This window comes from Phoenix dactylifera, chromosome 2 (genome assembly GCF_051530095.1).
Source record: "Phoenix dactylifera cultivar Ajwa chromosome 2, Ajwa_hap1_PhDact_Kaust_v1.1, whole genome shotgun sequence".
NCBI lineage: Eukaryota > Viridiplantae > Streptophyta > Magnoliopsida > Arecales > Arecaceae > Phoenix > Phoenix dactylifera.
In genome coordinates, this window is record NC_143191.1 from 3,459,717 (window position 1) to 3,530,664 (window position 70,948).

At 42.6% G+C, this 70,948-nt stretch overlaps 6 protein-coding genes and 1 long non-coding RNA gene across 17 annotated transcripts in view; 5 read left to right on the forward strand and 2 right to left on the reverse strand.

Annotated features, from left to right (window-relative positions):
- Positions 1 to 2,200: 2,200 nt before the first annotated feature.
- LOC103722223 (Pentatricopeptide repeat (PPR) superfamily protein) lies at positions 2,201 to 5,237 on the forward strand. Its single transcript, XM_008812698.6, has one exon. The coding sequence runs from the start codon at positions 2,201 to 2,203 to the stop codon at positions 4,244 to 4,246; it is 2,046 nt and encodes a 681-aa protein (XP_008810920.4). The 3' UTR covers positions 4,247 to 5,237.
- A 1,095-nt stretch (positions 5,238 to 6,332) lies between these two features.
- Positions 6,333 to 9,383, forward strand: LOC120103804 (Tetratricopeptide repeat (TPR)-like superfamily protein). The gene has a single exon (XM_088715003.2). It carries the CDS (start codon positions 6,333 to 6,335, stop codon positions 8,259 to 8,261), a length of 1,929 nt encoding a protein of 642 aa, XP_088571129.2. The 3' UTR covers positions 8,262 to 9,383.
- LOC103722222 (U2 small nuclear ribonucleoprotein auxiliary factor-like protein) lies at positions 8,704 to 39,793 on the reverse strand. Of its 11 annotated transcripts, none has more exons than XR_015974972.2 (8): positions 39,419 to 39,791; positions 38,383 to 38,497; positions 35,559 to 35,720; positions 34,750 to 34,796; positions 17,714 to 17,870; positions 16,510 to 16,576; positions 16,314 to 16,421; positions 8,704 to 8,968 (listed from the first exon to the last, which is right to left on the reverse strand). XR_015974972.2 is itself a non-coding variant. In XM_088715005.2 (7 exons), exons 1-7 carry the CDS (start codon positions 39,623 to 39,625, stop codon positions 16,367 to 16,369), a joined length of 810 nt encoding a protein of 269 aa, XP_088571131.1. In that variant the 5' UTR covers positions 39,626 to 39,791; the 3' UTR covers positions 13,627 to 16,366. The 11 variants fall into 11 exon arrangements, 2 of the variants coding, with proteins under 2 accessions (XP_088571131.1, XP_088571130.1); XR_015974968.2 differs by having other exon boundaries at positions 16,314 to 16,430; XR_015974969.2 differs by lacking the exon at positions 8,704 to 8,968 and adding an exon at positions 12,279 to 16,221 and having other exon boundaries at positions 39,419 to 39,793.
- On the forward strand, positions 12,761 to 14,309 carry LOC103722221 (uncharacterized). Its single transcript, XM_039122512.2, has 2 exons — positions 12,761 to 13,485; positions 14,126 to 14,309. Exons 1-2 carry the CDS (start codon positions 12,761 to 12,763, stop codon positions 14,175 to 14,177), a joined length of 777 nt encoding a protein of 258 aa, XP_038978440.2. The 3' UTR covers positions 14,178 to 14,309.
- Positions 39,794 to 51,958: 12,165 nt separating the features above from the next.
- On the forward strand, positions 51,959 to 64,254 carry LOC103722232 (uncharacterized). Its single transcript, XM_008812707.5, has 4 exons — positions 51,959 to 53,841; positions 54,555 to 54,709; positions 55,816 to 56,039; positions 62,861 to 64,254. Exons 1-4 carry the CDS (start codon positions 52,335 to 52,337, stop codon positions 63,645 to 63,647), a joined length of 2,673 nt encoding a protein of 890 aa, XP_008810929.2. The 5' UTR covers positions 51,959 to 52,334; the 3' UTR covers positions 63,648 to 64,254.
- Positions 64,255 to 65,225: 971 nt separating this feature from the next.
- LOC120108800 (uncharacterized) lies at positions 65,226 to 66,154 on the forward strand. Its single transcript, XR_005509998.3, has 3 exons — positions 65,226 to 65,661; positions 65,815 to 65,890; positions 65,998 to 66,154. It is a non-coding gene; the product is annotated as an uncharacterized LOC120108800 (long non-coding RNA).
- Positions 66,155 to 67,546: 1,392 nt separating this feature from the next.
- LOC103722220 (uncharacterized) overlaps positions 67,547 to 70,948 on the reverse strand; it is a 6,285-nt gene continuing 2,883 nt past the window's right edge. The window contains exons 4-7 of the mRNA XM_008812695.6: positions 68,845 to 69,056; positions 68,216 to 68,472; positions 67,952 to 68,130; positions 67,547 to 67,847 (exon numbers count right to left, since the gene is read on the reverse strand). Of these exons, the coding sequence (XP_008810917.4) occupies positions 67,764 to 67,847; positions 67,952 to 68,130; positions 68,216 to 68,472; positions 68,845 to 69,056 (732 nt within the window). The 3' untranslated portion in view covers positions 67,547 to 67,763. The remainder of the gene's footprint in view (positions 67,848 to 67,951; positions 68,131 to 68,215; positions 68,473 to 68,844; positions 69,057 to 70,948) is intronic.

Genomic DNA, 70,948 nt, shown 5'->3' on the forward strand with positions numbered 1-70,948 from the left:
ATACTAGATTGGCAACTTAGTATTCAACCATCCTTGTGTATTGCAACAAACCTCACAAGTTGCACTAGCCCCCTTGTACCATATGACATTGGGAATTATTTTCATATTTTATGTGTATATAACAAGCAGACATATCATCAAAAAACTTACATTGACATCAAAAAAATTGCCACATCATTTGACACACAAAAGACAATGCTTGGGGACACTTTAATAAACCTACAATATTTTGTTTCTAGGAAACATTAGTTAAAAGATGTTGAGGAATAATAATCCCATCGATTATCTTACTCTTGGGCCCATCCAAATGTCCGATTTTTTAGATAGAAGCTTAACATGGTATCAGATCCCATCAATTGTTCTTGCTTACCGAAACTTCCACACTCCCATTTATTAATCCACATACCTTTTTGTGAGAGGGGGCGTTGCGGAATAATGGTCCCACATCGAATAAGTTAAGAACTTTTGTGTTGCTTATATTTTTTTGTTCAATGTTGATGGAGATTGAAGCTAAGATCAATTGATCGGTATACTTGGTCAATATTGATAATGATTTATGCTAAGATCAATCAATCATGATAGATTATACCAAATGAGTTCAACAAAGTTCAGTAAAATAAAATCTCCACTCTAATCTCCAATCAGCAAGAGAATTCAAAGTGGATTCATTTGACCATGGATATTCTATTTTGTTCTTAATTATTCAAAAAATTATATTGAAAAATGATTAGCACATGACAAGTGGCTTCTTAATTTCCAAAGAAAGTAAGGGAAAAAAGATGAAACGAAAAAAAAAGGAGATTATATAAGAAGTGAAAAGGTTGAATCAATTAATAAACTTAATTATGCTTATTGGCATAAGATCCTAAAAGCTTAGGCGACCACCACAAACAAAAGGTTTCTAGATTAAAAGAACATGGATTCTTTCTGGTGGTAATGTTGTTAAAATGTTGTTGAGAGTATATTGTTCAATTTTTTAGGCTTTTCTACAAGCATTAGTCTTTGCACCTTGGATGATCATCCAGTCATCTAAGTAATGCGATTGTACGGTAGATTAAAAGAACATGGATTCTTTTTTTTAATACATCGTCAGATTGAATGCTTTACCTTGCACGGTCTCTCATGATGTGCTGCTCCATGTACAACCTTTTATCATCTACAATTTATATGCCCATACATGTGATAAACCATGACCTTAGCTTACATAATTTTAGGATAAATAATATTATATCAAGATGCTCTAAATCATTTCTGAAGAAAACCTTTGGAAAATAAATGTGAGCACACTCTTTATCTTAATACATCACAACTTTGTGATTATTATTTGTTATAGCACCATGTTTTCTTTTCCTTTCAAAAATGGAGAGTTCGAAGAAAAGCAAATAAATTTTTGATATGAGCAATTATACATGCAACACATCTTATTCATGGCATCATTCACTAAAGAGTTGTCCAACCAAGAAACCAAAAATCATGCTAAGCAAAAATAATAATAATAATAATAATAATAATAATAATCTTAATGGTAAACACTATGATGCAGCACTTATATTCATGCAAACTTCCATGCCGGCATGGCGCTTCATGATTCAACCATGTTGTTATCAATTGCACCCGGTCGCACCTATCTCCTCATGCCAATGAGGCCCTCGGAACCAGGTGATTAGGTCTTAAATAGGTTTGACCTGTTCATGGCTTGAAAAGTTGCCCTACTCAAAGCTCAAACCCTAGAGACCAACAAGATCCAACCTAAGCAGTTCTTTTTGTTTAGACTTGATTTTTAACGAGAAGAAAAAGACTGGGTTGCCTCCTTTGCAACTCACTACTCCAGATATTTTATCTAGACAAACCACGCATCATTGCCTGAGCCCTTGTATAGTTTTTTATTTTCTGATTTTGTTGGCCGCATTCACACCCATTGCGTATGAGCCACCGTTATACCAAAAAAAAAAAAAACACACACACACACAAACACGTGGGCGAGCGTGCGCACGTGAGAAGAAGAAGAGAGAGAAAAAAAAAGAGAGGGGGGGAGAACTTGGGCTAAAAAGGCCTAGCTCGCAACTCCAGGCTCAAATTGGGCCTTGGCCAAACCACCCAGAACCAGCCCATTGACACTCCTATGAGCGGTAAGTATAGAGGAAGGGCTGTCGGGGCGGTTGGCCACCTTTTCTAACACCAAGGATGATCTCTGCCCCCCATGACCGTCGACCTCCACTTGTGCTCCTATTGGCTTCGCTCATGCGTCGCCCCACGCTTCCGCTCCCAAGGGCAGCAGCTCCACCAGCTCCTCCTCAAGTCCGGCCACGCCTCCTCCCTCTTCGCCTCCAACTGCCTCCTGCAAATGTATGCCCGCTGCTGCCCCAACCTTATCGACGCCCGAAGCCTGTTCGACGAAATGCCCCACCGGAACTGCTTCGCCTGGAACTTGCTCCTAGATGCCTGCCTCAAGTCAGGCGATCCCAGTGCTGCGCTAGAACTGTTCGACTCTATGCCCGAAAGGAACACCTTCTCGTGGAACGCCATCGTCACTGGCCTTGTTAGATACGGCGGTCTGGAGAACGCCCGGCGCTTGTTCGAAGAGATGCCGATGAGGGATGCCGTTGCCTGTAATGCGATCATTCATGGGTATGTCCGCAGAGGCCAAGTTCACGAAGCTTTTCGCTTGTTTAAGAAGATGGGTTCGGATTTCGTGGGACCTTCGTCACCGTGCAACGATAGTTTTGTGCTGGCAACGGTCCTCAGTGCCTGCGCTGATCACGTGGCTCATGATTTCGGCAAACAGATTCATGCACGTATTGTCATGAGCCAGGTGGACCTGGATACCGTCCTGGGCAGCACGCTTGTCAACATGTATGCAAAGTGTGAGGATTTTGATAGTGCTTGTTTAGTTTTGGACTCAATGCTAGAACCTGATGACTTCTCTTTGTCGGCTTTGATTTCGGGCTATGCAGGCCACGGAAGTTTGGTGGATGCGAGAAAGGTATTTGACAGGAGAGAGAATCCTGGTGTTGTTTTGTGGAATTCTATGATTAATGGGTGTGTCATTAATGATCAAGGAGAAGAGGCATTGCATCTTTTTAGAAGGATGAGGAGGGAGGGAGTCATGCCGGATTCATCAACTCTTGTGAGTCTTCTTGGTGCTTCTATGAGTTTCAGTGAGCTAGAATATGGGAAACAACTGCATGCTTGTTGTTTCAGACATGGACTTATAGAAAATATAGTTGTTGCAAGTGCTCTCATAGACTCTTATTCCAAATCCGACTACTGGGAGGATGCTTGCAAGGTTTTCGGTGAGCTCAAAAAGCACGACACAGTTGTACTCAACTCAATGATCAATGTATACTCAAACTGCGGGAGAATTGTAGATGCGAGGCGGATCTTTGAGTCAATTCCAAGCAAAAGTTTGATCTCGTGGAATTCAATGATAGTGGGATACAGCCAGAATGGTTGTGTCATCGATGCATTGGAGCTCTTCTGCGAGATGCATCAGCTGGATCTTAGGCCTGACAAAGTGGCTTTGGCTAGTGCGGTGAGTGCTTGCGCAAGCATTTGTTTGCTTGGTCTCGGAGAACAGATATTTGCTCGGGCTACTGTAGTTGGCCTTGAGTCAGACATTATAATCTCTTCTTCAATTATTGATCTCTATTGTAAATGTGGTGGTGTCAGTCAGGGGCTGAGGCTATTCAATGAAATGAGGAAATTTGATGTAGTTCTATGGAACTCAATGTTAATGGGTTATGCATCAAATGGATATGGAATTGAAGTTCTTGAACTCTTTGAAACAATGAGAAATGCAGGAGTAAGCCCAAATGTGGTGACCTTTATTGCTGTCCTTTCTGGTTGCTGCCACTGTGGACTAATCGAGGAAGGATTAAGATGGTTTCACAGGATGAAGGGAGACTATGGTATTGAACCAGTTGTTGAGCATTACTCATGCATTGTTGATTTGTTAGTGCGTGCTGGTCGACTTAAGGAAGCAGTTGATTTCATTGATACAATGCCCTTTGAGGCTGATGCTAGCATGTGGACATCAGTGCTTGGAGGATGCAAGGCTCATGGAGAAGAGGCTTTAGGAAATAAGGTGGCTGAGAAGCTTATTGAGCTTAACCCTCAGCATTCTGGCTCTTATGTGCAATTATCTAGCATATATGCTGCTCATGGCGACTGGGAGAGTTCAATACAAGTTAGACGAATGATGCGTGAAAGAAGGATTAAAAAGAATCCTGGTTTCAGTTGGATCTGACGGTTGAACAAGAAATTTTTCGCATGCATTTCAAGACAATGAGAAAATTGGAAGGTTAATGTAATCAAAGGATATGCTCCTTGGTAATATATGTACAGTGTACAATGAAGTTATGAGCTGAATATAGGTAAAATTGGAGGACGTTGACTATTACAGAGACTGACTAGGCACAAGCACAACATCAGCGACGGTTGCCTAGACTTGGGCTCTGAAAAAATGTTGGCAGTCTTTATCGTTTGAGTTCTCTCTCCTCCATAAACATTCCGTGAGAAGGGCAGCAGTTGAGATAAGAGATCCCCCGGGTGCCAAGAGACTAATCTCAATGGCTGCCAATTAGTCTCTGCTTTTCATTGATAAGGTTATTGATGTTGTGGCAACTGATAAGAGAACAAAGTGGATCCTCTTTGGTGGAGTTTGTAAGTAGTGTGTTATGTAACAGACCGTGCTCGAAATAATTGGAAGGATCATTGGACATGAATGAAGTTTCTTGTGCCAAGCTCGTGTTATGTTGTTGCTGCAGGTTAATGAAACAAGAGAGTTGATGGATCGGAGAGCTACTATATGTATATCAAATTATAGCGCACTGCTTGTGCCAAAAGGTTTCATTATGGAACATCAAATGGCTTGGTTAATAGGAAGAGCAATGATGGAAAAAATTTTAGTGGAAGAACAGTGCTATCATCTTCTCGGAACAGCTGCAATATAAGATACTCGTCTACATTTTTTTTGGAGGTAGGGGATATCCATCAAGGAGATGGGGAGACGTAAGAAATCACTGTGAAGAAGCAGAGATCACTTACAGCTTGGAATGAAAAAAGAGGACTCGAGCATTTAAAATATCAGCTTTCAATTCATAGCTTTAGATTGAAAAGCAATCATGTTGTATGTGTATCAAGACCAAACAACCTTTCTTACAAGGTTTAATTTTTTTTTTTATTTATTTTAACTCTTCAATGGTTACTCTAGTAAACAGAGAATTTTGTTTCTATCATTTTTTGCATCAATGGGAATTCAGTGTTAGTAGAAAAATACTTATTTCTATTAAATAATCTTGCACAATGATAGATTTTAGTAGTTTGCTTCTCCTCACTTATCCCATCTATTTAGCATCCTCATTTCTATCTATTCTCTTCTTTCAACTCTTGCAATTGAAGTGGAACTAACCCTAGCAATGTACGAGTAACCTAAATGCATGTGAGATTTCTGTACATAAGTGTACGGACATTATCAACAATACAATAACAAGATTTTCAGTGAAATTTTTGAGAAACTAGTTTTGTCTTTTGATATGCCTAATTTTTGTATGATGACCAAAAGTTGCTGGCAGACCTTACATGATAGGTAAATTTTCTACGAATAAGTTAACTAACCTCAAAATGTCTAAGTAGCAAACCAACTCTCATTCTGATGTCTATTTTTCAGTTGACTCTGATTGCAAAGCTAGTTCTCATTCTTGCTTCTTGCCCGGCAGCATACCCGTCTTTGAAGTTCATAAGCTTCCACCAGTAGCAGGCCACAATAATATCAATTTTTTTTTTTAAAAAAAAAAAGCTCCCTAAATCCCCTGTTAGAATGGATCAATTTGGTTTTAGAAACCTATAAACAAGCTGGTGTGATTAAGAGTATGTTTGGTTGGAAGGAATTAGACTTTAGAATTAGAATAAAAATGAGTGGCTTCCATTCCAGCTATTTAGTTTAGAAGAGTCTTATCTGATTCTAAAGAAAAATGCAAATGCCTGAAACCCTAAACATTCAATTTCTATTCTTTTCTAGCATTTAAATTTTATTTTCATTTCAATTTTGATTTCAATCACGAATCAAATACGGTTGAAATAATGATTGTTTTAATTTTTATTTCAATCGATTTCGGTCTCGATTGTGAATGATAAGGAACCTTAGGAGAGAAATGTGTTTTTTTTTTTAATAAAAAAAAAAGCGCTTTTGAGACCTGGGAAGAAATCCTCCCCCCCAAACTCCAAATGGAAGGAGAAAACTACCAAAAGAAGCAAGAAAGGAAGCATCGGAAGATAAACAAAAAGATGGGGTGCCCCTCCCTCCGCTCTTAAACCCCGCATCTTAGCCCCTTATGATCATTTCCCCTCCAAAACTTGGACCCTTCAAAAAATTCGATATTTCCTCCTTTTCTATTCTCATTGGCCACTGCCTCTCTCTCAACTCCCTTCCCTCCGCCCAAACCCTCCATTCCAACCTCATCAAAACCGGCCTCCACCGCCACACCTTCCTCGCCAACCGCCTCCTCGACCTCTACTCTCGCCTCGGCTCCACCACCTCCGCCTTCCGTGTCTTCGACGAAATCCCCTCCAAGAACGCCTTCTCGTTCAACATTCTTCTCGCTCTGCTCTCCAAGACCGGCCGCATTCACGAAGCCCGCCAGCTCTTCGAAGAAATGCCCCTGCGGGATACTGTCAGCTGGAATTCCATCATCTCCGGGTACATCTCCAATGGCTTGTTCGATGAGGCCTCTGAACTGCTCTACGAAATGCAAGAACTCGGCGCGAGGTTCAGCGAGTACACGCTGTCCCTCGCTGCCTCCTGTGTCTCCGATGCTCGGCACGCCAAACAAGTGCACGGGTTTCTCATCCGTAGCGGCTCGAATTCATCGAACACCGTGGTTGGCAATGCACTTATTGATATGTATGGAAGGGTTGGAGTCGTCGGTTACGCTTGCGGTGTCTTTCGAGCCATGGAGGACCTCGATGTCATCTCTTGGAATTCGATGATCTCGGTTTACGGCAACTCAGGTCATGGTGAGAAGGCATTGGAGTGTTTCCGTTCGATGAGAGCTCATGGGTTTCCAATTGATGAGTTCACGGTGTCGTCGGTGATCCATGTTTGCGCCGACCTTGGGCATTTGGCCAAGGGTGAGCAACTTTTGGCCCAGTGCTTCAAGATGGGATTCCTTTCGAATTCTGTAGTTTCTAGTGCTGTTATTGACCTGTATTCCATGTGTGGCAGACTGGACAATTCGATCCGGCTCTTCCAAGAAATGGACAGATGGGATTCGGCGCTCTTCAACTCCATGGCATCAACCTATGCACGAAGCGGGCTTGTGCATGAAGCTCTGAGGCTCTTTGTGCTGGCTCTGAGGAAGGAAATCAGGCCGACGGGATTCACCTTTGCAAGTATTCTGCGTTCAAGTTCCTGTTTTGGGTTGACCGAGCAGGGAACGCAGATCCACTGTTTGGTTTTTAAATTGGGTTTTGAGGCAGATTTGATTGTTTCTAGTGCTCTTGCAGACATGTATACTAAGTTAGGATCGACGGAATCAGCTATGAAAATTTTCTCAGCAATGGCTACCAAGGACTTGGTCTTCTGGAATACCATGATCATGGGCTTTGCTCAAAATGGGCAAGGCACAGAAGCTCTAAGAATCTTCAAAGAAATGCAAGAGAGTGGTAACAAACCTGATAGAATTACTCTTGTTGGTGTTTTATCTGCTTGCAGTCATGAAGGCATGGTCCATGAAGGAAAGAGAGTATTTTCATCCATGGAGAAGAGATATCGGGTGGTACGAGGTCTGGAGCACTATAACTGCATGGTGGACATGATGGGCCGTGCAGGGAGGCTGAGAGAGGCAATGGAGATTATAGAGACTATGCCTCGCAAGCCTATTGCAGCAACATGGGAATTGCTTCTTGAAGCTTGCAGGATTCACAGGAATGTGCGGCTGGAAGAAATAGTTGCAGAGAAAGTGATGGAGTTGGAGCCTCGCTCGTCACTTCCTTATTTTGTATTAGCTCGGATGTATGGTACAAGAGGGAGGTGGGACAGCATGGCTCGAGTGTGGAAGACCATGCGAGAGAGAGGTGTGAAGAAGGTCAGTGGATGCAGTTGGATTTGCATCAGAAATCTTGTCTTCGTTTTTAAATCTGATCAGATATTGCATTATGGAGGGGAAGAGACATACCTGGTGTTGCGTTTGTTGTGTTCGGAGATGGAGGGTGAGGGATATGTTCCTGAACAGCATGCAGAATTTGAGGATCAAGAAGAGTGAGGCTGATAATGCATTGCTGGATGTCTTTTTGATGGATTGAAGTGAAATACTGAATTTCATGGGCTCTAATTTTTAGGCTATTTTTTGTGTTTTATATTCCTTGAAGTGGAAAACACTAAACGGCCTTTGTCTAAGCTCCACAGAGCTTTCACAAGGTTGCTTGAGCTCATCTTGTGGGTTGAGCTGCAGAAATTTAGGCTTCAGATAATCAGTCTGGCGCTTATGGAAAGGAAGGTGACTATTAGCATACTTACCGGCATAAGCAACTGGAAAATGTTTGCTTTTAACTTGCTTGTTGGTTGATGGATGGTCAATCAATTTGGATTATTTTAACAATAGGTCGGAAGGAAAATTGCTTGTTACATTTCAAAACTGACAACATCAGATGACACCTCCAAGATTACGCTTCCATTGTAACTCTAGAGAACCACAGAACTGAACCTTTTTCCATGCATCATGAATGACAGGGAGAAGTATACTGGGTCAAGCAACAGTTCTTCCTACATTACCTAAAGGTTGTCACTGAGGCGTTAAATTTTTCACAAGGGGAATATCGCTATAGATCGGAACAGGAAGATATGTCCCAGAAAACTTACAGACGTTGAAGCAGGTGATATCCGATCCTCCACAGCTGTTCTTGCCTGCTTATCCAACACTGTTGGCACTTTAGGTAGCATTCCGATAACTGGCCTTCTGAATGGTTCTCTCTGTTGAATATACTCTTTCATTATTGTAGCAGTTCTTGTTGTATACACAAAGTACTCGTATGTTTACACACTAAGGGTGGAAAGACCCTATTTGATTAATTATATCACAAGATTTTACAGATCAATCATCAGGGATTGGTTCAAGAAATGAAGTACAGATGATCAGACCTTTTCTGAGCAAAGAGCCAAAGGGAGACACCATGCCTTGTATACTCCTCAATCAGTTGATATGGTAACAGATGTTAAGAAGTTTTCTAGAGTTTCACGTTTACAACCTTTTTGAGTTTAGATGCGGTGGTGTGGTTCAAAGTGGCTGGTCACTTATTTTTTGAGAGAACAGTGTGGCAGATTACTTACATCTGCCTTTTGACCTTTTAGTGATGCTACATACAGCAACAAATTTTCGCCTCAAAAATTTGCAGGACATCTCTATTTGTGTATCTACATGTCATAGTGTTATCACAGGAATGAGGCTTCGAGCAATATTGAACTCCCAAGAAGATACTTCTTACCTTCATGGGTAACAAGCTTCAGTGGATAAGGTACTCTTCGGGTAGCAAGCTTCAGTGGATAAGGTACTCTGCTATGTCACCCACTGCTAGTGTTAGTAGGTTGTGCAAATTATCCGATCTTGTAATCAAATCGACATATATAGAATTTATTTTCTCAAGAAAAATATATATGAAAATTAGAGACAAACCCATCGTATCTGGACCTAGAGGTGCAAAGAGATTTGTTGGTTTCATGAAAAGTGCTTTTGTAAATCCTGATTTTTATTAATGCGTATTTAACAAATAATGTGATTATAAAGCCTGTGTTATTACCATGTTATGTAGGGAACTGACAAACAAAAATTCAACAGAAAAGGAGACAAAGAAGGAAGATGAGGAGGTCAACAATTGTTGTCTAAGCTAGTTAGCATTTCTCATCTTGATGGTGGCACATTGTATCACAATCCTTAAAAAAATGAAAAAAAGAAAAAAGATGAGGAGGAGAGTGTAGAAAGTGAGAGAACCGGAGATAGTGAAAGGAATAAAAAAGGGAACTTTGAGGAGAGTCGTGCAAGGGGAGTAGACAAGCAGAGAGGAGTCTGAGGGGGTGGATGGACAAAGGGGGGAGTGAGAGAGAGCAAGGATGGTGGAGGAGGTGAGTTGGGGTAAGATTATTTCTTATGCAAGAAGAATGTGATTAGGGGATGAAGACTTGGTCTTTTGAAGGTTGTGCATAAAAGAACATGAAGGGGGAAAGAACCCTTAGATATTTCATAAAACTAAATTTTATTTAGGTATATTAACAAACATATATTAACAAAATCTAATGAAATCTTGTTTTATGAAACATATTCTCAAAATCTAGACATTAAACAATTAAATTGCTTTATAAAATTGTAATTTAGACCTAAGCTGGAAGTAGGGAGATGTGACTAATTTTTGAATAATTCTTTGACATCACTAGGGTATTAATTTTCATAGCAATGCTTGAATCTGTACATGTTAGTGGTGAAGAGTGTCAGCACCTATCTTGTTTATCTTTTCCACATTTCCATATGTTACTTATGTTGAAACTTTAAATCATATTATAAAGAAAATCCTTTTCTCGTGTATTTCTTTTTCAAAGAAAAAGAGGGAGGCCTATCTGTACTATAACTACCTAAATTCTGAATTAGGTAACTATCCAAGATCCAAACACAGAACTCTAGTTGAGCAAAGAGTAATGGCCACCTGGGAAAACCCATTTCTCAAGGAATTCATTTGGGTGCAAGTAACTTAAAATTTCTCTGAGGCATAATGGATTAGGTAACCCAATTACATTAAAAAATGTCATTAGCTTCAATAATTTGAGTAGGTCTGCAAATTTGTACAGAGACCATTAGTTTACTTGCATTATTATAAAAGGGTGCTCACCAAATGCCTAGCTAACTTAATCTTTTTCCTTACAGTTTGTCAACGTCCAATTGGAAGACACAAACTTCTAGAAGAAAATCTTTGTCACCATCTACAATCAATTAACTTGAAGTTTCGATATCGGGTCACCTTGGTGTCCACAGTTCCACTGAGAAAAACCTTTGTCACCATCTACAATCAATTAACTTTTTAACGCTCGTTATCAGGTCCCCTGGTGTACAGAGTCTAACTGAGAAAGCATCATGGCGAAGCCAATCATGCTTCCATGAGAGGAACAAATGGCGTCTACTTATGCTATCAAGAAAGCTGGGGAGATACGTTATGATGAAGGTTTAGTTCTTTTTCGTGGGGCATTGCAGTTGTTATCAGACTCAAGGTATTACGTAGGATGGAAATTATGACCATAATATTTAGCAATTTTTCCATCTGGTACCAAAGTTTGAAATATTTTATTTAGGCCAGCATACAGCCAGGTGGAAATAAAATAAATTATTTTAATATTTTTAAGATAAATTTATATTACATATCTTATTTTATCATAAAGATTTGACTTGATGATTCATATAATAAAATGCAAAATAAATATCAAACTTTTGAAATATGACTGGAGATAGAGAATTAGATAGTAAAGATTGGTATATGAATGACAGATTGTGGGAGATAAGGTTATTATAGAAGAAAATAGATATAGAGCGGAATAAGAGATTAGTTAGGATATAGATGACAAGAATTTGGAGTTAAATGTGGGAAGAATAAGATGGAAAGAAATGATTGGTTATGTGCATAATTTTTCTTTCCAAAACACCTATATTAAAAATTATTATATAATAAAATTTATTTTGTGAATCAAATAAGATTTCATATATGGGCAAAATTGACTGATCCGAAGAATACCCTAACGCTCTTTTTAATAGTGTCAACAAACAATACAAATGTTAAATAATGGCTATTATTTATATTATGTAGTAGCCATTATAATGAAATAACAATGAAATAATGACCATTATTTAGATTCTCTATATTGATCTATATGTAATATTTTCATCTCGTAAACCATTACAGCAGCCGCTATAACAATGCTATGGCTATATTTCAAACCATTTTGCTGTTTATTATGTTTAGGCAACATCTAAACCAACAAAAAGCAGAAAAAAGTTCAGAATTAGTGTCTTTTGCTGGTATCTATCATTTGATGCAGCCTCTTAAGCAGGCGATATTTATGCTAATTTTTCATATTATTCATCTATTCTCATACTAATATTTAGCCTTTTTTTTTTTGTGCGTGTGATATGCCGACTGGATGGACCAGACCGCCATTGCACACCTATTAGGTTTGAGATTTGCTGTTGTATTGTTATAAGGAAACAAAATGGTCAAAAAGAGTGTACGGGCTTCAGGCAAATACGTCGTCTTAAAACAATCAATATACGTGGGATGAACGTTATAATGTACAGTCTTCATGCTTCCCTCTGGAACACGGCGAAGATGATCACAACCATGCATTAGATAAGATGACATGAGTGTTACCCATGCAAACCTAATCTGATTCCAAACAATCATACACTATATAAAAAACAAACAAACAAATAGTAGGAACTAGTGCTTGTCCTTAGGAAGACAAGAGAAACAGCTAGGAAAGGAGGAGATGCCCCTTGCGTATGTGCTCGTCCACAAATCCTTTTCTTGACCTCGTTGGATTTTATAATAGCACCCTATCAACTATGCAGCAAACAGATCAAAAAGTTTTAGGCAGCATAAGGACATAGGCCTTTGTCTATAAAAGGATTTGCTGTTGGTGATATGCTGCAATAGCTCAGGCGGCTTCTTCGGCTCTGCTCCATTAACACAATTCTCCCCCTCGATCCATCCAACCTGCTGCCTCTTCACTATGCTTTCTGTCCAGCAAGATTTGGCTGCTGCAAATCATTGCTTCAGCTTCCCCGCTCCTACTTGCATCATGAACGAGTGTTCAAATGATATCGAGTTCGATGCATGGACTGAAACAATCAGAGGTGGACCATGGAACCTTGGAGTCTATAGGAATTATGGCCATTATGGCAGTCCAAGCAGTCATGGATTCGGCTGGCTTGCCAATGATGGTGATTCAACTGTTACATCACCACCATCTGGGGTGAATGCAGGCTCACCTACATCTCAGAAGCATCTTTGTTCCAACTCAAGAGCACAGGCCATCAGCCAACACCGACAAGAGATGATCAAAATGGTTGATGACATGCCAGAAACCATCAATGAGCTTTCCCTACGAGATCTCGTGGAGTTGCCCAAGATTGCGAATTTCATCCAGGACACTCCAGAGAAAAAGAGAGAAGACAAGATTCTGAGTGCGGAGGAGCAAAAGAAGGCAAAGAAGGGGATGAGGAGGGTTCCAAAGAGCAAGAGCATGTACAATGGAGCTTTCCTTCTAAAAATGTTCTTCCCAGTATCTTTGGGTGGAAGGAGGAAGAGCTCTGTAACCTCTCGTTCCTCTTTGCCGAAGCCTATGCTGACAGATGGCGAGAAGGGCATGCTGGAGAAGAATACTGATGGCAAGTGGTGGAAGGAGAATGAGTTGAGCTATTTGAGCCAAAACAATCGCACCGACGGTCAAGGAAGGTAAGCTTTTTGCAGATGAAAATTCTTAGATCTATCAGGAAACAGAACAATCAGAATTTTTTCCTAATTCTTATATGTATGTAAATGGCTTTGAGATTTACTATAACAGTTATATATATTGCTGATAAATTCTTCCTTGTATTTTTCTCACACCACCAAATCTTGTTTTTCTCATTATACTTTTAAATAATGGATAAGGCGTAGTTTTTTTTAATACCTCAAAATTCAAGTAAAAATTTCTTTTCCTTTCTGAGAGTATACCCTCTTTTTATCCTCTGTATTATCCTTTGACTATTCAAATCCATAAGTCATTCAAAGTGCATAACTAATAACCTAACATGAACTCTGAATAAAATGTCACTTTGTTTTGTCACAATCTTCTGGAGCTAATAACACTTTTTAAAAGATGCACTAGAAAGACAAACATAGAATAATGAAAGAATATACACAGAATAATTCAAAAAAGGTCCATCAAATATGAGGCCTTCTCCAGCTAAATTGATCGGCTAGGTTTTACATAGCAATAGTAAGATTCAGGTAACAAAGATTAGATAATCAACAATCAAAAAATTCATTCATCAATTTACAGGTATCAGCCGCATCAAGATGTAATTTTGAACTGTTTTTTCTGGTGTTGCAGGAGAAAGAATGGCTGTTATTCCTTTTTCCAGAGTACCAAGAATAAAAGCTAGAGAGATTTGAGGGTGGAAGCACTCAATGGAATGAAATGAACAAAGTTGTAAAATTCGTTGTTTTAATTCTGGGAAACACCTCATACTATGATTATATAATAACTGCCTGCACAGAGGAGCCTGGCTTGTAGAGATTTTTGTTTCATTTTCCCTTCTTGTTTTCTAATTAAAATTACCTTTTACAAAGATATGTAAATAATAAAGGATATACTTTTGAGAAAGTTTTGTCGATGACATAACTTGTCTGCCAGAAATATGCTTTCCATACAATAGTAGCATATCTTGGTGAACCTGACACACACAGACGGGCATGAATTGTGGGAGAGGACTAATTGTAAGTGAGATAACATTTGGTTTGCTCTAGATAAAATTTGGACAGATTTAGCTGAAGATAAAACCAGTACAATTCTACTGGTATAAACAAGGATTATGGAAAACCAAGGAGGTAATACTTCACAAGTTCAATTCTACAAAAAAACACCAACTTGTTAGTATGCAACAACTCAAACACAACAGAGTAGAACCATGCCATACTACTTAGCAAAGTACAAGGTTCTCATAATAAATTGCAGAGCCAATTTGAGTGTTTATTGTCACTGTTTTGCTTAGTTACATTTCTTTCATATATCTTATGAGATATGGATGTTTATGTGAGAACAAGGTTGATACTATGTAACTTGCAAAATATGTGCATTAATGTATGGCATGGACAAAAGGCGCTAGCCATGGTGCATTCTACAGACCTAACATTACAGTTAACCAATCACGACTACAGTATAACTGAAAAAAAGTATTTAGATGAATAGTATGATTTAGAAAGTTGCACTAGAAACAAATGCACATTATTAAGAAGAGGAGGAAGAAAAAGGATTTAGTATCTTATCCTGTCAGCACATCCAGCCTAACATTTTGCTCAAAATCCATCAATGGTGAGGCTTTACAATCCTCACTTCAACTAGCAGGAAGTGTCATGCATAATGCCAAATGCAAAAAATGGAATCATGAGGTCATGGATCCAGATATGCAATAAAAGGGACCTGCATATTTAAGATAACTCTAGAAAATAGAAATTATTTTGATACTATTCTCCAGTTTAAAACAGGAGATATAGTTTGGGTCCGGTCAAAGTTGCTCCTTTATTGTAAGGGAGGCAGATTTCTGGAGTATACAGTTACTTTGTTCAATGATAGACAATTACTGACATTACTTATTCTTGCAAAACTACATGAAACAAGTATGAAGAAGGACTTGAAAAAAATTGCAAGTAGGATAATACTAGCTGAGAACAACCAACGCAGCAGTATGGCACCCCCAGAGTTATTCGATTTTCCAGTAGAATTGATATTTCCACAAAGTCAATGAAATTTAATACAACAGACAAAATGTCCACTAAAAACAATCAACGGATCAGATTAAGGCCTCCTATTTACAAATAGTCGTTACACTGTTCAGCCAGTACCCAGATGAGGGAATATCTCTCACGTCTGGACACATAAATACTCTCATAAGTTTGAGCATAAGTGTTTTCTTTTCTGTTTTTCCCATTATTTTCAAGCTTTGATTTCCCTTGCCAAAGTCAAAGCAAAAGCCCTATCGTACTAAGCAAAATACTACTAAAAATCTCACTGATTATAAGCTTACGATTAAGGAAGACTGGTTGCATTTAAAAGTCAGGATCTATGTATCTAAACCTTGTAGATCAGTACTATTTCACATAAGCTCTGAAAAAAATCATGATCAGTCACAGAGCAGCATTTTGTTAAAAATCTGCATTAGTAAGAATGGCAAAAAAGTCAAATAACAATTACAGTGGTTGTATACAATCAGTACTATTTTCTTTTTTATACACAGTATCCTGATAGTCTACTATCAGTCAATAATCAGATAACTGCTAAAGGACACCTAAGCAGAATATCTTCCATGGTAATGAGCATTTGGCTCTTAAGCTAGCACGCTTTTTTTCCTTTTCCCCATGTAGTGCTTTGCAGTAGATGCAATGAACATACATAAAGGACCTTGAAACCATTTCTAGTGAATTGTTGATCTAAGCAAAGGACAAATATTATTTTTAGAAAAAAAAACACTTGAATCAAATAAGAATGGAGACAGCTTCTTTTTTTCAAGCTCTTAACTTACTCATAAGTTGGGACCAATCTATGATGATAATGTCTTCTTGGAACTGTTATGCATTAGTGGTCATCGATATCCCCAGTATCTTGCAAGGAAACACCTCTTACTTTTGCTCTGTACAAACTATGCCACGTCATGGAAACAGGACAGACATAGTTGGAACAACCTTGGAGCAAAAACGTTATAGAATTGTAACAGTTACCTGCGAGACACAGGGGCAGCTCGTCGACTTATCTTCACAGACTGAGAATCCTTTACGGATGGCATCTCTGCATGAGCAGTTTAGTTAGCTGGAATAGTTCACTGCTAGTAAAAAATTTTTGACTAACAAACGGAACAATAGAGAAGGGTAAAATATTAGAGATCATAAATATTAGAAATCACACTATAGAGCATGAAAACACATTAAGCAGCTCATCCATGTAATCTCTGACCTTAGAATACAGGTATCAGAAGATGATTTTTCCTGGATAAATGCCTTCTTTATTTATCTAATCTATAAACCCTTCAATCTGTAAGGAATGGTTCTCCTATCAATGATATGACGATGCTGAAAAGTTTCAAGTGAAACAAAAGCGCCACATATAGTCATATTCCACGGAACATAAGATGTTTATCAGCTATTATTTTCAATAACCACTTAGGTTAGAATATCTATGCATGCAGACCATTAAAAACCATCCTATCAAAGTCAACTGAAGATATTCACCTCACTCTTGCATTTTCACCATAATGTGTTGCATGTCCTTCTCATGTCCACCAACAAATATTGCTGGTGATACCACCTTACAAGGACCTTCTTGTCATCTATGTTCTGTAAGAACCATTTAACCATGTCATCCATCTTAGTTGGCTAGACATTAATTAACATCTCTCCTTAGGCAATCCCTCTATATACGCTATATGCATTGATCCCTCTATATATGCTCAATGTATACTATATTACACCATCCAGTACACTCTGCAAGTAATATAAGTTTAAACATTTTGGTACCTTTATATATGGGCAAAATGATTGAATAGAATATTCTGCCAGCTCTCTTTTTTTGGGGCAGATTGCAAATAAGGCTTCATAAAATTAACTCCAGTAGGTGAAGTGATGTTAATTCACTATTATCTATCATTATACTTCTTCCATATATTTTAGATCTTATGCAGAACTCGTAATTCCTTTTGAACCATAAAGGTCAATCAAGTATATGGTCGGTTGATTGCCCGATTCACATTATTTTTAAGTCAAGGTTTATACTTTTAGTTCAATACAACAAAGTGCTCATATAAAAAGATACCCTATAAGTAAAGCGTCTAACCATATCATTATCTTGCCTGCAAAGGAAAGCAAAACCCAAATTTACTCCATGAAGCCAATTAACAAAAATAGATAGAGGTCAAAGGCAATCACTTACCTGAAGATTCTTGCATCTCAGAAGCTAACATCGTATCATAGTTGTTGAGGGTATCAGAAGCAATGGATGGTTTGTCTGATGTCTTTGACTTAGGTGCCTTCCTTTTACTAAGAAATGAAAGAGCATCAAGCTGCTTCTGCAGGCTATCATTCCTCTCCTGGTTAACAAGTAGACATATTCTATGTAACAACACAAGTTGCTGGTTCAATCCTCACTAATATAATTGTGAGAAACTATAAGCTTTACAGAAGAAACTTGACTACAGATCATTGAGTTCATGAAATTCACCATGATAAATGAATAAGATTGGTTCGTCATCATAAAAAGAAGTATTTCTTTTACATATGACATAGCACCTTCATGTCTTAACGTATGCGAGCATACAAGATGGACCATTTACTAAACTTTGAGCCGTAGAAATGTACAGTGACAGCCAAACAAACATATCATGTGAACCTGTTAAGTGCATGTGCCAATGTTCTCTTGACTCCATGTTAACATGACCGTCTCTCTCAATAGGATGGATATGGCTAAACATTCTCTACTATAGTTACCAGCATTGTATTAGTCTAACATCTCAAATGATATCTTGTCCAGTTACATTATTTGATTGGTATAAATACAACGATCATTTTTGTATCAGACAAACGACAATAAGAAGAAATGATGGCAGACAAAGAATATAAAGCCATGATTGCCATAAACCAAAAGGTGAACTAAAACACACAATTACAAACGAAGAGGAGAAAGGAGCAGGAGGAGATCAAGCTATCAGCAAGAATGGAAACTACTCAAAGCCAGTAAATCATGTTCAAAGTGACAGTAAGGTAGGCATGTCACGAGAAAGCACATTAGCAGATATCCCCAAATCCTCCAAGAAAAGCATGTCATCTCCAACCTTCTAAGAGTAGTAACAAGCCCAACTGTTGCAGCCACTAAAAGGTTTTCAGAAATAGTGTTTCCTAGAAAATTTGCTGCCAATTACATGGTTAAGCAATCTTATAAGCCAACAAATAGCAGTCTGACAAATTCATAAAGACTGAGAAAGATTGGTAAGACAGTAGGCACAGCAAGATAATTCCCACCACCAAATCATAAAGACTCAGACAGATTGCAAGAAGTGAAAGGCCCCTTTCCACCAAATCCTCAGGTTTGTCACACAAAAATCATCTTAATATTCTGTCCACCTTCCTGTCGAAATCATAGCATTTAATAGGAAGGTGTAACAAAGAGATGATAAAAGCCAAATAGGAGAGGAACTGATACCCAATGATCACTGGAGAAAATTTTCAAAAAATTAAATGTTGGCCTAGTTGAAGGCAACAACTGGAAAAGGCCACATAAGCTTTTATATTACAATTGTATGTTAAACTCCAACAATCTTTTGGCGATAATACAATTGAATCGTTGAATTGAACCTCACCATCAACATGGATGAAAATTCTTTAAGTTCGATGCATTCTGGCAAACTTTCCATCAATTAACATATTTCAGTCACACTAGTTCTTTGAATCTTTTTGAAAGCAAAGGGCATTAAGGGATGATGGTGCAATACTTTGATCCAACAGTTGGAGATGATTGACTGAGGATTTAATACAATCACTCATGAAAGCTCTTTAAATGGACAGAATAAGTGCTCAAGAGTTGCAGAAATCCATTGATACACTAGAGTTGGCACATTGTCCATAATTACGAAATCATTAAGATGGTATGCACATTGATACAGATAAGACAAATCTGTGCGCCAGAATACTGTATAAAAATTAGCCTCAAATTGGAGACACGTAAGCATTAACACTGGCACGTACTTATTGCATAATTTTTCCTTACACATCAATTCCAACCATATGCCAATTGGTCTTTTGCTTTGAATTTTTCCATAGCTAACCTTCATAACATAAACACATAATAAGATATTGCTTTCTGAAATGCTGTCTTGTATAACTCATGCCTCCACATAATGGCACAAGATCAATTTAGTGATTTATCCAGCTTAAGATATCTCCTCTATTCATCTAAAGTATGCTAGAGTCATTTACCTTCGCCCATCTATTAAACCACATCTAGTCCAACAGCCTTGTTCCTCTTCAGGTTTCCTAGTAAACTCTATTTCTGTTAAACTACCAACATTATGTCTTGCAACTTCTACATAGATTTAGAAGCTATGACTAACTCTATGGCAACTTTCCTAATCAAATTGTTAGTTTTCCCAATGACTTTCTATTCCCATCCCCTCCATTACTAATTTGCCTCTAAAAATTTTGATGAATGTCCTACTAAAGTATAAAACATTATGTCAAGACATCTTGGGATTTAGAAAATGGTTTTCCACCGCTACTATCACATCCAAAAGTACAATCCAAAAGTCCAAAATAAATTTAGTTTAGTTGGTCAAACATTCCCTGCAATGTCATTTGTCCTGAATGCGCAACTATCTTTCCTTTTTCAAAACATGTGTAATAATCTTGATGGACATACCTAGGTTTTAGCTGAGCTGGACCATAGCCAAGCTTCAAGCCAAATGGTAGACAAAGCAATTTTACCCCAAAGAGGAGGAGAAGGCAGGGCATTGCTTAGTAAAATGGTAGAAGGCTTGGATTGACAAACATGACAGTAAGAGGCTTGGACCTATTCCAAGACCGCCCCTCCCAAAACCCCAAGTTGTCGAGACCATAACCGAGTAATGGCCCTTTTTATAGAGGGAGAGAGGGGGGGCTTGTGGTGCCCACCATCGCCTTTGTTGTGGGAGGGATGGAGAGGGTTGAGGATTGAAAAGGTTGCTAAAACAAACAGGGAAAGGAAAGGAAAGTTATAGCAGGTGGGAAGGGGATTGTTGGGTGGCTAGGGCATACCTGAAGGGTGGACCAATAGAGGTGACAATCCTTGATAGAGCCATGAGAGTGGAGGGAGATAACTGGAGGGATAATGGTGAAGGTTGGTGGCAGTTCTCAATGGAGTTTACCAAATATAGAACAAAAAAGGAAGAGGGAGGATGTGTTACTTAACGCATTATTCCTAAGCCTGATCTTACAAACATCCCTAAGCCTGCCAAATGGATGGGCCAAGCCAAGCCCATCTATATATATGGGTTGGCTAGCCAATGATGAGTTCTAATGATGGCTGGGTCACTAAACATGTCATACCAAGGAAAAATAAAATATAGAAAAAAGTAGCTGGAATTGATGGTGGCAACTTCAATATGTGTATAATAAGATTTATCTCATATTAGGCTATTACTTCTACGCATATGACATGAAGATTAATTAATATGGAAATAGATGAATATTTTGCAAACCTATCCAATGATTTTATAATGCAGTGCTCATTCAAAGAACGCATGAAATTTAAGGAGAAAAGGTGAATCCTGATATGAGAGTGTAAAAGACACCTCTTGCGAATGGAACTGGTTTTTAGAAGTACAATGTACAATATTTTGTGTTACGGGGGAACTAAGCCGCCATGCTCCACGTGACCGGCACGCGCGCCCATGAAGACTACGGCTGTCCTTTGATCCAGCAATCCGACCCCGAGTCGGACATCTTCGGCTCCACAGCCCGACCTCGAGTCGGCTGCCCTTCGATCCAGCAGTCCGGCCCCGAGTCGGACATCTTCGGCTTCGCAGCCCGACCCCGAGTCGGCTGCCCCTTAATCTAGCAATCCGACCCCAAGTCGGATATCCTCAGCACCGCAGCCCGACCCCGAGTCGGCTGCCCCCTGATCCAGCACTCCGACCCCGAGTCGGAGATCTCTTGATAACGACAGGCTACTTCCCAGAGGCACGCCGAGGCCTCCTGCTCCACTACTCCCTGCAACGGCTGTATCCGATGCTGTTCCACGATCTCCTGTATCAGCCGTACAAAGCGGAACTCCACTACGCCCTGTCATGGCCGTACCCAGCGCTGCTCCACGACGCCCTGTAACGGCCATGTCAGTGGCCACTCCGCCGCGCCCACGATGACAAACCCCCCTCAGAGACCCCCCAGCCAGGTATATATGCGGCTGGGGGGAGAAGGGGGGTAAGCAATATCTTCCAGAGCACTCTCTTGCTTGCGATGATCATTTCTCCTCCTCCTCCAATCTCCTCTGACTTGATCGTCGGAGGGCCCCCACTACCCCAGTGGTGGTGCGAGGCTTGCTTGCAGGTTTCCCGGTGGAAGGTGGAGCGTAACCAACACCAACCAAGACAACTCAGACGGAACCCCGTTCACACCGCTGTGTCAATCGTTCTCGGTTTGGACCACCAGCAACAGTTGGCGCTAGAAGGAGGGCACTGATCTCAGAGCGATCGTAATGGCATGGCGAGGTGGTCGTGGAGCTTCCAATGCCTCCGGTCGCGGGGCCTCTCGCGCCTCCGGCCGGGAGGCCGCTGCGTCTCCAACACATTCTCAGCAACACTCCACCATTCCACCCCCCATTCAGATGGTCGAAGCCGCTCAGTTCGACCAGTTAGCCCAGCAGGTTCGGACCCTCGCGGAGGTAGTGCAGAACCTGCAGGGTGTGATGTCTCGAGCGCCACAGCGGGCCCAGGAGCCGCTGCCCCCCGAGCGCTCACCTGTCTTCCTCAACCCGCGCTCCTTCCTCTCCCATGGGGAGGAGCGCCGGCGCGAGGAAGATTCTCGAGCACGGTCCATTCTGCCGGGACCGTCCCATCGAAGCTGCGCGGGGTACAAGAGGCGGGCCCGGGCGCGTTCCCAGACCCCCCAGTCCTCAAGGAACCCGCGCTCCAGTCGGTCCCCCTCTCGGTGCTCCTTGTCTCCCACCCACCGGTCGCGCTCCCTGGACCGGCGGGTGGACGATCTCCACCGACAACTCCAGGTCCTGAAGGGCCACTCTAAAGATCCCTTCGCCGACTTGGAGATCTCCTCCCAACCGGCGCTTGCCTCGAGGATCCTGCGGACCCCAAATCCGCCGGGATTCAAAATGCCGGCGATCGAGCCCTATGACGGGGCGGCGGACCCGCGGGATCACGTGGAGAGTTTCAGGACTCTTATGCTCCTCCATGGAGCATCAGATCCCCTCCTCTGCAAGGCCTTCCCGGCGACCCTCCGTGGCCCAGCCAGGGCGTGGTTCGCCGGCCTGGAGGCTGACTCTATCCAGTCCTTTGATCAGTTCACTCGCCTCTTCATCAGCCATTTCGCCGTCAGTAGCCGGCGGCGATTGGTTTCCGACTCCCTCTTTGATGTCCGGCAAAACGAGGGAGAAAGCCTGCGGGATTACCTTACCCGCTTCAACAAGGCTACATTGGAGGTCCGGAACCTGAGCCAGGAGGTGGCTCTCTCAGCCCTGAAGCGTGGCTTCCGGAAGGGCAGACTCACCTTCTCCCTGGACAAACGCCTGCCGCGGAGCTTCCCGGAGCTGTTGTCTCGGGCGAACCAGTATGCAGACGCCGAGGAGGCAGCCGCCCACCGAAACAAGGAGGCCGCCGAGGCCCCTCTAAAGCTCGGGAAGAAAAGGCGAAAAGAGGCACCCCAGAGGAGGAGCCCGACGCCTCAACATCGGCGCAGAAGCCCGTCACCGGCGAGGAACCACGGCGCCCCACGCCCTCGTTCTCCGCACCGACGCTTCAACCGGTACACCCCACTCCTGGCCCCCCGGGCCCAGATCCTTATGGAGGTCAAGGGGCGGGAGAACCTCCCGGTCCCGAGGCAGATGAAGAAAATCCCTGGGAGGAGGCCCTCTCGAGCGTACTGTGAGTACCACCGAGACCACGGCCACGACACCGAAGACTGCTTCCAGCTTCGGGACGAGATCGAGGCTCTCATCCGCCGAGGGCGTCTCGGTCGATATGTAAACGACCGACGTCCCCCCGCAGACCCGCGCCCGGCCGACCCGGCCCCTCAGGAGCCTCGGGAGCAGAATCGACCCGTCGCGGGCGTGATCCACACCATCACTGGGGGCTGCTCTCGGCCTGTGAGGAACGCAGGGGGCTCGGTGGAAGCATCAGGGGTGGCCGTCGCGAAGAGGCAGCGGGTCGGAAATGTAATCACTTTTTGTGATGAGGATGTAAAGGGGGTTCAGACCCCCCATGATGATGCCATGGTGATCTCCCTCACTATGGCGAACTATGATGTAAGGCGTGTTCTTGTGGATAGTGGAAGCTCAGCTGATATTTTGTTTTACGAGGCCTTCCAAAAGATGAGCTTGTCCCGACAAGTGTTGCACAAAACATCCACCCCCCTCATAGGATTCACTGGAGACGCTATCTCGGCCGAAGGTGTCGTTGAGCTGCCTGTGACTGCGGGCGTTGCACCCGCAGAAGCCACGGTGCGGCTCGGGTTCTTGGTCGTCCGTGTTCCCTCGGCCTACAACGCTATCCTCGGACGACCCGGACTGAACGCCTTTCGCGCGGTAGTCTCTACATACCATTTGCTAATGCGGTTCCCCACGGCGGCCGGGATTGGAGAGGTCCGAGGTGACCAACCGACCGCACGGCAATGTTTCCTAGCAACTCTCAAAGGGAAGAAGCCCGTGGAGGCCCTAAGCGTCGAGTCCCTTGACGCCAGAGACGAGGTGGCTTTGCGGCACGGGGAGCCGGCCGAGGGTGTGATCGAAGTTCCCCTTGAGGAGGGTCGCCCGGACCGTACGGTCCGGGTCGGTGCCAACCTCGACTCGGAAGCTCGGCTCAGGTTAGTGGAATTCCTCCGAGCCAATGCTGATGTATTTGCCTGGTCGGCGGCCGATGTACCCGGGATCGACCCGGAGGTCATTTCTCACGCCCTCAACGTCGACCCGACCCACCGACCAGTAAAGCAGAAGAAGAGACACTGTGCCCCGGATCGGATCCGAGTGGTCGACCAGGAGGTAGACAAGCTCTTGGAGGCAGGATTCATAAGGGAGGTCAGCTACCCCGAATGGCTGGCAAACGTCGTACTTGTCCGGAAGGCGAGCGGGAAGTGGAGGATGTGCGTCGACTACACCGACCTGAACAAGGCGTGCCCCAAGGATAGCTTTCCGCTTCCACGGATAGACCAACTGGTCGACGCGACTTCCGGATATCAGCTGCTGTCTTTCATGGACGCCTTCTCCGGCTACAACCAAATAATGATGGCTCCGCAGGACGAGGAGAAAACTGCCTTTATAACAGACCGGGGGCTGTACTGTTACAAGGTAATGCCCTTTGGTCTGAAGAATGCTGGCGCCACTTACCAGCGCCTCGTCAACAAAATCTTCAAAGGGCAAATCGGCCGGAACATGGAGGTGTACGTGGACGATATGCTAGTGAAGAGCCGCCATGCCGACCAGCACATCGCGGATCTGGAGGAGACTTTTGCCACCCTGCGGAAGTTTCGCATGAAGCTGAACCCAGCGAAGTGCGCCTTTGGCGCTTCGGCCGGGAGGTTCCTCGGTTTCATTGTCAACCAGCGGGGGATCGAAGCCAACCCTGACAAAATCAAGGCCATCCAAGATATGTCCCCTCCGACCAAAGTGAAGGAGGTTCAGGAGCTCGCTGGAAGGGTCGCCGCGCTCGGACGATTTGTGGCAAAATCGGCCGAACGCTGCCAACCGTTCTTCAAGGTGTTGAAGCGCCCGAAAGACTTCCTTTGGACGGCCGAATGTCAAGTGGCATTCGACCAACTCAAGGAGTACTTGGCGTCTCCTCCCCTGCTGTCCAAGCCGCAAGAGGGGGAGATGCTCTACCTCTATCTGGCGGTCTCCCCAACCGTAGTCAGCGCAGTACTGGTTCGGAAAGAGGCAAAGCTCCAGAAGCCTGTGTACTACATCAGCCGGGTCCTACGGGATGCCGAGACGCGGTATACGAAGGCGGAAAAGATCGCCTTCGAGCTGCTCACCGCGGCCAGGAGGCTTCGCCCCTATTTCCAGGCTCATCCTGTCACCCTCTTGACCGATCAACCACTGCGGCAGATCCTCAGCAATCCTGAGAATGCGGGACGGCTGGTGAAGTGGGCAGTAGAACTTGGTGAGTTCGACATCCGCTATCAGCCCCGACCCGCCATCAAGGCCCAGGTGCTCGCGGACTTCCTCGCTGAGTGCACTGTGCAGGAGGCGGAACCTAGGCCGCCGGAAACACCCAGCCTCGACCTCCCAATCTGGACGCTTCACATTGATGGGTCGTCGAACCCCGAAGGTGGAGGGGCCGGGCTGGTCCTTACCAGTCCCGATGGAGTGATAGCCGAGTATGCCTTGAGGTTCGGATTTCCAGTGACCAACAACGAGGCGGAATACGAGGCCCTAGTCACAGGACTCAAACTCACCAAGGAGCTCGGCATCCGGCGTTTGAAGGTCTTCACCGACTCCCAGCTGGTGGTCGGGCAGGTCCGAGGGGAGTTCGAGGCTCGGAGCCCGACCATGCAGAGCTATGTCTGGAAGGTGCAAGCACTCATTTCCGACCTCGGCAGTGTTGACATTCAGCAGGTCCCAAGAAGCGAAAATGCCAGGGCCGACAGGCTGTCCCGCTTGGTGGGCGCAGACGCGCACAACTTGTCGAGGGCGATCTACCTGGAGACCCTGGATGCCCCGAGCATCGGCGAGGCCGGAGCGGTGATGGCGATTGATCCGGAGCCATCTTGGATGGACCCGCTCGTCACCTACCTCGCCGAAGGAATCCTCCCAGAGGACGAAGATCAAGCTCGGCGACTCGTCATGAAGTCCGCCCACTACGTACTCTATGAAGGGAGGCTGTATCGGACCTCGTTCACCGCCCCCCTCTTAAGGTGTCTCCGCCCCTCGGAAGCGGCCTACGCCCTCAGCGAAGTCCACGAAGGCATCTGCGGATCGCACCTGGGGGCTAGGTCCTTGGCGCATAAGATCATGAGGCAAGGCTATTATTGGCCTACCTTGTTGGAGGACTCGAAGGATCATGTGCGGAAATGTGACGCCTGCCAGCGCCACGCCAACGTCCAGAGAGTCCCTTCTGTCCCCTTGGCACCAATCACTGCACCCTGGCCCTTCGCCCAGTGGGGAATGGATATCCTCGGACCATTCCCCGTCGCTTCAGCTCAGCGGAAATTTTTGATTGTTGCAATCGACTACTTCACCAAGTGGGTGGAGGCAGAGCCGCTGGCCACTATCACGGAGGTGCAAGTCCGGAAGTTCGTGAAGAAGAACATCATTGTCCGATTTGGGGTACCTCGGGTCCTCATCTCGGATAATGGGCGACAGTTCGACAACAAGCATTTCCGTGACTTCTGCGAGGAGTTCGGGATCGAGCATCGGTTCACATCTGTGTCGCATCCCCAAACCAACGGCGAGGCCGAGGTCACAAATCGGACAATCCTCCAAGGAATCAAAGCGCGAATCGGTCGGACGGGGCAAGCTTGGGTCGAAGAACTCGAGAATGTCCTTTGGGCGTATCGGACCACGCATCGGACCCCTACCGGGGAGACGCCTTTCAGCCTAACCTATGGCACGGAAGCCGTTGTCCCCGTGGAGCTCGGACTCCCCTCACCTCGGGTGGCCGCGCACCGACCCGAGGCCAATTCGGAACAACTCCGAGGGAACCTGGATCTCTTGGAAGAAGCGAGGGAAATGGCGCAGGTTCGGATGGCGATGTATCAGCGGAGGGTGGCCCGATATTACAACTCCAAGGTCCGACCGAAGCTTTTCAGAATCGGAGATCTGGTGCTAAGGCGAGCTAAAGCATCTCGACCTGCGGAAGGTGGGAAGCTAGCGCCAAATTGGGAAGGCCCATATAAGGTTCGCTGGGTAAACCGACCTGGCTCCTACCAGTTGGAGGCCCTAGATGGTCGAGAAATTCTAAGGAGCTGGAATTCCGCTAACCTGCGGATGTATTACCAGTAGAACGACGATGCCAGAAAGACAGTTCAAAAATGTATAACGCTTTGCATTTCAATAATTTCTGGTTACAACGGCGTGCTCGTGTGATTACAAGGAATTTCCAGGGGGGAATTAGGGTGTAAAGAAAGTAAAGAAGAGGTGGAGACTACGAGGAGCTGAAGATCTGGGATCCCGAAACCTCCATCTAAAGCGGTTGCAATCCCGTCGGAAGTGGGTGCTTCCAACCGGAGGCGCCATCGGCGTCTCACGAAAGAGACGAAGAGCCGGCGCGGATGAAGAAGAAGTGGACGAAGGAGAAGTCCACACTGCCTCCAACCGGAGGCGCCGTCCACGCCCCACGAAGAGGATGAGGAGCCGCCGCCGACGAAGCTCCCGCTGCCTCCAGAGGAACGCCACCTCCAAGGGATATTCCGGTCCTCCCCAGTGTTAGGGGAGAGAAGGAATACGAGGGGGAAGAGCATATGGAGGCGCGGTCCCGGATCAGGCGTCTGGTGCAGAGCTCAATCGGGAGGCTGAACTTCAAGGAGGGGAGATGTGATCCCGGATGAAACGCCTAGAGCGGAGTTCCGCCGGGGAGACCCTCCTTGCTGATCCCAGATGAAACGGCTAGTTGGCTGAAGTCGCGAGGGGCGCGCCTCCCGTTCCTTCGGCAGGAGTCTCTCAGCCATGCGCCAGAGAGAAGGTCCACGATCCATGGCAACTTGAACAGCTCCGGCTTGGCAGGCTCCATCGCACCTGCACCTATATTTATAGCCAAACTGCGGCCCCCCGGTCGTTCCGATACGGGTGGCTCCAATAAATGCGGGCGCATTGAATCCGGAGCCGATCCGGCTCTCAAGGCGTATCTTCCCGCGATTTCCTAAGCGTCATTCTCCTTAATCGCATTTTTTGTGCAGGACACTCCGGGTGCCCTGTACCCCTAGGTCCACGTATCTCCGCCCGCGCCCAGGCCGCGTCCGCCTCGAAGAACGCGCGCATCGCGGCCGCTTAACTGACACTCCTCGCAAGCAGCAACTGGCGATCCGATTTCCCAGGTAACCCCTCAATTAGCATTTAATGCCCATCTGGTGTTCTCCAGGCGACGCTTGGAGAGGAGGAGAAACACGATCGCAGCTGGCCACGGAGAAATCCCGTCGGGCGGCAAGCGACAGGCGCACGACCAGCGAGCGGAATTTCCCGAGGCTCGGCCCTCGGATGCCAGGCTAATCCGATGATCATCCCGGGAGCAGACTAGCCTGAAGCCCCGACCGGTCGCCTCGGCTTGCGCCAGCCTTGGCCGACCAACGAGCGGAATCTCCCGAGGCACGACCCTCGGATGCCAGGCTAACCCGATGATCATCCCGGGAGCAGACTAGCCTGAAGCCCCGACCGGTCGCCTCGGCTTGCGCCAGCCTTGGCCGACCAACGAGCGGAATTTCCTGAGGCCTGACAACCCTCAGATGCCAGGCTAACCCGATGATCATCCCGGGAGCAGACTAGCCTGAAGCCCCGACCGGTCGCCTCGGCTTGCGCCAGCCTTGGCCGACCAACGAGCGGAATCTCCCGAGGCACGGCCCTCGGATGCCAGGCTAACCCGATGATCATCCCGGGAGCAGACTAGCCTGAAGCCCCGACCGGTCGCCTCGGCTTGCGCCAGCCTTGGCCGACCAACGAGCGGAATCTCCCGAGGCACGGCCCTCGGATGCCAGGCTAACCCGATGATCATCCCGGGAGCAGACTAGCCTGAAGCCCCGATCGGTCGCCTCGGCTTGCGCCAGCCTTGGCCGACCAATGAGCGGAATCTCCCGAGGCACGGCCCTCGGATGCCAGGCTAACCCGATGATCATCCCGGGAGCAGACTAGCCTGAAGCCCCGACCGGTCGCCTCGGCTTGCGCCAGCCTTGGCCGACCAACGAGCGGAATTTCCTGAGGCCTGACAACCCTCAGATGCCAGGCTAACCCGATGATCATCCCGGGAGCAGACTAGCCTGAAGCCCCGACCGGTCGCCTCGGCTTGCGCTAGCCTTGGCCGACCAACGAGCGGAATTTCCTGAGGCCTGACAACCCTCAGATGCCAGGCTAACCCGATGATCATCCCGGGAGCAGACTAGCCTGAAGCCCCGACCGGTCGCCTCGGCTTGCGCCAGCCTTGGCCGACCAACGAGCGGAATTTCCCGAGGCCCGGCCCTCGGATGCCAGGCTAACCCGATGATCACCCCGGGAGCAGACTAGCCTGAAGCCCCGACCGGTCGCCTCGGCTTGCGCCAGCCTTGGCCGACCAACGAGCGGAATCTCCCGAGGCTCGGTCCTCGGATGCCAGGCTAACCCGATGACCATCCCGGGACCAGACTAGCCTGAAGCCCAGACCGGTCGCCTCGGCTTGCGCCAACTTTGGCCGACCAACGAGCGGAATTTCCTGAGGCCTAACCCTCGGATGCCTGGCTTAGTGCCGGAAGAATTTCCTGAGGCCTAACCCTCGGATGCCTGGCTTAGCGCCGGAAGAATTTCCTGAGGCCTAACCCTCGGATGCCTGGCTTAGCGCCGGAAGAATTTTCTGAGGCCTAACCCTCGGATGCCTGGCTTAGTGCCGGAAGAATTTCCTGAGGCCTAACCCTCGGATGCCTGGCTTAGTGCCGGAAGAATTTCCTGAGGCCTAACCCTCGGATGCCTGGCTTAGCGCCGGAAGAATTTCCTGAGGCCTAACCCTCGGATGCCTGGCTTAGCGCCGGAAGAATTTCCTGAGGCCTAACCCTCGGATGCCTGGCTTAGCGCCGGAAGAATTTCCTGAGGCCTAACCCTCGGATGCCTGGCTTAGTGCCGGAAGAATTTCCTGAGGCCTAACCCTCGGATGCCTGGCTTAGTACCGGAAGAATTTCCTGAGGCCTAACCCTCGGATGCCTGGCTTAGCGCCGGAAGAATTTCCTGAGGCCTAACCCTCGGATGCCTGGGTTAGTACCGGAAGAATTTCCTGTGCCGGAAGAATTTCCTGAGGCCTAACCCTCGGATGCCTGGCTTAGTGCCGGAAGAATTTCCTGAGGCCTAACCCTCGGATGCCTGGCTTAGTGCCGGAAGAATTTCCTGAGGCCTAACCCTCGGATGCCTGGCTTAGTACCGGAAGAATTTCCTGAGGCCTAACCCTCGGATGCCTGGCTTAGTGCCGGAAGAATTTCCTGAGGCCTAACCCTCGGATGCCTGGCTTAGTGCCGGAAGAATTTCCTGAGGCCTAACCCTCGGATGCCTGGCTTAGCGCCGGAAGAATTTCCTGAGGCCTAACCCTCGGATGCCTGGCTTAGTGCCGGAAGAATTTCCTGAGGCCTAACCCTCGGATGCCTGGCTTAGCGCCGGAAGAATTTCCTGAGGCCTAACCCTCGGATGCCTGGCTTAGGGCCGGAAGAACTTCGAGAGTCAGGAGTCGGCAAGACGCCGCCAAGAGTTAAAAAGAAAAAAAGAGGAGGACGAAAGCGAGATGAAGAAACATTCGACTTGTATTAATTTTCATTGTTTCAGGGCCAAGGCCCATACAATTTGGCAAAATGCCGACATACAAAAAAGAGGACAACGAAAGGTACAAGAGGTCAGCTTGGAGAAACCCCCGGGTCGGGAGCGTCGGGCTCGTCCGCAGGGGGTAGGGAGGCGGTAGGAGAATCAGCAGGCGATGGCGCCGGAGAGGAGTCGAGAAGGGAAATCCCACTCAGGTCAACTTCGGGGTACTTAGCCGACACCCTTGCCAGGCCCTCCTCGAAGCCTAAGATGAAGGATTCGGACCCCGCGTCCGACGCGTCACGGACGAACTCGTCAGACTGACGATAGGCCCGTACCGCCTCCGACATATCACGGGTGAACTCGGCGGACTGACGATAAGCCTGTACCGCCTGGCGCCCGATCTCCGCACTCTTCTCGGCCAGCGCCGCCTCTGCTCGCTCCGTAATCTGAGCCTTAGCCTCCAAGACCTTCGCCACAATCCGGTCTTCAGCCTCGGAGGAGACCCTCAGCAGATTAGCCTAAGCCTCCTTACGCTCCGCCTCGGCAGCAGTGCGAGCGGCCTCAGCTTCCTCCAGGCGCGAACGGAGCTCTTGGTCGTTCGCGCGGGACCTCTCCAAGGCTGACTCCAATTCGCCCAGTTTGGCTTCAAGAGACCGGGTTCGGTTGCGGGCGCTGTCGGCAGACCGCTGAGCCTTCTCCCACCTCTCTCGATAGTCCGCGACCTTCCGGGACTGCTTTTCAGCTCGTTCCTCCGCCTTCTTAACCCTGCTTTCGAGGCCCGAGGCGACTTTGAGCTGCTCCCGAGCTTCCAACAGTTGCTTCTCGAGGGCGGCGAAGCCGAGTGCCCGCTCTTCGGCCTCCCGGAGCCTCGCCTCGAGGTCCCCGGTCGTCCTGCCCGCCACAGCCTGGCCTCCCTCTTCCACTGCTTTCAGTCGGTCCTCGGCCTTCGCCAGAAGCCCCGCCTGTTCCTTGTAGCACTGGCCAATAAACCTACGGTCAGGACGGGGACAAGAAGGGGGGAAAGACCGGAACGACTGGGGTACACTAGTACAAAAGGAGAAAGTACGAAGAGCCCTAAGTAGAAGAATGGGGTAACTCACCGGAAGAGAAGGAAGAACGGCTCCGAGAGCGTCAAAGGAGAAGCAAGCGAACAGTCCGACGGCAACAACGGCAGCGCAAAGGGGAAACTCGAAAATGTCTGTAAAGAGGAAGACGGACGGGGGAGGGCCCCCGGTTAAATAGGCGGAAAGGTGGGTGATGCCTCGATGACGCCAGAGGACGTCTGGCCGCCGAAGGGTCGCTCGCGCCCCAAAGGCGAATCGACACCATTAAGGAAGGATGTCCGCCGAAATTCTCAGACTGCCAGGTCAGCAACAACCGCCATACGCCATAAAGAAGGCAGGAAGCTCGAAGCGCGCGCGCCTCTCCGAGGGATGGCGGCAATCTTGAAGCATCACTCCCTTCACCCGTTCCCCTTCTGGTTCCAGGCTCGGAAGTGGGGGGCTACTGTTACGGGGGAACTAAGCCGCCATGCTCCACGTGACCGGCACGCGCGCCCATGAAGACTACGGCTGTCCTTTGATCCAGCAATCCGACCCCGAGTCGGACATCTTCGGCTCCACAGCACGACCTCGAGTCGGCTGCCCTTCGATCCAGCAGTCCGGCCCCGAGTCGGACATCTTCGGCTTCGCAGCCCGACCCCGAGTCGGCTGCCCCTTAATCTAGCAATCTGACCCCAAGTCGGATATCCTCAGCACCGCAGCCCGACCCCGAGTCGGCTGCCCCCTGATCCAGCACTCCGACCCCGAGTCGGAGATCTCTTGATAACGACAGGCTGCTTCCCAGAGGCACGCCGAGGCCTCCTGCTCCACTACTCCCTGCAACGGCTGTATCCGATGCTGTTCCACGATCTCCTGTATCAGCCGTACAAAGCGGAACTCCACTACGCCCTGTCATGGCCGTACCCAGCGCTGCTCCACGACGCCCTGTAACGGCCATGTCAGTGGCCACTCCGCCGCGCCCACGATGACAAACCCCCCTCAGAGACCCCCCAGCCAGGTATATATGCGGCTGGGGGGAGAAGGGGGGGATAAGCAATATCTTCCAGAGCACTCTCTTGCTTGCGATGATCATTTCTCCTCCTCCTCCAATCTCCTCTGACTTGATCGTCGGAGGGCCCCCACTACCCCAGTGGTGGTGCGAGGCTTGCTTGCAGGTTTCCCGGTGGAAGGTGGAGCGTAACCAACACCAACCAAGACAACTCAGACGGAACCCCGTTCACACCGCTGTGTCAATCGTTCTCGGTTTGGACCACCAGCAACATCTTGTTATCTGCTTTCTATGCAATAACTTGAGATGTCATTACCTCATAGTTGGCTAAAAGAAGCTCGATGTACAAGCTCAATTTTGATTTTACGAAAACAAAAACGAAGTCTAAACTCATCAATATACATGAGGGTTCTATTTAAAGCAATTGGATAGCAAACAAAAAAGAAAAACTTGCACTACATCTTCCAATCTCTTAATGTGATATAATTTGAAATGAAGATGTTCCATCAAAAAATGGGCAATAGAAGTAGCCTAATCAGTCTATATGATTGCTTACATAAATTCAAAAACCATTGGAGCAGGACAAAAACATTAGTAACGTACCATTTTGATGCAAAACTGACATCAATACAGGTGCCAAGATGCCAAAACCTTGTGTACCAGTATGTATCAGGTATACCAATTTGTATCAATCCATGCCAATGTGCAAGATTTCAAATTCCGTGGGATAGGGGTGTCCTAGTTTCTACATGAAATGGGATGCACAACTGTCCCACCTCATCCCGGCGACAGTCCCAGTCAAGAGTTTTGTAAGTACGCTTTGTCTCTTTCCCCTTCTTTTCCTTTCCTTTCCTTTCCTTTCTTTGTCACTCTTTCTTTTTTTTCCTTCTTTTTTCCCCTTTTTTCCTTACCTTCCTTTCTTTCCTTTTTCTTCTTTCGTTTTCTTATCCCTTCCTTTGATTCTTTCTTTCCTTCCTTTTTCTTCTTCTTCTCTCTTTCCTTTCTTCCTTCTTTTCTTTCACCTTTTCTTTTCTTTTCTTCATCTTTCCTTCCTTTCTTTCTTTCCTTTTTTCTTCTCCTTTCCTCGCCTGGATGAGTTTCAGAGTCCCAACCCCGTCATGGTCTTGTTTTCTCACAGAAACGGGATGGGACAATCGGGACATTCCCCGTCCTGCCAAGAAAACCCTCATCCCGCTAGGACTTAAAACATTGTAGGTGTGTACCAACAGTATGCACAAACCATATTGGTGCATACTTGCAATTTTTCATTCTTTGTTATGCTGTCAATTTTGACCTGTACCATTGGTACTAGTATTGTAGCACAACCATACTATTCTGATAGAAAATTGTACAGGATTTAGTACCGATATTTAAAACCTTCTTTTGTCAAGTTACAAATGATTCAGCAGTAAATATCTATAATGAACTACATATTGTTCTTAATGAGTAAAGGTTAATAATAAGGTATGAGATTAATCACTAATAATAACAATAATAATTAAAAGTTGCTACTATAAAAGAAAAGATTAATAATAACAAAATAGAGAATTTAGTATGAGATTCATTGTGCATCACAAGATTAATATTGATACTAAATTCGTATAGCATTAGAACCAAGAAAATTTTAATATTTACTAGTAGTCATCAAATGCAAAGGAGGAATAAAAAAATTGGTTGTTTTTACAATAACATACAGGTTGTACATATGTGTGTGTCATAAACATGTCCAGGTAACTTAAAAGCTAAATGGCTTACAAACAATCACCTACCCTTTCCGATGATAGGATTCCCATTAACCGTGTTGAGTGATCTCGTTCTGAAACGGAGAAAGCAATATATAAAGAATCAGTACAATATTCAGATAGAGGAAAATATATCATGAAAATTAACCATATTGCATATATACATGTGAATTGATGATATGATAGAGCAAAAGCTACACTCAATATGTTTAAGCTTTTTCTTGTAAAAGTTACTATCCCACTAAAAGATCGAAAAAGAAGAATAAGATGGTATGGTGTAACTCATGAAAAAGTTATATTATAATGAAATTGGTCAAATAATCAGTTAATGAAGTAAGCCAAAGGCACACATGCATGCCACATACATACATGTACGTATTAATCTACAAGTGAATGCAGACCCAGAGAGATCCCAGAGAGATTTTTTGCCCAACAGATATATATCCTAATAATTGGAGTGATACAATTTTGTGTCATGCCAGAATGATGTGTTAAGTCAAATACTTCCTCAAATTTATTTCATATATCCAGTAATCACAGCACACGAACCATCGTGGAAGCTTTGGAAACAAAAAAATCAAATATCCACCAATCCCTATGGGATCTCTGTACTTGGATCTAATCACCCTAATAAGATAACCATTGTCAAAGGCATATTGGAACTATATATTTAGTGGAAAACAGTAGAACATGTTCCTCAAGATAATCAAGCACGCCCATGATGTTAGTTTAAATACATTTAATGCACCTGGCAGACTACTTTCTGAAGCAGAAATTACATGATTCAAAAACAAAAGAAAATGGAAACATATTCTAGTATGAGGAAGACTAACAACCTTTTACGACTTCATTTTGCTTCTTCTTGCAGGCTTTAAAAAGTGATAGAGCAAGATCTGCCATCACATCATTAGCTGATGAGTTGATGACTCTATTGAGAGAAAATGAGATGCGAGGTAGTCCTTTCGACTTGAGAGCTATCAATTTTGCATGAGCAGCACCTGAATTACCAGAAATTTGTGTAACGCATGAGTCAAGTAGCGTCCTCTTGTAAAAAGTTCCAAACTCAAATAACATTGATCAAGTTAGGGTGTGCCAAATTTTTTTTCCTAAAAAAAAGGTTAAACAAAAATTATTTTCACTTATTTACAAAATATAGAAAAGCAAATATGATTTTGTGTACAGATTAGAAAGTTTCCACCTCAAAGATCACTGACAACTAAAACTTTTGACATCAAGAACCCTCATCAAGTTTATTTTAGCTGGCTAATTGGATTAACATAGAATGCTAGTTTTCTAGAATATTAAGTACTTAAGTTTATTAAGGTTCCTTACCATCACGGTGAAAAATGAGAATTCTTGGATGGCCATTTTTATGCAATATTCCCAAAATAACCCCTGCATGCAGTCTATTACATAAATATGCTTCTGATTAACCATAGATCAGCCTTGTAGCGAGACACAAGGTGCATGTTTATCAGCATCCAGATCAGTAGGATAGGAAAGCTAGTGGCGGTAGTTGGGGAAAGGGACATCGAATCAACATAACTGATGAAGTGCAAGTAGTGGCGCTGAGAGAACAGCAACTGAAGACTCAGATTAAGGAATAAACCCGATGCAACTTATATTTCAAAGGATCTTTGCACTTTAACCTGAATGCATGGGAAGGCTGGGAAGAATCTGAGAAGAGAAGAAGTATAAGAGAATATCACTTATTCATGAGACATGCCAAATTCAACCTCTCCATTGGAGATTCAAGAGAGTGAAAACACAAAAGCATGCAGAGGGAGGGAGGGAAGGTGCATGGGATTTGAGGTCATGCAGTAAATTTTAAAAAAGATAAGAGTACTTTTATCACTTAGCAAAGACATGGTCATCACTCATCACTTGACTCTTGGCACCTACAAATTTGAAATTTAAAACCTTTCTGGTGGAAAGCAATCTTAGTCATTGGATGATAAGTTTATACCTTTATCCACACCTCAAGTAGTATGACTGTATGAAGATATGCATATATCAGGGGGGATTTGCAATACATGATAATTGCATGGGGTAACACTAGAGAAAACACATTTCCATTTACTGAAACAAAAAATAGTAAAAGTTAATTCATCAACACCACCAGGAGTTCCTAACATTCATGTAAAAATGGTTGTCCTTTTATTCCCCAAGAACCACTTGTATAGATTCAGTATTATCACAAGCATTTTTTTTAAAAAAAAAAATTATCATAATTATCAAAAATAAAAGAGATTTAAGATAGACAACCAGACATACAGTTGAAGTTACAATTATTTGAAAAACAAATTATAATTAATTAAGCATGTAGACTAACACATGTATGAACCAGGTGATAGTTAATAGGCTTTCTCAACAAGTCAGGTTTTATCAAGTATATGTATCTCAAGTACGAACATGTAACAGGAGATATTAACACAAGCTGACAGCCTGACATTCAAGATAAACCTCTTCCTTTGAGATAGTAATCCCCCTTTCCTGGAGAGGATTAGCAAACACAGAAGCATAACTTAACTCACCCCTGCAAAATCAAACTTTTCAAAAATAAATAAATAAATAAAAGAAAAATAACAAGTTTTGTAATTCTTCCTACAGCAGAAGGCTGCCATATTCCTATATTGAGCTTAAGTAGCCTCCTCCTTGAAGGAGCTCATGTATCAATGTTAATTAAAAGAGCATGATCAGTATAAGAAATAATCTCTGCTAGGAGTTTCTGCCACATGCAAAGTTACTTGTTCTTTTGCACCATAAGACAACATATTAGGTTGTCAGTTCTATTGCAAACACATGAGAAACATCTATATCATAACCACCAAAGAATTGTGTAACTTTAACACATAAAGACCACTAGAATCACAAGAAAGAAATAGAAATTCAGCATTTTTTTGGGACTTCAAAGAAAATCATATACTGAAAATTAAGCATGCAGATTGACATAAACATTCAATCTGAACATATCTTTCTGAAGGAACAAATCGAAACTCATCTTTGACAAAGCACTACAAGATCCTTAACAGATATAAACATGAGCTGGCCACATTAGGAGACACATTAGTTTAAGACAAGAAAATTAACTCATTAAGAACATAAAAATTTATCAATTACATACATGTAATGCAGGAGGAATCACAGCCTAAATAATGGGAATATTTTTTGGGATGATTGTTTCCCATCCTATTCCACCAATTTTTTATTTTTTAACAAAATCAGGCTTAAAGATTTCATGTCAGACCACCCTCTTTCCCAATGCTTCTAATCATATGACTGATGTCAGGTTGAGAGCTGGATTGTATCTTGTAAGAATATGAAAAGAATTTAACGGATTGTATGTGGACCATATAACTGACCAATATGGATGGGAGAAGGCTTGTTGACTATGGTAACAGCAAACCTTATATAATTGAGGATAAGGCTTGTCGATTAAGGCAACAGCAAACCTTATATAGATGGGATAATGCATGCAGATTACGGTTAAGACACACTTCAACTTCGTCATAACTTGCCAAAATTTTCAACATGTATAAAGTTTTACACTTCAAAATCGATGGGCCTAATTTTGTGCTTTCCTGTCGTGTAAAGACATAACACAGCTCAATCTTAAAATGCATCTTTAAAGATGATTACGAGTGGGCTAGAAAATCTTACCAGAGTCACTGGTAAGCTGACCACTCATAATAAGCTTTACATCCCCCACAGACAGAGATGATATGAGATACTCAACAAAGTCAGACCACGTGCCACCAATTCCAATGTCATCTCTCTGCGTTGCAACATAAAAATATGAGATTCCATGAATCAAACACTAAAACATACACATTTGAGAGAACTTTGACCCCAGGCAACATAATTAACATTACCTAACATATCAAGAGACCACTTATTGTTGAAGAGAAATCAAAGAGTCACAATACAAGATTAAAGCATGGGCATAGAGGTTTAGTACCAATCAACATTAGAACCTAAACCTCCAGGTGTGCCGCACAATTTAAACTCTAATTTCTTGTGAGCAACATGACTGCTAAATTGCATTTTTTAAGACTTTGAATCATGTCATAAAATGGTATCTCTGAGAAAGTAAAAGATAATTTGCAGTGGGTTTGTAATATTCAAAAAAAGCAAATATCATTTCTTTTAGGTGCTGAATTCGAGAAAGTAGCATTTTTTTGGCATATTTAAATCTTTTTATATTAAAATGCTGCCAATGCAACTTCATATCAAATGTCGAGTGCTTGCACGAATACATGAATCTATCAACAGTGCCGACACCGATATTTATAGCATTATGATCAGCACAGTCAGCACAAACAGTGAAACCAAAAGGGCGAATCTTTATAAAATTCACTGCACGGTGCTTCTCATATTAGATAAAATGAAGCGACCTTCTGGTATGAAACAGCAAACACAAAGAGAATTTGTTAAAGTTTTTAATTTATCAAAGGCAATCTTTTCATCAAAAATCAGCAGAACTGGATCAAAAAAAAAAGAAAGAAAGAAATTGGAGGATCAAAATAATGCCTAATTCATTAATTCAAAGATACGACAACGGAAGACAAATAATATCATGCAACCATGTGAATCATTGTCTAAAGGAGCAGGTGAAGGGTTTAGCATACGAATTGCTGGGTATTGGGAGAAAGGGAAAGTGAGAGGAATAGAGAGGGAGAGAGGGATAGAGAGATACGAGGTCTTCGAGCTCGGGGACGGTGACAACGCGCTCCCAGGTGTGAAAGTGGTAGTCCGTGGCGATGATATCGAGACGGGAGGAGTCGAGGGCATATACGTAGATGAGGAAAGGGCGGCGATCGGCGCCGGCGTTCTCCTGCTCCCAGTCCGCCTTAGTTTCCAGGAATATGGGTTCGAACCCTTCGAAGCCCTTCTTCTCCGCCATCAGCGGGAGGAAACGGAGACGGGATACGGGATCCACGGCAAGTGCGTGAGAGAGAGAGAGAGAGAGAGAGAGGGGCAGAAGAAACGAAAACTCTCCGTGACGCTTCTGAGAGTCGGCAAACGTAGAAAAGGAGGTTCACGTGGTGTCGGCAGACGGTACAGTCTGTACGGTAATATATCGCATAATCAGCCCTTTTATTATGCCCAGTGAACAGTAATGTAAGACGGAGCTGCCGACTGGATAGAGAGTTGTCTTAGGCACTTAGTAAGCTTGTATTTTTTTTATTTTATCCAGTATATTTGTATCCGCATTGTATGAGAAAGAAAAGAAAGGTAAAAGTAATCCAGAAGACTTTTGGAAAATTGCCAATGTCAATGTTATCATGAGCATGTATTTAGCTATCGATAACAGGTTTTCAGTATTATGAATTCAACTAGTGCACCAAAGTTAAATAGTTAACACACAAAAAAATCAATCTAATGCATTTGTTCAAGTATATATGGTGGAAAAAAAAGAACCTTAAGCAACACTGAAGAAATAAGATCCATGCTACATCCATCTATCACTTTTTAAAAGATGTGAAGGCTTGTCGCAAAAGAACTCTTTATGTGTGACATACATAAAAAAAAAATAATTTTTTAAAAAAATAAATATGAAATTTATCTTAATATTAGTATATTTTAGTTTTAAAAAATAATGGTAATACTCTTTTTATATGATCCTATCTAATATGATTATTTTTTAATGAAAAAGGTTTTGTATATATATAAATTTTAAGAAGAAAAGTTGTAAAAGTATTAAGGACCTCAGAAAATAAGATTTTCTCCTTTTTTTTTTCTTTTCTTTTCTACAAGGTTTTGGGGTGAGTTGTCTCTAAGAAGAAAAATTAGAAGGGGGAAAATAAGAAGAAGCAAAACAGAGGTAGAAGGAAGAAATAAGAAATCCTACAGAGCATATGCAGGACCAAGAACAACAATGACCATCTATGATCAAAACAAATTTAAAATAACTTCTGACATATGATTCTAGCAATTGTTTCCCCTTTCCAAACAATCTTCAATTGTAGCATGACCTTCATAGGAAATTTAGTGAAATAGTTGAAGCAAGAAGACTTGATCCAACATTCTCCCACAACCTAGTTTTGCCATTGTTTTTGCTTATGTCATAAAACAATTACATCCAGATTTTTATGATAGGAAACTACCACAAGAGCCTGTTAAACCACCACAACTTCACTTGTCATATATTACGCAAGCTTAAGTTTTCTCCAGCTCCAAAAACATTTCTCTGCAAGGTTTAATATGTTATCTGAAATTATCATAGAAGGTTATATGCATTGGTCAACCAAATTACTCATGATAGCAATCACTTTCCTGTCTACCAACTTATTTCATACTGCAAATTATAAAATACAACGTATTTGAGGTGATGAATTATTAAGAATGCGCAAGCATGGTACTTGAAGCGAGTCATAATAAGGATTTTCCAAGATTTTCCTAATAATTCATCAAAAAGAAGAATTAATATATATATATATATATATATATATATATATATATATATATATCATTATCTTCCAAAAATCCTCATGTGATATTGTTCTCACCCTATGATATAGATAAATATCAGAAAATGGAAGACTTCATGTGAAACCCAGTACTTGACTGGCCTAGCCAAATTTTGGCCCAAACAAAAAATAATGCACATGTGCTGCGAGCTGGAAAGAGACTCCCAATGGAAGTTTTCATCATCTCAAGTTCATCGGAAGGAATCCGACTCTGGGTTGGCTTTCGGTCGCTACCGAGCTCTATTTAGAATTCTTCCCATCCTTCCTCCACCCCCCACCGGAGATTCAAGACTGAACGGAGCTCTTGCTGAAGTATTTCCCCAGTTTTCTCTCCGAAACTTGGTCATCATCGCTTCGCCGCCACTATCATTCGCCACCAAAAACTAGGTAAGGACCGAACTAGCTTTGATCTATCTCTCTCTTTCTTCCAGATCCTTCGGAAGATCGATGTCAGCCGATGATCGCCGGATTTTGGCTGATAAGAATTGATGCTCTGTTTTCTCCTATTTTTCTTTAGATTTTTTCGATTTCGTTCCTTCTTCTAGCAGGTTCCGCCACCGATTATTGTCGCTAAGACCTCGCTCTGTTCATCCGCAGCGGCCTATGGCCTTAGCCGGAGTTTCAGCCCCTAGGACACATCGATTCTGTGATTTAAGGGGATGAATCTCTGTCTTTGATGATTTAGGTGTTGTCGGCCAACAGTCGATGCATGCCACTTGTTGGCTAGCCGTGGGTCTCTAGACCCCGGGCACCACCTAAAACCACCCCCTTCCCTTCCTCTTCCTTGGTTAGAGAGAGAGAAGCTTGTTCTCTCTCTTTCTCTCTCTTCTCCATCTTTTCTCTCTATTGATTCTTTCTCTAGCTGGCTTTCTTTCTCTACTCTCTCTAGAGATGTTAGGTCTAGCATGGCACCTCTCTTCGTGATTCTGGATCCACCATAGTGAAGGACCCTGATCCATGTTCGGCGGATAGTACGCCAACCCCCACCTTGATCCTCTCCGGACATTGTTAGATTTGATCACCTCTCGATCTCTATTGAACCATCTGTACCTTAGTTCGACTGTGATCAAATGAGTTTTACATTGATTAAACTAATCGGAGTGTCGGGCACTTCCGCTTGGTTAACCCTATGAGGGTATTAGAATTAAGGTTTCTATTTTTGGAATAATCGTGATAAATTCTAATAGAAATATAATTTTTAAATATCAAGAACTTAGAAAAATATTTTGAATTTGATTGGACTGATACTTTGGATTTACTTGCAGAGTAAGTAATGTTTTACTTTTTTTAAATTTATCAGCAATCTTTAAATTATTATATTCATGACTTTTGACGGATATTATTCATTATGCATAAATTTGATGGATAGTATATTATTATGGAATATGTTATTTTAAATTATTATTATGATATATGATCTTATTATAGATATGATTGATTGATTTGACATCACACACTACAAGAATAATGGTCATTAGCGACGCTTTTTTTGGCCTTTAACGACGCTTTTAAGCGTCGCTAAAAACCATCCCGACGCTTTCGTAAGCGTCGGCAAAGCGTCGCCTATGCTACAGTGGAGAAAATGTTTTCCGACGCATTGAAAAGCGTCGAAGGCTTTCCCGACGCTTTTTAGCGTCGGCAATTGCAAACTTAGCGACGCTTTAAAGCGTCGCTAGCTGTAATGTAACGACGCTTTAAAGCGTCGGTATCTAACGACGCTTTAAAGCGTCGCTAATTGATTTCTGGTCGACATTTTAGCGACGCTTTAAAGCGTCGCTAATTGATTTCTGGTCGAAATTTTAGCGACGCTTTAAAGCGTCGTTAGAATATTAATTTTTTTTTAAAAATAATTTTTAAAATTTCTAAACCCTGTTTACAAAATCTAAGTGCCAGCTTGGGAGTGGTGGAGCTGACTGTGGCTCTCCATCATGTGTTCAATACCCCTGAAGACGATCATTTGGGATGTTGGCCACCAGGTCAGGAGAAAAAAAATCAAAAATAGAATTGCTCGTGCCTTTTTTTCCATATCAAAGCATTTGGATTTTGATCTTGTGGATTAGAGAATGGTTTTGAGGTTGAATTGACTAAATTGCAGGCCTACCCACATAAGATTTTGACTGGAAGGAGGGGAAGGATGCATACTATCAGGCAGAAAGAAAAACACAACATATATATGGACTAGCATAGAAGAAATCCCAGTAACAATGTGAGCAAACCCATGAACCTGATGATGGAAGGTAGTATTCAGAATTCGGCATCCCAGGCGGCGGAGGAGGATAGCTACCCTCAGGCTCTGCCGGTGTGGATGGCGGTGGCAAGCACGGATTTAAAGATCCAGAACATCTAGAATTTAAAGATCGAAGCAAGAGAAGAAGATCCCAAACCTGGCCTTGTCCCTGTCCTTGCCGGCTCCAAACTTCAAACGCCGCGTGAGTGCTCTGCGGCGGAGGAGGCGGGAGATATCCACAGAGAGGAGGCCAACGGAGAGGGGGAGGAGGGGAAGGAGATGCGGCGGAGGAACGCGATTTGAGGTCGCTCGAAGAAGGGGAATGGCTGAGATCGGCGGAGGGAGGGGGGAGTCGGTCGGCGTGAGCGAGCTAGGGATAGTAGGGATTTAAGGCTGCGGAGGGAGAGGGTCGATCGGGTTTTGTTGTGGGAGAAATGAAGTCCGACGATGCTTATAAGCGTTGTCGCATTTATCCCTTATGCCGACGCTTATAAGCGTCGGTGATCACTATCAAAAGCGTTGGCAGAAGATTTTGTACCGATGCTTTCCAAAAGCGTCGGCATTTACTGTTGCAAGAAAAAAATTTGCCGACGCTTTTATCTAGCGTCGGCAATATAGGGTCGGCAAACAGATTTTTTGTTGTAGTGACATGATTTTAGAACTAAAATATGAAATTTAAAACTATTTGAATTTCAACCAAGCTATGTTGAAAACCCCACCAATGGAGGATAATAAGTTGGCACATGATTTATCCTGAAGGTTGTGTCCAAGATGATGAGCAACATCAGATACATAATACCTAAAAGATGTGGTCATAGCTGAGAATTGATAAGATGAATTGAATATTTAAAAGAATTTAAATTTATAAATAAAAATTTAATATTTTAAAAAAATATTTGATTCATATATTAGCATTGCATATAAGTGCTCTCATATGCAGCTGCCTGCATAATTTTTTCTATTACGGATTTAATACGCATAGAACATTTAATTCGGACCTCCTCATGTAATGCATAAATAATTTCTCGGATGACTCTTGTGAGAACTGTCATATAAATATTTGTATGCAGAAATAAATCTGCATAGAAAATTTTTATGCACACTTCCGCGCATGAGGTATGGATCGGATCTCTGGTTTATGATCCTTTCCAGCAGCAAAGATGTCGAAAAGATGTTCAACAATTTTTTTTTATGGATTAGAAAGATTAACTGCTTAAAGCCAACAGCTGTTAGGAGAGGTCCCAAGTTTGATTCGCTGAATTGCTCAGAGAAACAAAAAAAAAGCTGCTTGAGAGGTAAAGTCTTTGAAGATAAAGAAACAGTAAAGCAAAAAGCCTACAATTACTGTCAAAAGATGAATGCTTCTGCAATATATATATATATATATATATGAGATGAACATGCTTGAGGCTTGACCATATTGTTTGCTTGACAGAAGGGCACTGTTGTCTTGTGTTGGTGGTTTAGTTACTCAAGGTAAAACAAATCAAAACAAAGTTACACAAGGCTTTTAATCATGACAAATCTACAAGCATACAAGTCTTCTCGTAGGGTTCTCTTCTACGGGAGTATATACGGTCGTAACTACAATTTAAAACAAACTAGTCTTTGTTTTTTGGGTGAAAAATTTAGAATAAACTAATCAAAACAACAGTTTCAAACAAACTATTTGAAACAACAATTTTAGAACTAGCTATTTGAGGTGGTGCAATACTCTTAAGTGCACCACCACCACCTTGCATGGAAGAAACAAGATCACACACTAGTAAGTATTACTCTGGTTCCTCTGGCCTGTTGATCCACACCCTCTTTCTTGACAGGCTTTACAAGTTCCAGTATCCTAACATCAGGCACATGTGATGCACATGAGAGGAAGCAACATTTCATTGATCCTGATAGGGGGCAAAATGTGACATCTTTTATCCATCTCGACCGGCAGCTCCCCCGACTCCTCTGGCATGGTCACCCTCAGGCTAAATTTGAACCACAACAGATCTCATCTGATAAATACCATCTGCTAAATTTTGGGTGATGCGCTGCGCTTGTTTCATTCTTTCAAAGTGTAGTGCATTTAACCCATAAGGGAGCATGTATAGAGGCAATAGTCAGCCAATGGTGAAGCCAATTTAGAATAGATGCAGGCGGAAATTATTCTCCACTTACTTTCTGATTGCAAAATCTTGAGTTTGACACAATAAATCCCATAGCTATGATTTGTTTTTCTTTGTTTTTTCTTCTCACAATCTATTTTTCGATGCACTTATGTACCTCATTAGCCACTACTAAGAAACATCATCTCATAATTTGGGGGTTGGTTGCAAATGTTTTCACCATCAAATCCTACTATAAGAAATATGAGCTGAAGCAAGAGTTCTATACTTATTATTTCTCATAATAGCTTCTGTCCAGGATTTCGATAGTCTACCTCATTTATGCTCCAAGCCAAGTTGATCTGCAGTTGTTCTGGATTCAATTTCTTCCATTTGAGGGTAACCAAAATGGAATGACGATATAACTAGAAAGTGTGAAGTCTGTAAACAGATGCTGGGTGCCATTGGCATTTAATTTTATGATATATAGGCAACAACCATCATCCTATTTTATGAATAGGCATTTATTCCTGTTTAACAATGATATTCCCAACAACAGGAAAACAATCTATTCAGGGGGAGAAAAATGGAATGACTGTGTAACCAGAGCACGTAGTCTGTAAGTAGATGTTGGGAGTATGTGCCCCATCTAAAAAAGCTAGCTAGAAAATATTTTTTTGAGTTTCTTGGTCTTGTATAAGTACCTAAGATCTTTTTAACGAATAACCAATTTAGTACTAAAGACATGCCTATACAGATTCAGATATACTCTTTTCGTTTAAATTCATTCAAATCTAATTATAAGTACCACGATCGGCATGTGGTCAGCCTCCATAAATTCATGTTGTACCCAAGATCTATCCAACGAATAACTGATGTGGAACTAAACACACGCCCATACGTGACCTTACATACTTCCTTCATTTAAGCCCTGACATTCTCATCATGATAAGAGTTTAAATTTATTCAAATCTAATCACAAGTACCATGATTGGTCTGTTGTCAGCTCTAATGGATTCATGCTACAATGTCTCTTACTCTATATAAATTATGAGTCATATTCGCTCTGATATTATTTATAATAATTTAAAATTTTGTTAAAAAACTAATTAAAAGTTATTTTTTAATTTTTTTAGTTTTATATAAGTATGTAAGATCTTTTTAATAAATAACTGATGTAAATGCCTTGTTTGGTTCTTTACGGTAGCATTTGATGCCAGGATTTGTAGGCAACAACCATCCTTATTTAAAAAATTCAACGGTAAATGTATACGATACAACAGCACAGCTGCAGCACTGCCACAGCAGTGGAAAGGTACGAATTCCACTACGAATCCGAAAAAAGCTTCAGGTTAAATCAAGCACAAAAAGAGTGCTGAAAGGCTACAAACTGGTTTTGATGGGCAGAATGGATTCTTTAGCCAAGGCATTTCAATAATTTAGAAAATGCTTTACAATCCTAACATATATATATATATAATAAATCAAAATAACGTTTTTTATATATAGATATAAGAGATTATGTTTGAAAGTACCATAGCTATGCGTTCTTAACACGTGCCAGGTACCAGAAATTATTTAAAGAAACCATGAGCACCCATCCTAAAGAGCACAGTTAAATACAAAGTTGGTGAGGATACCATGAAGATGGCCTTGTTTTTATTCAACAAAACAGGACTGGAGTTGAGGATTTTTCCATGAATATGACAGCAGCAACAATCTGACAGAATATTTTTTTTCTTATGATACGATCATTTATGATTTCAAAATCTTTTAGCTCAGGAGTTACCAAAAGGAACGTCCTATAATCATGTAAGATCTTCTCCGGCAAGAGAGTTTTATCATCTAATAAGTACAACATATATTGTTCTAAGCTACATTGCCTCTCATATTCTATGGTGTTTAATCCTTCTATCATATTCCGCCATACCATCCTCAGCAATAAGCCTCCGTTGTGAGAATTCATGCGGGTGTGTGTTTAGTAGTCTCACTTGATTATTTGCTGGATAAATCTTGGGTATTTATACCTAACTAAGAAATCAAAAAAATATCTTTCAGTTAGCCATTTTGGGCGAGATCTTGAATTGTTATAAATAATATTAGAGCGAACCTATCTCATAACCTATATGGACTAGAAAATACTGCAGCACGGATCCATTGAAGCTGACCATGGGCCAATCGTGGTGCTTGTGATTAGATTTGAATCTTTAGGTTCCTTGATTTTGATTAGATGTGAGGATCTATGCAGACATATATTTAGTCCCATATTGGTTATTCACTTGATAGATCTTGAATACTTATACAAAATCAAGGAATCTAAATAATAACTTATAGCTAACTTTTTTAGGTGAGATTTTAGATTGCTACACCCTTAAAAATCGAGGTTCTAGAATTCACAGACTATTTAGGTTAGGACAACTACTACAAATAAAAAGCTAAACTTGGCCATAACATTTGAATCCAATCCTCATTCCAATTACCTAGTCTAAATTTTTGTGAATGCACCATCCAAGAATTGAATCAAAACGTTGCTAAACATGAGTTGGGTTGATTTTTGAAGTTAGTTTTGAGTTTGAGTTGGAAGATTGGGTGATTGTCTGGTCTAATCATGGCTTAATTACTCGAGCCCATGATATAGCAGATTAACGAAAAGTTACACATTGATTGCTTGAAACTTTGCAGATTGATGTCCACCTGGTGGAATTATACCAATATTTGATGGCTTAAACTATACCTGGGCTCCGTTGCTTCTCTCCGACAGTATATGGCTTTCTTTTAAATCATTAGATATTGATTTCATGCTCGTAATCGATTCAATGGACGTCAAGACAGAAGTCATCGTCCCTGATTTTATTGCATTTGACATCTGACATCGTGGGTCTCACCCATTGTACCACTCCACTTCCTTGCATTCACCCCTTGTACCCTTTGGGAGGGCCCATTGTTATTGGATCTAATCATTCTTTATAAGAAAATTAAAAATAAAAGTACATATGTATATCTGATTGCATATATAATTAAAAAATTTACCATTATCCTTCCTCTGCTCGCATGCATTATATTTTATTTTATGTTATATTTTTTGAGCAAAATAGTAGTCAAGACATCAAACATTTCATCAACAAAATGAATAAAAAGAAGAAAGCAAAAAAAAAAAAAAAAAAGAGAGAGAGAGAGAGAGAGGGAGAGTTCAAGCAGCCTAATAAGCCCATGCAACAAGATACAGCCCTTTCTTTGCCAGTGATGAAAGGGACAAAGTCTCTGCTTATAAAAAATTAAAAGAAAGAGATGCAAGACGAGAAGGCCTGGAGGAAAGAAAGGAAGAAGAGGAAGCAAGGCCAGAGAACCATCATGTTTCCAATTTCCACTATTTCCCAAAACTCAAAGCTTCATGAAGTCTGCCGAGGACATGGATTCCATTTGCCAAGTACTAATTTCTTTAGTAACATTAGTACATGATTCTGGTTGCAAGCAATTGCATTGCAGCTATCCAGAAACGAATCCTATGACTTGTGCATCAATGCGAGTGTACATGATCTAATATATATGTCCTTAAAGCAGTCTTAAAAATCCTCGAGTTCAGGCAAGAACTTGTCTGCTTGTAATCATGGTTTCAGAGACCCAAACCTGAACCTTTTAAGTCTTTATAATGCACCTATCCAATTTTGTGGGCCTAGACTTGGCTGGATCCATGAATCTCTGCCTCAAAGCAGAGAACACCTAACCACTATCTCTCTTACCAAGCCAATAAAATAATGCTGCAATTATGCAGCCAAAATCTAAAACATAAACTATACTTCCATCAACCAGCTCGGCCACTGCTGCTCTCGATATAATAGAGTACGAGATGAGATTAAAATATTCCAAGCTACCTTCTCCTCTGCATCTCCACCGCACCTTGTCGGGCACTGTTTACGTTGGGATCCGGCTCGGCCCTCCTCTTTGTTACCGCAAGTCCTTTTCCTTTGACTATCCTCTACGGTCCTCCGTCCATTGCATCCGCAAGCTTCCAACGATGTCTTGAGCCCAAGGCTCCTTGGATTCACAAATAACAGATGACAAGACGCAATCAGAAGTCTTAGTTGTTTTGTGGAGCTGCGGGCACTCACTGCCGCTGCTCCTCTCTCAAACGTGTCGGTGGGACCCTTGTCAAACACCTTGGTGATTCTTCTTTGCCAAAGTAGAAATAGTTATGACCTAATCAACTCTAATTATTCTTCTAAGTCATATAACTAATAGCTAAATTCTAAAAGCTTAGGTACTGCATGGGACAAACAAGGCAATGTTAGGTGGAGAGCCAAGGACAAATTTTGAGTGTAAACTTGCTTTTGTATATTTTGATATGTGGGCTCTAGTAGTTTGATGAGGACATCAAAGTGAATATTCTATTGAAACATCCATGCAAAACCTTGCTGATAGACTGCAACTATCAATTTGTCCTTTTGATTCTAAATAGATATAAGTTGTCAATTGATTTGTTTAAGGTGGTGGAAGCTTTCGTTTCAGGAGTATAGCCTTTTTTTTTTTTTTTTTTCTGGCTGTTAGTGGCTTGGTAGGCCCCGGAATCCAACCCAAGCTTATTTAATTTGACGTATAGCAAAGTAGGAGCTCATATGTATAAGGCTAAGGTACAAACTTGCCAACTCGAGTATTAATCTCTTTGAATTGAACTTAATGAAACATGATTCAAAACATTGCATCTAACTCCTTAAATTAATGACATGCTAGACATGCAAACATGTTCGAATTTGGAAAAAATTGAATGGGCCGGAATAAAATATAAATTTGAAAACATTTTGGTTAAATTCAAGTCAAAGCCAGATATCAAATAAAATCTGATGATCATCTTGTGGTCCTATCCTTATGTGTATTACATTCTTTACATGCGATCAACTTGTGAAAGATCGAGAAGGCATTGGATAGAATCATCTCAAGGAGTCAAATATGATAGCTATGTACAAACATAATTAATAATAAGTTTTTTTCAGACTGGACCCTTCTGAAAGAATTCTTTTATTTGATAGCCATCTGATATTCAATCCTTATATGCCAGCATTTTTATGTTTAGGTCCTACATGAAATGAGGCCTGGAAAGAAGGTGTAGGGTATAACTATAAATTGTTTTATATTGGGGCCCTTTGGAAGAACCATGCATAGGATAACTATGCACAAACGCAATAAATACAAAGGGCAGGGTAAATATAATTGGCTTAGGCTGGAACCTTTTGACAAAAAAAAAAAGACTCAGGAGAACTTAATACCAAGTTTTGTTCTTGATTACCATTTAATGTCCAGCCCTTTATCTAGTAGCATTTCATTTTTAGCCTCTGTACTTGTCTGTACACGATTAAATCTCTTCTTTGTACATTTACAAATAAAATGTGCACACTTGCAAATAAGTTTAAAAATTAAAAATATATTTGGTTGAAGAGAGTTGAGCTTTACAATCAGAATGAGAGTGAGTGACTTCTATTTTATTGGTTTGGTTGGAAAGAGTTTCTTTTCTATCCTAATTTCAGGAAAAGATAAAAATACTTTAATTTTTTAAAACTCAATCATTGCTCTTCCATAATATTTAAATCTTATTTTTATTCCAATTCTGACTAATTGTAGTAGAAGATATCGTTATTTTAATTTTTATTTCAATCTATGTTGATTCTAGTTGTGAATCACATATATATCCAAAATATCATATGACCATCAAAATCAAAGGTCAGGCATAAAATTTTTATCAATAGGAACATAGACAAAGTAGAAAGTTTCATTCACCTATCCGAGCGAACCGACCGGCTTTCTTCAAGCTACACAGCATACAGCAGTACGAAATCAAGCAAAACCTGCGGGTCCCATCAAAGCCGCGGGCCCTAGCGGTATGTCCCTCGTTGGGGTTCAAGGTGGTAGGGCCCGCCGGAAAGGAAGAACCGGGCAGGGATGGCGACGTCCTTTTCGGCCCCGAAGCCAGATCTTTTTGAAAAAGACGGTAGGTTTTTATGGAGCGAAAACGATAAAAAGAAAAGGACGCCAAAAAGCAGCCCAAAAATCTCTTTCCCCACATCCCGCCCATCCCCCTCACCGGGTCCCACCCCACGGTCAATCTGACCCCATTCAAAACGCCAGATACTCGTGGGCCCCACCTCTCACACTCTCACACACATCACGCTCACTCTCTCTCTATCTCTCGCTTCACACAACTCACCCATCGCTATCCCATCAGCACCCGCAGTTCCTCGTCGTATTTACCCACAAACCAATGCTACGGTTCCCAGTTCTCGTACCAAAACTTTCCTTACTCCAACTTTTTTACCGCGTACTAGTCCCCTGGTGGGGACCCTTGGTACGTTTATTGGGCCCCGTAGCATAGTTTGTCGTACAGGGGCTCCTGTTCCACGTTTCCCGTCTCTTTTTCCCTTCTCTGTTTCAAGGCGACGGCCACGTGCGCCGTTCTGTGCGTGAAGGTTCCCAGTCTCCGCCTCCCCCTCCGCTCCTCCCCGAAAACTAAACCAATCACAGCACAACCCCCCTCTGTTCTCATCTCCCCACCGCCACCAGCACAACCTCTCCTCTAATCTCTGCTCTCCACTCATTCCTTCCTTCGCCGCCTCATCATCTCTCTCTCAATCCTTCTTGGTTACCTCCATCTTTCTGTAATTCTCTGCTTCCGTGCTTCTTTTTGGAGCCGATTCGGGCGGCAACGAGAAACGAGACGAGAGGATATAAGCTTAGCCTTGGCCCTGAAGGCTTAAGGTTAGTGTGTGGTGTGTTCTCTTGGATTTAGATTAATGGGTTCGATGGGTTGTGGATGGAGATTTTGTTAGTGAGGGGAAGATGGGGTGCCGGAGCTCGAAGACGGAGGAGCCCTCCGTGGTGGGGCTGTGCAGGGAGCGGAAGGAGCTGATCCGGGCGGCCGCCGACTACCGCTACGCCCTCGCCGGCGCCCACACCGCCTACTTCCGCGCCCTCGACCGCGTCGGCGAGGCCCTCAACCGCTTCGTCCAGGAGGAGCTGGCGGCGGCGGCGGCGGCGCAGCCGCCGGCCCTGGCTTCCCCGGTCATCACTCTGCCCCCTTCTGATGGGAAAGGGAAAGACAAGGCTAAGGCCCGTAGATCCGGTGGTGACGGTAATGCCGGTGATGTCGGTGCTTCGTCGTCGTCTTCTTTGAGGTCGAACTCTCACGCGCATTCCTCCGATCGCCACTTGCATTTTCCTTCTGATTCTGATTCCGAAGAGATTTCAGAAGAAGAGGATGAAGAAGTTCCAGAAGTTCCGCAGGAAAGGAGTAGAAAGAATGAAGGATTACAAAGAGGAGGAGGACGAGGAGGAGGGGAAGAAAAATCGTCATCTCCTCCTCCTCCGAATCCTTCTCCACCATTCGCTCCTTTTCCTCCATTATCTGCTGTTCCTCCTCCTTTCTACGCCGTCTATCCTCCTGTCTCAAACTATCCTGTTCCTCCTTCCTCGAGTTATCCATTATCTCCTTTCTCGGCTGTTCCTCCTCCTTACTCTAACTATCCAATCCCTAATTACTACTATATGAAGTCATCTGCCACGATTCCGACCACAATCTACCAGGAACCTTATACCGGATGGTCGGATTCGGGCTATATGGGATATGGGTACGGGTATACCAACCCCTTGTATGATAATCCGATGGGGCCGCCGGCGGCGGCTCCCGTTGAAGATGAATCCTTTCACCGGAATCGAGAAGTGAGAACCGCTACTCCGCCGCCACCGCAGCAAGGGGGATCCTCCTGGGATTTTTTTAATCCTTTTGATTCTTATGAGCAGTTCTACTCTGAATTCTTGAAGGAGAAGTATGGGATGGGTTCGGTGACAAGCAGTCCTAATTCAAGCGAGGTGAGGGAGCGGGAAGGCATTCCTGATTTGGAGGAGGAGACTGAGCAAGAGATTGTGAAGGAAGATGTGGAAACGAGGAAGGAGGTGGATGGAAGTTCAGGAGACAAAGATTCTGTTGCAGAGAGTTCCAAGGCAGCAGAAGTGGAACGAGAAGTGGGTGAGAAGGAAGCTACAGTTGTCTCCGAGGTGAAAGAGAGTCAGAGCAATTCTGAAGTCAGTGAAGTGAAAGGCAGTGGGGAGAAGGAAGCACATAGGAGGAAGAAAGGTGCAAGCTTTGAAGAGGAAACATCACTGGTCACCGAGGACAGTGGACCGAGCAAAGAGAGTGCAGTGTATGCTCATGGTACCAGGGATGTTGCAGAAGCTGTGAAGGAGATCAAGGAACAATTTAAATCTGCAGCCACTAGTGGTGAAGAAGTCTCAAGAATGCTTGAGGTGGGCAAATTACGCTACAGATCAAGGAGAAGAATTCTAAGAGGTAGGGTATTAAATTATTTCATATTCTTCTGTTTCTGGCTCGGTTTACAGCTGTCTATTTACTAGCTATGACAAATCTTAAGACTAGACATCAAATGTGTGAACTTGGGTACAACACTAAATTGCAGCTCGAGTTACCTTGGCTGCCATAAAATGTTTATTGCCAAGTCACCTTCAACCATGCCAGAATTTATTTAAAAAGATTTATATTCTACTTGTTAGTCTTCTTTGATACTACTAGTGCTGCCGGACATGAGAACACGGAGGCATCAATGAAAAATATTCTGAGGGGTGAGTAGGCATAATTATAATCGGTCACATAATTTTCTTTCCGTGATTTTGAGAAATATTCCGAGGGGTGAAGAGACATGAAAAATCAATTATCTTATGATAACATGACTATTCTTTTGTAGTATGTGCCGTATTGTGACATTACCATCCTGAAATTGTAATTTATTTCTCCTCATTACATGTATGACCGGACATTTGTACTATTTTTTCAATCTGTCACATTTGTTTCCCTTCCGTCAAAAGACACACAAAAGACAACAACTTCCTGAAATGCTTTTCACAAATAAAATTCTGAATTTCTCATGCCATTAAAAATTCAGAAATGATGTGTTTTCCCCTCTGTGCTCTATCGGAAAGAAATGCCTCCATGTTAAATATTGTGTACAACCACAGAAGAAGTTTATCTTATTATCCTTGTTGCAGTGATCTTTTCTTGGATATTGGATTCCATGACTGCACCGGGGTCAACATCTAGCCGTGCAGTTGTTGAAAAGTATATTGATGTTGAGCCCGACAAGCTTTCAGCAACACTGGACAAACTGTATATATGGGAGAAGAAACTTCAGAAGGAAGTCCAGGTATATCTCGTAGTATGGTAATCGATAGTAATGTTTATATGCCATTTTGCATGAGGTATTTATGATTTCTTTAATGCTTACCTTACATTTAGGAGATGCAGCCTAAAAGGGCATGAAACTGTTTGCATTGATCATCTAATTCTGTGAGAACTATATACTTGGTATCGGTACCCTTCTATTGATAGAATTCTTTTCATTGTTTAAATCGGCATTGACGTTGTAAGTTCTGTATTGCCAGCAGTTTCTTACTTTGTTTATGGAGGGTTGGACCCTATACACTCTTCTCTTCCATCTTCTCTTCTTTTTCCTCCCTTCTTCTTTTCTTCCTTTTGGTCTATTGTATTTCCTTTAATGCTCTTAATGAAAGTGATTAGAATTTGTCTGATCTTCTTTCTGAAAGATAAGGAGCTACTACTATCGTGAGTCATTCAAGACTTTCCCCTTTAAGGTATTAAATTAGCATGAGAGAGCTCCCATAGATATTTCAACATTGAAGCAGGATTATGTGTGCTAGCTTTTGGATGAGCAACAAGAAGAAAGCATGAAACTTTTCTTCCATGTACTGATGATATTCTGGTAATTTTTTTTACTGTTGTGCAATTTACTCATGTTGGTTGATAACCAAACAGGTTGGCAAATTTCCACTGCCCTTGTTTGTGTATGAGAGTAAGATATGCTGACATTTTTGATTCAGTTTGTTCAAGTGGCTTGAAATTCCTTACAACTACTGCTCTTTTATGGTCAAAATATATTATTCACCTCTCCTTTCTCCAAGCTGTGCATCTTACCCAAGATTTATTGCCATGTTTGGGTAAGAGATTAACCTTTGATTTGTGCCTTTGTCAACGTCATTTTCTGTTCAGGCCTTTGGGCTCACACCCGGTGACGTCTGTGAACTACAAAAATTCTAATGACAATGAAATGCATTATTACTGCTTAAGTGTTGTTGTGTATATGCAAACATTTTTGGATATCTAGACCCTGAATAGCTGTGTATGCTGGAAGCAAGGACTTACAGAAATATAATAAAAGAAAGATAATGCAAATTTAGAAAAAATTATATGGCCACATATTTTTCATTAGAACTTCTTTGTTGGTTGTTCTAGGAAGAAGAAAAATTGCGGATCATATATGACAGGGAGTGGAGGCGACTGAAAGCTTTGGATGATAGTGGAGCAGAATCCTATGAGATAGATTCTACTCGAGCTTCAATAAGAAAATTGCTCACAAGAATAAACATTGCCATCAGATCTGTGGACACCATCTCAAGCAGGATACACAAATTAAGAGATGAAGAACTGCGGCCCCAACTTATTGAATTAATCCAAGGGTAAGAAAGCTAAGATACTCTTCCATGATGTATATTCATCCATATGCATGGCCATTCTTTATCAATAATAGTTTTATCTGAACTTCGTTTAGTCGTTGGATGCACTAAAATGTACGTAGTTCATGGGGCTTGTATGTTTTGAAATTCTGATATCATAGTGTTACTTTATGTTATCTAGGTTGTTGGATATTTAATCATCTTGTACAATATTATACATATGTGTATTTTTTTTAATGGGCAAACCAAGACCAGATCTCCAGTCTTAATGATGCAGATGTTCTTTTAAATCATCTAAATTATGAAAGTCCTTTTTCTCAACAAATTATGAATTTCCTAAAATGTATTATCTTTCGCATGTTTGGATTGCTAGATGGTTTGCTGAACCACATACTAAAGACTACGGTGTCTTAAAATTAACTTTCTCATGAAATACTCTTCGAACTTCTGCTTCTATTCTAAAATCAAATATTAACATGGCATGCATGGTCTGCTGAGTCGGTCGGAACCGACCGGTTCAGCCTGTACCATGCCGGTACCGGCCTCCATCGGTACGGTACAACGGTGGAAAGAGGTCGGAACCGAGCGGTTCCTTGCCCGTACCGGTGCGGTTCGCACCGGTACAAGCCCGGTACCGATGCGAATCGCACCGGTACTCGTGGGAAAGAAGGGGGGAAGAGAGGAGAGGAGAGAGGGGAGGAAGACCTCTCGCGTTATGGGGCCTCTTTCTTCATCTCGAGTACCTCGCAGGGAAGAAGACCTCCTTTGCTCACAGGAGAAAAGAGGAGGAGAGAGGGAAGAAGAGAGGAGGAGCTCGGGAAGAAGAGGAGAACAAAAAAAAAAGAAAAGAAAAAAAGAGAGGCCATGGGGAGCGCGCCCACGCGCGGGAAACGAGTCCCCTAACTTACGCTCGCGTGTGTTCCAGGCGGTGGGAATCCCGGTCCACGTGCGGGAAACCGCACGTGCGCGGTTCCTAGCGTGGGCTCGCCGCGCAGGGCAGCAAGCCCACGCGCTGCCCCGCGTGGGTGCTTTTAATGCGGCAGAGTGGCATTAAATGTGACTCTGCAGCATAACGCATCCGCGCACGCGTCCGCGCATTTTTTTTTTTTCAAAACCGGTTCGGTACCGTTTCAACGGGTACCAAACCGATACTGAACCGGTATGTCGGTTCGGTCGGTTCGGTCGGTTCTGCATACCTTGATGGCATGACTTTAAAAAGAAGGTAACTGATCATTTTCTCATCAATATCATATTAGTCATTGTTTTGTTCAATCAACATAATGGCTGGTTTCTGCATATTGTGAGCCAATAATGTTATGCTCAATTTTGAAAGTAGACTTAAATAGCAACTGGTTAATTGAAGGAGCCAATTCAATTGGAGAAAAGTGATAGGTATATTTTATTTCCCATTAAACAGAATGGTATAGAATGTGTGATGGAAAGGTGTAGAATGTGACTGCAATAAGTTCTACTGACAAAGGACTAGAGTTGAGGAAGCTTTTTTCTTTTCAAATTATTTGCAGGATGAAAGAAGTGGAGGTGAAAATTAAAAGAGCTGGGATTTAAGGGACTAGCTTAACATCTGAAAAGAAATTTAGAAATGAGTTTTGGCAAAATAGAGTTGATGCTAGTTAAAACTAGGATGATTTATGGACCTATTGGTTTCTAACTCCCTTTTAGCGAAATCATTCCATATTAACAAGGATGGTTTTGTGGCTCACCAAAAAATGATAGAACATCATCAGGTGATTAACCCTACTTGTAAGAAACAAGGATTAGAGGATTTTTTATAAGAGGATCAGGTAATTGTGGAACCGTTTTCTCAGGGTTCATGCTTGAACGTTGATTAATTATGCTTCTCGAACAAACAAGGCAACATGTCAGGAATATGTTGGCTTAGGTTGCAATCAATTTCCAACTATATATAATAAGGACTCAAATTGACTGTCGATATCGGTCATTCAATGATGTTCCCAAATAAAAAAGATATCCTCTCGTTCTAGACCATCGCCAATGTGTGGTGTTCCCAAATAAAAAAGATATCCTCTCGTTCTAGACCATAGCCACTGCGTGAGTTAGTAACATTGGATCATTAGAGATTGGCTTCCCTTCGCTCAATGAAACAAGGAAAGGCCCCTCAAATGAAGAAGTCAAAAAAGCTGGTGGACTAGCTAGAACAAGTAGAGAACCCACCCTCAGAGGGGTTGTCTTCTCACTTAATAATGGGAGGAAGAATGGAATTGTTGGAAGGCCACCAAAGAATTGGTTTCATCGAAGGAATAAGCACATAAGAGAGGCACAGATAGACCATTGCTTGATGGAAAACACTCATGAAGACAACTATTTCGATCACCCAAGCTGCAGGTACCAACAAGCAAGGGCACTCCCAACTCTTCTGGAGCATGTCGCCTCGGCCAACTCACATAACCTCCTTTGGAGAAAATGTCACCTCCCCGATGAATTCTTAGCATTCACCCGCTCATCTGTCCAATCCGAAGGCAGTCCACCCCACTGGAAAGCGAACATCAAATCATGTCCAGTCTGGCCTACTAGGACGACGGAGGGGGACTTGAACCTACACGTAGAGAAATAAATCTCTCATCCGTCCTCTGTAGCAGAGCATGTTTATACCATATGCTCTATCCCTTTTTTGTATGAATTTCGAGCTGGGGTGGGCCTTTTGAAATATGGACCAAAGGAGATATGGTTAAGTCCCTATAGAATAGGTCCAACATAGAAGAACTGAAGATTTACACTGCAATTGCATTGTGAAGCATTGGCATTGATTAAACACCACTCCCAGAAACTAGTTATACTACTCATTCTTGATTGTGAGCAATCATCATGTTGGCTTCATGAGAAGAAAGGTGTATAAGATTGAATTTTCACAACCAAATGATGAGAGGCGTGGAGAAAATAAAGTGAAGGAAGGTGGCCGGATACTTCTGCTCTCCAATAATTTGCTTCTTTGCTTTTGTTCTTATCTCTTTGCCCAATGTATCTATTATCCCATAAACCAACTCTCTCATGAACTGAGGGACTCCTATCTGAACTGTTGATCATTGTTTCATGGGCGTTGAACATGTCAAAATCTAGTGTAAGCAAAATGGTCACTGCAGCTTGATCAAATGCAACAGCAATTTGAAATCCACCATCGTCCATGAGCAATGAAACTTGAAGCATAATAGTTTAACCATGCAACTCAGGCTTTGCCCATTGACAAGCCGTGTTCTTTATGTATGTTGGGTTGGCTTGCATGGGACAGCGGAGGGCAGCTAGCGTTGGTTCTCATAGATTTATAAGGTGCAGTCCGGCAAGGCCATGACAATCATAGTCACAGGTCATTGATATAGCTTGATGGGGCGAACCACGCGATCATCGTATAAATGGCTTATAGTCTTATGGATGAAACTTAACAAAAGCGCGGGATGCTGTCCTCCATGCACAATATGTGCAATATAATACCAGTATTGGAAGGATTTCATGAATTGTTGTTAATATCACGACAGTAAAGATAATGGAAAGAAGCAATTATTGCAAGGATATGTTGAGAGAGAGTGAGAGAGACAAAGGTACCTCCGTTGACCTCTCCCTTCTTGTTCCTGAAGAATGCACCAACAACCTCTTATCAACATTGTTAGCTTCTTATCAACATTGTTAATAAGGCCTTTAAGAGAGCTTTGCCTTCACACTCAATTTGTTTCACAAATCTTCTGTGTATTTCTCGAGGGCTGCAGAACCCTCAATTCATAGGCAAAGGAGAGGCCGGCATTGGGAAGAGTCCCTCATGAGAAAGTCTTGGATGTGAGACTTTATGATTAAGTATCATGCCTTAGGGGTGGAGCTAGGATTTTCATGTGGGAGGGCGCAGTTGTTACTTAATGGATTATTGTTATTTGAATGGCAATTAACCCTTTTACACTTTGATTAAAAGGTATCATAAATAACTCCATATTGATACTATTTTTTTTGGCAATTACTCATTTTTTGAATGATAGTAAAAAAAATATTCTACCATGTAGGTTTTGATTCTACCGTGCCAAGATGGATTCGGCTTGCGTTGCATTTCCTTCTTTCAAAAACAGAAAATTAGAATATTCTTAATACCAGTACATCAGGTAGTAAAATAAGAAGAAAGTAATAAGATTTATCATCTTGCCTAATTCTTTTTTGTTTGGAGAAAAAGACACTTTCCATCTTTTCATAGGAAAGATTTAAACAAATTATGTGACCTATGATTTTTTTTCTTTAGTTTTTTAGTTGGGAGAGAGATTAAAGGGAACAATATTTTGGCTACAGTGTTATAGAGAGAATTAGCGAGTCCTACTTTATTTATTTGGTGTGTGCGTGAGAGAGAGAGAGAGTATAGGTAGGTATTGTTATTTGAGAGACTAGAGTAGATATTTTAGGAAGGCCTCTTTAGGTGGAGAGTTCTATGCTTTTTCCTGATTCTAGATAATAACTACAGCATAAAGGAGAGAGAGAGAGAGTGGATAGGAGGGGTCAGTTTTCTTGTTGTAGAGAGATGGGATAGCAAATCTTTAACTTTTTTTTTTTGGGGGGGGGGGGGGGGGTTGCAGAATGCCGATTTTAGGGTGTCTGCTTATATCCGCCGTGAAGAAATAATAAGGGAATTGCAAAAATTTAGCAGATGCCCGCTTCTTCACTCCAACTAGGAGTGCATGTGATTCTCAAATTGTCTAGAAGGTGGACCTAAGTGCGGGCTTCTGAGTCATCAGTCTCAGTTGAAGCAAACCCACATGATACATGGGAGTATTGAATACTAAAATCATGGAACAGAGCCAAGCCCATGTATATCGCCATTGGATTTGGCCTCCTCTAAGATGGAAATTCTAGAAACACTTAGACGGTTAACTGTGGTTTTTAGTTTGATAGGTTAATCACATCTAACTAATAGTACTTGGTAGAACAAGTTAAAAGAATGAAGTCTCTCAACTAACATGGATACTCATGTACAATTCAAAAAGGTCCAGCAAACCTACTAACTATCCCCCTTAAGCTGAAGCATAGATTTTTGGTCATGCAAAGCTTTAGAAAATCTTCATTAAGCTTGACCTCTATATGGCTTTCAATATGTCATAGATAAGCTGATTCCTTGCATAGTCATTTGACAGAAAAAACCTAAAAGGAAAAGATTTAATGGATTGATTTTATTGACTTGGAGAAATGTGAAATAATACCAGAACAAGTATTGGGTTAAGGAAATTGAGAAAGATGTTTTGGAGAACTTTTCTTTTGAAGGATTAATGTTATTGGAACAATATCTGTCTGAAAAAAGCTAAATCAATAGTTTGAAGTTGTGTTCTCAAAAAGGAAAAAAAAAGATAAAAAAGTGCCTAGGAAGCATCGGTAATTACAATATTGAAAGGCTAAAATTTATGCATTTGATTGACATATTTAGTTGCTGAGTTTTTGTCTTATATGTAAATTTGTTGCTTGCATCTTAAAGAAGAAAACATGGATCTGGTTAATGGCAAGGAAAAACAACAAACATCATAGTAACGGAATCCGAGGCCCTTGTGATTTAATGGTAGCAATATGTGAGCATTGAAAGTCTCATGGAATGCCTACGGGAGCAGAAGGATATTTCAAAGCTAACACTACCCCAAGAGAAAATTATCAAGCAATTATAATACATGGATCTAGTTCTGGGATATGAATATGACAAGATACGAACATGTTGATTTGACAAATCTTATAAGTAGGATACATAAACCAGAGGCATAGGATGCTAAATAATTTATCCTTTTATTGCACATTAAGTGTATTGTATTATATGACAAGCATTACTTTTGTTTAGACCTTTGAAAATTGTAGAATTTGGTCTTTCAGTCTTTCAATGGACTTCTCTTTTTGTCAGGACTATGGAAGTGCCAGCTGTGCAAAACCTGCTGGCTGGCACGGGCTAGCATGAAACCTATTTGTTGTATTGGAAGAACTGAAAAATGCAGACACCTTGAATACAGAACAATATGGGTGGATAAATTGCAGACATGCTATGAGTAATCTCTGCATGCTAGTGGGGTTTAGGCTTCTTTTTTTTTTTGGAACAAGATGCTTGAGATGATGTTAGCTAGGGATCTGGAGGATTATTACAGTCTAACAATCAAGACAGCATAATAATATTTGAAGCTTACGAGTTGCACTGATAAAGGAGATGGAACCTACTTAGATGGTGTGAACTTGTGAAACTAATTCCAGAGGGGGCCCATTTAATGGGCTTGGACTTCATAAGATGGTATGAAAGAGGAGGGATATACCTAGGAAAAAACAAATTGTCGGGAAAAATTTAAAACATCTATTGTTGACAGAGGGTGCACCTTTTGAGAGGAATAGATTATGGATAAGATTCAATTAGTTGATGATCCTAGATGGGAAGAGCAGGGGCTTGTTAGTCATATGGTAGAAATAAAATATGGAAGATAAACTATTAGCTAGGAAATATGAGCGTAAGTTGAAATATATTCTAAAATTTGGAGTGCCATGTGACTCAAACTTCTGTGACCCATATTGGAAAGCAACGGTTTTCAAGTTTTGCATGCTTCAGATGTAAGACTCGTCAATAGTTTGAATTATGTTCCAAAATTTTTGGACTCTGAGAATCTGTATTTTTGGATGTCCAGTGATTCTCATAAATAGAGAAAAACATGCACATGTAATTCACAATGTGCTTGGATATTAAGTGGACATGTGGGCTATGGTTGTACCTAGTCATACAGTTACTTCTCTTAGTTGTACAAAGAATATGGATTAAGCATATGAATGTCTTGCCACATGCTAATGGAACTTTGTTTCATGTGCAGATTGATAAGAATGTGGAACTCCATTCTTGATTGTCATCGCAGGCAGTTCCAGGCAATAATTGAAAGCAAAAGCCAGAGTCTGATAGTGAAAACTGGGATCCAAAGAAATTCTGCTGCAAAGGTGACCATAGAATTGGAGCTGGAGCTCTTGAACTGGTGCTCCTGTTTTGGCAACTGGATCCGCACCCAAAAATCTTATATTGAAGCCTTGAATGGATGGTTAATGAAATGGCTTCTTCAGGAAAAGGAAGAAACACCTGATGGTGTTATACCATTCTCCCCAAGCAGAATTGGTGCTCCTGCTGCCTTCATCATTTCAAATGATTGGTATCATATGATTGAACGAATATCAGAAGCTGAAGTTATAAAAGCAATGCGAAGCTTTGCTGTGAGTGTTCATGGGTTATGGGAGAGACAAGACGAGGAGCAGCGCCAGAAACTGAAGGCTGAGTATCTGTCCAAAGATTTCGCCAGACGGCTCAGGTCACTGCAGAAGGAAAGTGGGATGCATGGGTATCTCGATGTATCAGATAAGACAGCTATCTCTGTCTCCAACAATGTTGGAGCTTCCCATGATGACCATATGATGGCTTTAGATGAAATGAAAAAAAGAGTAGATGAAGAGAGAGCCAGGCATGAAGAAACAATAAAAGAGGTCCAAGAGGTGGCTGCCAGCAATTTGAGGATGGGTTTAATTCCAATATTTGAAGCATTAGGGAATTTTACTTCGGAGACTCTGAAAGGTTATGAGCAAGTCAGAATACCAAATGGCAGTGCAGGTACATAAGCCCCGTGCCACCAGTTTTGCCGAATTTTTCGGGGTTCTCTCGGGTGTTTCCTTTTGGTTTGGAGGCTAGAAATTGGATTTTACCGTGATAAAAAATGATGCTCAACAGTTATTGCCGGTAAGCAGAGTGAAAAGTAAGTTCAGAAAGACCCCAATAACTGCTGACTTCATTTATAATTGAGGAAACAACTGGAGGGCACTGTAGAAACCAGAAGACTCTTATCTAAATGCTGGGATTTGTAAATATCCGTCAGGTTCTTGAATCCTGAATCAGATAGCCACCTATGTGGGAAGCATTGTGTTGCGAGTTAGAATGATAAGTAGAGCAATTGTTAATTGTTTGCTTGTCTTTTGAGAGCACACTTCTCCTGGTTGCATGGCTTGCGGACATGAAGACAAACATGAAGACACCATGCTTTGTTAACTGGCTAATTTATCAATAAGCAACGACAGTTTTTCTTTCGGAGGATATTAGCAGGCTTTAGATTGAACTGTTCAGCTGACTAGCATAAGGTGGCTGCACTTAAATGTATTGAAAATGTAGGATGCTGTAATTTAGCTATTAAAATCAATCATTTCGCATCCAATTGGATGGAAATTTTGTTCAGCACTCAGGCAGCTTCTTTTTAATCTCACATCATTCTTTTCTGAGTTGAGGGGTTTTCTGGCTAGCCTGCTTTAGTTAGGAGGCGTTGATCCTCGGAAGAAGAGGCATGCATGGTGTTTGTCTGTAGATTACTCACCGATGTCATTTCTGCTTGTCTAAGATGCCTTCAGTAACAGTTCATGTGGCCTCAGTGAATGTAAATGATTTGGGCTATTGCGTTGCGCCTTTCATTTGTTATGTCAATTTTATATAACTCGATTCCAAATTTTTGGCTTGCTTCCACCAGGGTTCGGGATGGGGTGGTTCTATATACACCCCCCCTATTGCTAAGGACACCCCCCAAAAACCAAAAGAAAATACCCAAACTAACCTTTAGTGTAATTACCATATTGCCCTTGAAATTTTCTCAGTACACCCCCCCCCTTCCTCCTCACTGCCGCCTCCTCCTCCTCCTCCTCCGCCTCACTGCCGCCTCCTCCCCTCCCCCTCCTCCTCACTGCCGCCTCCTCCTCCTCCTCCTCCGCCTCCCCCATCACCCCTCCTCCTCCTCTTCCTCCCCCCCTCCCCCCTGCGCCCGCTTCCTCCTCCTCCCCATCCCCCACCTCCCCGTCCTCCTTCCTCCTCCTCCCCATCCCCCACCTCCCCCCCTCCTCCCCTCCACCTCCCCGTCCTCCCCTCCACCTCCCCCTCCTCCCCGTCCTCCTCCTCCACCTCCCCTCCACCTCCCCGTCCTCCTCCTCCGCCTCCCCACTCCTCCTCCGCCACCTCCTCTCACTCCTCTTCCCCCACCTCCCCGTCCTCCTTCCTCCTCCTCCCCATCCCCCACCTCCCCCTCCGCCTCCCCCCGCCTCCCCGTCCTCCTCCTCCGCCTCCCCCCTCCTCCTCCGCCGGCGGGTGTTTTGGAGGGGAAGAGCGGGGTGGGGGGGGGGGGGTTTGGGGGGTGTAGAGAGCAATTTAGGTTAGGGGGTGGGAAGGGTGGGGGGTAATTTAGGAATTTTTAATTTTTTAGGGGTGTCCTTAGCAAATGGGGGGGTGTAGAGAGTATTTAATTTTTTTTTAATTTTTGGGGGGTGTCCTGAGCAATAGGGGGGGTGTATATAGAACGGCGTACTTGATCAAATTTCAAAGATCGGTAGAAATTTTATTTGGGCAACCGGTTCCCAAACCCCTGGTCGGCACTATGTTGGTCCGGATGGTGCTCATGCCTAAGAAGGATGGTGATCAGGCATGCAATGATGCTTGTCGTATGTTGTAGATGTTTTGCAGGGGAAGGATTCCCTACGAGTCAAGTTTGTGCATGGAAGGTATGGAACTCTTGATCCCTGAGGAAACCTTTCACCTTACAAAGCTTCTTGGGCATGGTGTGCTGTTTTGCATGCCTGCTGACAAATTCCTGATGGTCCACAGGTGAATCTTCACATTTCTTTCAGGATCCTTGGCTGTTTGACTGACCTATTTCTCTGAAACCTGTGTTTGTTAATATTGTAGAAAAAAAATGTATATACTACTTTTGCTTCTTCCTTGATACATAATCACACTTGGAAGACTGATTCGATGCAGGAACTTTTTGGGTCCAACACTCTTCCTGTGGCACAGCAAATACCCAAGCTTATACTCCACAAGACAAATGACAGTGGTAAGGTGGTCAGTCTGCCGTTTCCAAGCTCTCTAAGGCTGTTTATATATATATATATATATATATATATATATATATATTTGACCCAAGGCTTTGCCTGCGAGCAGCTATGGAGGTTGAGAGTGGCACCACGGGTGGAGCGTATGGAAATTGTTATGGAATAGCTTGCCTACCCAACTATGGTTGATGGCTTGCAATTAAATTCTGACTCTGTACCTCCAGGTTTGGCTCCTGAATCCACTGAGCATTTATTTTTTATTTCAATGCGGCGGAGGTACTTCAGACTTTCAGCAGCAGGTGGGGAGCCCTGGGCTGGCAACAGGCATTTCATGGCTGCAGGGTTTTGGCATCGGTGTCTGGGCCCACGACGCGGAATGGCGCTGGTGGCAACTATTCTCTGGGGCATATGGAGAGCGGCGAATTGAGCAGTTTTGACCATGCCCTCACACCTACCACGGTCGTGGCTTGTCGGATGTTTGTCATGGCGCATGATTACAAGGACACTGTTCTCACAAATTATTATTATTATTATTTTTTATTTTTTTTTGTCAAACTACATTTCATTTCAAATAACTCCGAACATGAGTGTAACTGGATCAAATGAAAGTAAACAGTACAGTAAACATGGGATGCAAGCTAAGCTTGTTCAAATGACCTTTCTGAAATACTGAACATAAGAGATGATCCAGTCTGTTGCACTGTTCGTCTTCTGTTATACATGCGCTACAGGTGTCCCGTATCAACGGGTGGCCGTCTTTGTATCTGTCCGCTCTCTATATCGAAACTGTTCTCAGCAAGACCCTATCTCAGCCTCAATAGATAGAGAGAGAGAGCTAGCTTTGGACCGGGGTTAAATCTGAAATTTCATTCCAGTCCCAGCCCGGCCCAGCCCAGCCTGAGCCCAGGAAAGGGCCCAACCCCAAAATGCCCTCTTGGATCAAAAGGTTGGCTCATCCGAATTGGCAATCAATCTACTATTATTTAAAGATAGATATAATTCTTTTTAGAATTTGCCTGTCAATTTTTGTAACGAGAGTATTCATGAATATTTATGAAAAGAATATGATTAACAAGTTAGATATGTTCCTTTATATTTCTACGCTTTTATCACATGTGCCCTCTTTTCTTTTCCAATTGGATTAGAACTATTTAAAAATAATTGAAAAATCTAAAATAAAACAAACGTTCCTTAATCAAAAAGTCGGCAAAATAACTAAAATCCTAAGCAAAAAAGTACCATCACCGTTCATTACTGTTTAATATAACATCTAACAATAGCTGCTACGACGAAAATTTACAGTTTCTGACGGTGTTATCTGAGGACATCTAGGAATCTTGTTTCTGTAAAGCCCTAGAAAAGTAGCTGAGAGACCTTTATACCAAGGAACAGGGTGAATGAGGCTCCAAAAAGTATATTATACAAATGATGTAACTTAAGCCCGATAACAGGCACTTTCATTTTGATACTGACACCATCCCCCACCCTTGCACATGATGAGAGAAAGGACAAGGCAATATGAAAGAATGGAACCAAGAAAAAAAAATTAGTGTTACTAGACCTACAAGATACCGAAAACAACCTTAGAAAGCAAAAGTAAGGAGCTCAAAAGTGCCCCAAGAAATACCAGAGAAAAAGAGAGAGAGAGAGAGAGACCCTGAAAAGAATGAAAAGTAACTTTCCAATAACATGCAATGAGGTGGGAACAAAAAAAATAAAATTGAAACAATGTAAGACACAAAAAATGTGGTGCCATTCGAACTTGCAGCCCTAGGCATGGAACGGACTTTGGAACCTGATCAGCATCAATGACTGTGACTAAGCCTATCATACAAGCGACTCCTTCAATCTTTTCTTCCCACAGGCTCAAAAATGTCATCTCATCAATTGTTTTGGAATATTGCCCTTATCTTCTGCTCTGTGCCGGAAAAGTTTTACAACAGACCGCCTTGCACAGTCCTGAAAACAGGTTTTATAAAGCAAAGAAAGAAGATGGTGATAAGCGAAAAGCCAAAGGAGGTGAACTTCAGTTGTATATCTGGTTTGCAGGTGTTTGCTATCACCTTGAACATATTGAGATAAAAAGGTTTTGTGGGATTCATCCTTCTCAGCTTCAAATAGGTGTATGCAAAGCTCAGCTGGTCTCGAGAAGTGAAATGGTCGACCTCGTTAAACCACAGACAGGAAAATAGGTTTGACATGGGCGTATGCGCTCTCACAATGAAAGATCCTTCAGGGACATCTGTCCATAATAACAGCAGAGATGATGATCAAATGAAGCCACACACAGCCATATCAAATGAACAATATTTTAATAGGTTTCATACAACTAGGAAGTAGTTTATTAGGATCCGAGGGATCAAATCTCTTCAACCCATCAGCCTGGTAGAACTCAAACTGTTGATCGATTAGCGTATGGTTGAACTTGTTCAGCTTCTTATTTTGCATCACCTCCTCCCAAACACAGTGACGATCATAGTGATTAGAAATAGCATACTCATATCCTTTACGCCAAAGGAAATATTCTAAAATGAGGAGAGGATCACTCTGGAGTCGCAATTTACTATCCAGCCAGATTGAGTACCTGAACAGCAATTAAATATTATACTGCAAATATTAACAACAAAATAAAGTGACCAAAGAATGCACGATAAAACTGAGTACAACTGCCTTCTGGGGTCGGGAAGAAAAGGAGGCAGGATGAGAGAAGGGGGTGAAGGGGGGCGGGGAGGTGGGGGAATGGGTTTCAACTTTGTTTTTCTCACTGCTAACAATATGACACATTTTACATGGGAAAGCACCATTCATATTCATCAAGTAAAATCAACTCATCACGTTATGAAGACGTTTCAGACCTTGTAATTTTAAGAAAAAGCAACGGAATTGATACCCAAGCCAGGAAAATAATTTAGAACAACCAAATTTAATTTGCTCAACTAAACATCTTGATTCTTACCTGGCTGAAGGAAAAAGTCGATGTGTCAAAAACTTAGGTATCTTTCCAACTCTCCGCATGTCAGTGGAAGGTAGATTTTTAACCACTACAATCTTCCATAAGCCAATAAACCCCGAACCGTCCATTTTTTGACCTTCTGACAGTAATGTCTGCAATGTGATTTCATCCATAAACATAATAAAGCAGACATTTTTCCTTGACAAACGTGTAACCTGCATAATACAGAGTAATCATATTCCTCTATGATGAAAAGCCATGCATTTAATTATCAAAAATTATATCTGCATAATTTATGCTTGTGCTCATAAGACTAGAAATAAGGAGCCCCATAACAGAAGATAGTGATTGTTACTTCAACAACCATGAATAAGTAATAGCAGGTATTTATAATTAGAAACAGAAACAATAGATCATCACCTTATCTAATAACATTTAAAGTTTCTTACATAGTGTGTATAACTATTGTCTTCAGAACAACTTCCAAGAAGCAATGTAGCAGAATATAGGATCAAAAATTTATATCGTAGATGGAAGAAAGTGATGAGGAAAAACATAGGTTATTTTTCAAATTGTGTGTGTTAAGGACATTCAGCCTCTCATATAACTCTACTGTACTTGCATTTTGCCTTACATTTTCCCATACTCGTTAAGGCTGTTGTGATTGTACAGAAACTGTTAGTCTCACCCCAAATGTACCTTTGCCTTTCTAACACAAGGTATTGCCAATGGCACTGCCCACTTTTGAGTCCACATTGCTGCTTCTCATGCAATTATAATTTACATTTCATCAAGCTCGCACCGAAATCCATGGACTTGATGTAGAAAGGCTATTGAATTCACCCACCAAAAATTGCCAAAATTCTGAAAAAGCATCTGACAACAACCACATTTTCACATCCACCTTAATTTTGGCATTGTTTCCTTCATTGGCACCTCACAGTCACCAATGAATTGGACACCAATTATGCTTGTGAACTCAACTACCAGGTGTCCACAGCCTTTACAATTGCCATTACTTCCCACGGTAAATTAATGTGGTTGAAAAGTCCATCATCCTTACCAAAAGTCCATGACTGCTAAAAATCATATCTCACTTTATCTTATCAAGTTCCTCTGTCATCTCTGTTACTCAAGGCCTGCCCGATAAACTTATGACCCTTATGTCAATTATCTTATCCCTCGAAAATCACACCAAAACAAAGACAAGGATCTGTTTCTCATGTTGCATGTCATTTATTTCATAAGAAAATTGTTGGTTATTACTTGATCTTTAATGACTGCTTGGTTATATAAAATGAGTTCCTAGTACTTCAAACTCAGTGTTGTTGTAAGAAAATACTTTCTTTAAACCCTTAAGCCTTGTAACTTGTCAACAAGCTAACATAGACAAGGGTTTCTGCATCAGCTGTATGCTGTACTCCCATACATAATACAAGAATACCATGAACAAACATTTGTCCAAAATTTGAGGAGGCAATTTCTTCCATTCTGTATATGGCACTAAAGATATTCAAAACATTCTTGCCTGCCTGAAAATCTATTCAGACAGTGTGTCAAGACATTGTTATTGATTATTTTTAACTGTTATCCCCTTAAAACAATTCACATACTTGATATTCAGATAGTTATTTGGGTCAATTCATGGAAACGAAATACCACCATATTGAAAGGCATCGAGGTCTGAGAGGCCTTAACTCTAATAGTCTGGTCACAGAAGCAGCATGGTTGATTTCATTTCATGCATAAGAACTGCTGTGTGTGTGTGTGTGTTGTGTGCTTGTTTGTGTGTCCCCAGACGGAAAGCAGTAAAAATAGTGAGCAAGCTCATGTGTGATAAGAACAGAGGGGGAGGGGGGAGAAAGAGAGAGAGAAAGAAGAGATTCAGAATGTTTAAATAAAACTGTTAAAACAATCACTGCTATCTCAATTGCAAATTGAAGCCCAAGTGTCTCTTACAAAATCATAATGCATGCCCGGATATTTTTGTTTTATGTTGTCATTGTTCTAAAAACTAATGAACTAGTCAGAATATACGTAAAATGGAAGTATGAATAGTCAAACATGTGAAGGTAATGTGCTCACACAACTGATAAAACAGCAAAAC

Coding starts and splice junctions, on each gene's coding strand:
- LOC103722223 (XM_008812698.6), top strand. CDS start 2,201: ATGACCGTCGACCTCCACTTGTGCTCCTATTGGCTTCGCTCATGCGTC.
- LOC120103804 (XM_088715003.2), top strand. CDS start 6,333: ATGATCATTTCCCCTCCAAAACTTGGACCCTTCAAAAAATTCGATATT.
- LOC103722221 (XM_039122512.2), top strand. CDS start 12,761: ATGCTTTCTGTCCAGCAAGATTTGGCTGCTGCAAATCATTGCTTCAGC. Junction 13,486..14,125: donor CGCACCGACGGTCAAGGAAG/GTAAGCTTTTTG, acceptor CTGGTGTTGCAG/GAGAAAGAATGGCTGTTATT.
- LOC103722222 (XM_088715004.2), bottom strand. CDS start 39,625: ATGGCGGAGAAGAAGGGCTTCGAAGGGTTCGAACCCATATTCCTGGAA. Junction 34,797..35,558: donor GCAAAATGAAGTCGTAAAAG/GTTGTTAGTCTT, acceptor TCTCCGTTTCAG/AACGAGATCACTCAACACGG. Junction 16,431..16,509: donor GCTGCCCCTGTGTCTCGCAG/GTAACTGTTACA, acceptor GACGTGGCATAG/TTTGTACAGAGCAAAAGTAA.
- LOC103722232 (XM_008812707.5), top strand. CDS start 52,335: ATGGGGTGCCGGAGCTCGAAGACGGAGGAGCCCTCCGTGGTGGGGCTG. Junction 53,842..54,554: donor AAGGAGAAGAATTCTAAGAG/GTAGGGTATTAA, acceptor TCCTTGTTGCAG/TGATCTTTTCTTGGATATTG. Junction 56,040..62,860: donor CTTATTGAATTAATCCAAGG/GTAAGAAAGCTA, acceptor TTTCATGTGCAG/ATTGATAAGAATGTGGAACT.